Below are 52,610 nucleotides of genomic sequence, written 5' to 3' on the forward strand. Positions count from 1 at the left end.
TGTATGTATATCGATAAATATATAATATGTAAAAGTGAAGAATATGCCTCTTCAGCTCAGACAGTAAGTAGTTACATTTTAGTTCAACAAACCGGCTTCGAACCCCCTAATATTTTGTTTTCGTTTATTTTTCTATTTCTGTTTAATGACGGGCAAACTTATAATTTTGCCATCATCTCCTTCCTTGTAACCTACCTGCGATTTATCATGCTCAAAAGATGGCCGCCTCCATCTTTTCCCAGATTTCACTCGTTTTCATCACTTTTTAGTCATTTTAGGTGAAACTTTACAGATCTAAGTTAGATACGAATTCTTTAGGTTTAGTTGTATCAACCGAGAAAACACCGGATTGATGAGTACAAATGAAACCTTTGAATAAGAATTAGATCATGTCAAGCTTGAAAATCACAGATGAGGTAAGATGTATCATGTCAATTGCACTGTCTCTTACCTTAAGATGCCGAGTAAATTTGTCGTCTATTTAGACCCGTAATGATTCTCGCCAAAAACTTAAGCATTTTAAAAATCTGGTGAAAGAAAAGAAAACAAAGAAAGTTGAGAAAGAAAACGTTAAGAAATAGAATGTGGAATCTATTAGTTACAGTTTTGGCTTTGTTTCAACTATAAATATAAACTAAAAGGTGCTTAAATTGAGAAAAAAAAGTCTGAGGAGTGCAAAGTGTCCTAGAGTATTATTATAAACTTTAAAAGTGACCCTCTATGTAATACTTTCTTCAAATTATTTCTATTTAACTTTTAGCTACATAATTTATTTACATTATTATAATATGGTGTTAGGTACACTTCCAGAAACTTTGCCATCATAGGGATGCTCTACCTTTTTGAAACTTAAATAATGTTGAAATTAAATTTATTTAAAATTTTAGTTTATATTAAAATCACGATAGACTGTCTTTTTACATATAAGTGTAGTTTTCAAAAAGAAAAAAATCAAGGTGCGTTTTCCAAAGGAAAATACTCTAAGATAGCACAAAACGTTTTTATCACAAAATAATTCTCAAGGTCAAAATGATCAAAATATGCTTCATTAAAAAACTAAATACATTTGTATCTTTATGGTTAAATAATATACATTTAGAGTTTAGAATTTAAGATTTAGAGTACAAAATTTAAAATATTAACTTTAAAAATATTTTTGGAAAAAGAAATGTGAAAAATTCCATTTTTTAACTGTTCAAAAAAATTTAGAAAAATAAGTTTCACATTTTTAAATAGGGTTTTTAATATTTATTTATTTATATATGTAGAGTAGGAATACATATGTCTTGAACAAAGATAAATTGTAAAAATAAGAGTGATATTAAAAATGAATTGTAAAAATATTATTAAAAAAACCATTTCATGTTGACTGGAAATAAATAATTAGTAGGTTTTATTTTTTTGTAAAATCCTACGAAAATTGTATTTATAAAATATTGTAATAGTTCTTTTATTTTTCTAAAAGCCTAAAAAGAAACCGTAATTATTTTTTTTGATAATAATTGTTCTTTTCTAAATCTCTTTTAAATCATTAACAGAAAAATATTTGTATCATTTTCTCTGACACATGTCACAATCTTAATTTTTTTATTGATGCATGTTGTGATCATGTTAATTAGCAACTTCGAAGAATTAAACTTTATATAATAAGATAAAATATATTTTGTTCAATTTTATTTGTTGTGTGTGTTTTTTTAAATAAAAATATGTGTTGGATATTTTTGGGGAATTTATCATTTTCACAAATTTAAAATCACACGTATGGTATTTTAAATTTATCGCAATAAGATATACTTATATTAGCAATTTTGAAAATTTGATTTTCAAAATAATATTTAAAGGATAGGTTTGCCAAAAAAAATATAGCAAAAAAATGATAAACCGGGTTTGCCCATCAGAGCGGTTCCATCCGGGCCGGCGGTGTTGAACATTGCGGTTTAAGAGTGTAACCGGACCGGGTGTGCACCAACGTCACGGTAGAACCGGTCGGATCCGGTTTTGAAAAACACTGAGAAGAAATACAACAAAATGAATAATTCGTTCGCTTGTAGCATCATCAATCTTGTGAGCTACAGCGTCGATTTCTAAATCTGATTCCCCCTTTCGATCTCTCTTCTCTTCTCTCGCGAGTCTCCAAGGTATGCAATGGCATGGCATCACCTTTGCTCTTGATTCAATTCAATAGATTCGTTTTCCGATCTCTAGAGGCTGATTGTTTTTTTTTTTTTGTTGGGTTTCTCAGTTTCTGATATTTTGCTTAATTGAATTCGTAATCAGATCAAAGATCTGGGACTTATCTGCAATTTTACTTATGTTGATCTAGGGTTTTGTTGTTTCTCTTCCAAGCTCGCTAAGCTTTCTTCGATCATAGAGAGAGACAGTGTGCTTAATTGGCTTTGCTGAGTTGCTTGCCCCTTGTTTTGTTCTCTTCTTATCAGGTTAGCTTTCTTGGTCCTAAAGATGCTTTCTTGTTGATTGTTTAGTGTTGAATGTGAGTACCCTGATGCTAAAATTTGCTTTTTTTGTTTGTGTTTGTGTTACCCTTTTCTTTCCTCAGGGCTTAACGATTCATCAAAAGGCAAAGATAAATTCCTAATTTTAGTGCAAGTCTTAAGTAGAAGAACATCATTTCTAAGAGGCACCTTAACATGGTAAGACTCTCTACCTAGATAAACTACATCACTATTAATTATAAGGAATTTTGAACCCTTCTGCGATAACTTTTTATTCTTCTCTTACTTGTTGCTCTTCTGTTGGGTCTTTGATGTTCCAGGCAAATCCATTACGGCTCTATCTAGCCTGCATAAAGAATACCCTCGAGGCAGCCATGTGCTTACAGGTACAAACCATTTCCGCTCAAAAGTATCACTGCATAGGTCCATCTGTATGGTTAAGGAAACAGTAAAAGACTCTTTGTTTCCCTTCTCCCCCATCCATGTTTGACCTCTAGTGTTTTTCTTACTTTCATGTTTACCTTATTTACATGATATGCACCATCGTTCACTTTTACTCTCGCAATTTTGGTGACGAATGTCGTAAACTATGCACTTTTTGTTCCTGGGGCCATGTGAAGTCCTTGTAAGATTCAGTTTTAACTTGCATGGTATATATTTCTCTACTTGCAGAACTTTCCTTGTCAAGAAGTTGAAAGGCATAATAAACCAGAGGTTGAACTAAAGTATGTAAGCTTGTTTCAAAAACATGCATCTGAGAATGGATGCTCTTGTGCCATTGTGATTTGAACTAGTGGAATCTTATTATCGTCATGTTTTTTTTTTGTAGGACGAGCCCAGAACTTTTGCTAAATCCTGTAAGTAGTTTATTTCTTTCCCTCTCAGTTTGGCATTCTGTCTATATACTAGGTTCTGTAACTGGCTGCTAAATTTTTTATGTTTTGAATTTTACAGGTTTTGATATGCCGTAATGAGGCTGAAAAGTGCTTAATAGAAACATCTATAAATTCACTCCGGATAAGCCTCAAGGTAATTGTTGATCTTGCCTTAGCTTTATATTGTTTTTCACTGTTTCCTTTCACTCACTCTCCTTCGATAACGTCTTTCATGTGTCATGACTCAAACGTCCTGTTGTTAAAAGTACCTGTTCTTGAATTTGCAGGTCAAACAAGCGGATGAACTTGAAAACATACTAACCAAAAAGTTCCTTAGATTCTTGTCCATGAGGGCAGAAGCTTTTCAAGTACTGAGGAGGAAGCCAGTGCAGGTAGACCATCTTCTTAATTTAAACGTAGCTACTCTTGTGTGCCACTATGTTTTATCTTCCAGCTCTAATGCATTCCATTTTCTGTAATTTATTTAGTATGGCAAACGCATCACTGATTGGTTTATATATATATAACGCACACAGGATTGGGAACTTCATTTTACAAATCATCAATCATCTCACTCTGTGGAAATGCCTTTACTTAGATCAGATGGTTACTTTTTATTATGTGAATAGTTTATTCCCTGATCCAATTCAATTTGGTTTCCTTGTTGGTCTTTTGAACAGGGATATGACATTAGCTTTCTTATAACAAACTACCACTGCGAAGAGATGCAGAAACAGAAGCTAATCGATTTCATTATTCAGTTTATGGAGGCAAGTCTTTCTCCAAACCTATTGTGTTTACCTTGTGTCTTTTTTCACGGTAGTAACAATGGGAAGTAGTATTCGGAATAGTTGGCCTAGCCATGGTCAAGGTATCCGCCTTCACACTTAAAATGTTTCTACAAGAATCAAAAAGAAATTAGTTACTTTGATGATATGCTCCAACATGCTAATCTCCTCATACTCCTCCGATTAAAACTGGAAATGTAACTGAAATTGCAGGATATAGAGAAAGAAATAAGCGAGTTGAAGATATCAGTGAACACCAGAGGAAGACTGGTGGCTACAGAGTTTCTGAAACAGTTCATGTAAAGCAACTGAGTTGTTATAATGTAAGCACTCATTGTATTAATCACTCATTATTTGGTCAAATTCATCTACACATATAATAAGTTCTTTTCTCTTGCTACACTTTCTGTTTTCTTTTTGTCTCTACTTCCTTTGCTCCTACGCAACTGAACCATCGGCTTCGTAATTGTAGTATATGTTACGCAATACTTGTAAAATATGGGCTGTTCGTTAATCATAGAAGTTGTTCTAGCATGCAGTCACAGCAAGAAAAGTTGTTTCTACGACCAAGTAAAAATAAAATCAATTTTAAATGATATTCGTTTGGCCATCTTTTATCTCTATCCAAATAATTTATTTAAATGGTATATCTAAGCGATATTTGGAACTGTTTATTTATCAATCCAAATGAAACATCTAAATTGAATTTGGTTTATTTTCTCAATTGTTGTACATGAATAGTTTAATAAGAAAACAATTCAACAACTTTTATTTTTAATTTAATTATATTTACAAATTTAAAACTATAACATTTATTTATTAGTTACAACTAATTATTTTGAATGAGCATTTTGATTATGTAATTTTGATGAAGAAATACATTATTGCGATTTTTTTATAAAATTTAGTATTTTATATTTTGGTAAGGAAATACGATTTTAAAGTTTTTATGTAAAAATATAATTTTTCGTATAGGTGGACGAGATTATTTTGCGGTTTGGAAAAAAAAATTTATGTTTTGATGGAAGAATATAATTTTGAGAGTTGGGATATATGTCGAGTTTGACATTAGATGTCAGATCGAGGATCTGTTGAAATGGTGGCTGCTTGTGCAGTGCATGTGCTTTCACTGATGTGTTTTCGAGTTTGATTTTCCTCTACTATGCTTGTATTGTTACTTCAGATGATCAGTTCTCACTTGCGGCTTATTTATTTGGTTCTTGTTTAGTTTATAGAGTTGTGGTTATGTGGCTCAATCAGCAATAGTGAGTCGTCTCCGGCAGGGGCGAAGCTAGGATTTTTCTTATAACTAGGTGCATAATAACTAATAAAAATAGCATAGGAAGATTTGAACCTAGGTTATTGGAGAATCTTTTCTATGATCATAATACCCGACGATGATATTTGCTGTGATGTTCATGATTCTGAATATTCCATAGATTTCAATCTGTGGACTTTTGGGAATGGGATGAAAATTGTAGGTGCAAACTTAACCAAATAGCCACTTCCTTCTTATAAGTCCTATGTAAAAAATCAAATATCTAAAATATATTGGGTGCACTTGCACCCATAGTGTTTAATGTGGCTTCGCCACTGGTTTCCGGGTTTGGGTTTATGGAGATATATTTCCATTTTGTCTAATTGTCTCCTTGTAAGCATCCATCTAAGTTTGAATTCATTCTAATCATCTTCTCCTCTTATCTTTTCTAGAATATTTCTTAATTTCAGTTTTAGTTTTGAATTTATTTATTTTCGTTTAGTTGCCCGGAAATAGATGATTTATGCCTCTTTTCTTTAGTTTTTTTTTTTAAAAAAAAATTTCCACCAGCTTTTGTATTCAAATATAACTAGGTGACCGGTCCGCACCCTATGCGGGCATAAGAAAATTCAAAATATGGACTAAATCTTATATAATTTTATAAGTAACGGATTTTATAATATAATACCACCGTCTTTGGGAGAATTCATCAGGCATGGAAAAAAGATCGCACACCAATTTGAGATGGACGAGAGGGAACAAAGTAACTTCAATATGAAGAGGCATATATTGTGTGTACGTATAATTGCAACGTCCCAAAATAATTTTTATTTTGGTATGTTTGCGAAGAAACTTTCATTCAAAATATGGAATAAATAGTGCACAGTTTTAGAAGATTCAGATTTTATATTATCATTAATTAGAAATGTATTGTATATCTGTCGTAAATATCTATGTTGGTGAATAATATTTTTTTTTCCATTAATAATAAAAAAAACATTTGTGTAGACATAGTAAAAGAAAATATAATAAAAAAAATTCGAAAAATTATCCATAAACAATATAAATTATGAAGTACAATTGTCGAAAAATAATGCAAAATCATTTAGAAACCTGCAAAAAATTAAATAAATTTTGTAAGTAATTTGTCGGATTAACATTATTTGAAAGATTTATAAGTTTCAAAATAAAAGTTAACATGCAATAATATTAAAGTAGACATACTTTCATCGAAATAGTCAGAAAACAGGATGCTCCTGAATACAATCGGTCTCCTAACTCATCACTGCCCATCTGGAAAATACAAAAAGTAAATAATTGTAACAGTCTATATACTTAAAATTTTGTATTTGAAAAGAAATTAGATTAAAATTACATACCGTGACTATAGAATATTCTGAAAAACTTGTTTGTAGACAACATTCAATGGTTTTGTCTGTGTTTTCCCTTCTTTACCAGTTATTAGGATTTTTAATCCAGATCTCGACTTAACTCTTGAAAGTGCAACGTAGAGCTGACCATGAGAGAATAATGGCCTAGGCAGAAACAACCCAACACTTTCCAGTGTTTGACTTTGACTTTTGTTGATGGTTATCGCGAAAGCCAAAGTAACTGGAAATTGTCTTCGATGCATTATGAAGAGGAACTTTGTGTCAGGTGGTGTGACAAACATTCTAGGGATCCAAACCGGATGTCCAGCAATTTTGTTTCCGGTTATAATTCTACCTTCTATCACATGGGGCAGTAACTGAGTAACAATTAGCCTAGTACCATTACATAAACCATCTGCAACATCCATGTTACGAAGACACATGATAGGAGTACCAACCTTGAGCTTCAAGCAATGTCTAGGCAGTCCAGCCACTTTAACACTGTTCAAAAACTCTGCAGGATATACGACATTTTCTTCTATGTCAACATCAGATGGGATAATACTGTCAGAGCTAAGGTAAACCTTCTCTTCTCCTGAAAGCATATGTAAATCCTTTTGTTTAGTGATATTTATAAACTTAGTTGAACATAAGAATAAATGATAAAACATGTTACCTGGCAACTGCGAAAGCATGTAATCATTTATTTTATCCACTTTATCATTTGTGGGAGTAAGAATGGCTCGGTGTCTATACAAATCCTTATCTGTTGAAGTTTGAAAAGCTTGTCCATAAACCTCTTTTGCTATAGTCTCAATAGGGTCTTCTCCACTATTTTGTATCAGCAAATCAGAAGGGATGTCAATCTCAACTTGACCGTCGTTAGGCAAATTTATTTTTCCATCTCCTATATCCAAAATCCAGTTTGAGAAGGATTGAAGCTCTTTTGCTGCATCATCAGTAAGATCTGCCAGCAATCTCATGTTTTTTGTTAGCTTCAGAACTTTGCAGTGCTCCCAAAGATATGACGAATTCAGAGCTGCCAAAACAGTCTCTACTCTACCACCTCCAGGTATAACCGGTAAAATCTGTCTGAAATCTCCACCGAAAACAACAACTTTACCCCCAAAACCACCAAGATGACGACAGTTGCAATTATACGTACACACAATATCACCACATTTTAGTGATATTGTGTGTACGTATAATTGCAACTGTCGTCATCTTGTTCGCTTTTTCTTTTCGACAAAGGAGTTGCTGTAAAACCACCAGAACCAGAGGAAATATCATCTGCGGACTCCAACATTAGGACCTGCAGGAAACAGATTTAATCGAATCAATATTATGCTCCTGTAACAATCAAATTAATCGCAATTAGAAGCAGTAAATTACCGGTTTAAGAGGCAAATCAGCAAATTCCTCAACCATTTCACGGTCATCAGTAGCCAATCGAACAACATACTGAGAGCTCTTTCCTTTAATGTTATCAGCGTCAACTGAAATCTCAAAAAGGACTCTCTTACCAAAGAGATCGCTAACTGCTTCTGGTAAGAAGTCTTCATCTTCATTCTACAATTACATAGAGATAGGTTAAACAAACGAATTTATTCTGTTAATTGATGTACAATTATATTGCATAAAAGTACCTCGTCATAGAGTTCAGCAGCAGAATGACGCACAATTTGTTGAGCATTAGCATCAAACAAAAGAAAATTAGCCTCACCGTTATCGTCCTTGACATGGGCAATTAATTTGAACCTGTACAAAAATATTAATAAACGTCACAGACTATTTTAATGGCGATTTACCCAACTCATCTATTTGTATATCTAACCCGCTCAATACCTGGAAATGACATCACTGTGTTCTTTGTCACACGTATTGCAGAAGAACAAGGGCCGGCCATCAGCATCAACATTTGTTGTAGGCATCACTTTTTTGTTGTGGTATTTGCAACTTAAATATTGCCAGCCACGTTCAGTATCAATTGTTTCAATAGTCCCCAGAGTGACAAAAGTCCCAACCTATTCGTCAATAACAATATGTTAAAAGCATTGATAACACATGGAGTATACGCATGTGTAAAAACATTTCCATCAAAGAGTGTAGTCTATATACCAGAGTACTGTCAATGATCTCTCTGATGGTTAGCCTCTCATTAAGAACAAAAAATCTGGCACGAATAGAAGTAGCAGTACCAACAGACCATTGGCTACTATCGTTGTTTGTAAGAGCAAGTGAATCATCAGGGAGACTGCCATCACAAATAATCACACATAATTTAAAAACCCGTCAGTGAAAATGAGGTTCACAAATTAAAATAAACATCTATATGTATTGAACTCCTCCATAAGTCTGGAACGTAAGACGCAGGACACGTACCTTGATTTGAACTCCTCAATAAAATCAAGTGTTGGGTTGAGCAAAATATGGGTTGAATTATACCCGCTAGATATGGAGTAAGCACCTACAAAGTATATTGATCTTATTAATATGTTATGCTCGCAATCATTTTACACAAATTGAAACAATATTATATACATTTCCACACTTTAACAGAACAGAATCTGATAACACAAATAATCATGGTCGACATGTTACTCCTACTGTAATTGTATACTTGTTTAGCATAACAACCCCACAGAGTACACATCATCTTCATATTACTGTATAATATAAACTTAAGTTAAATACAGTTAATAGAGGTTTAGCTAGCAAAGTATAACTAAGATTAAAAACAAAGTCTTACTTTGGACCACACAACTCAACCAAGAGCCTCATGTTGTCTTTTTCTTTTATTATTTTGTTTTTCAGAGACCCGAAGTTAACTATTTGGCCAACCACATCTACATAACAAAAATAAGTGTCAAATCAGAAACAAGTAACTACAAAGTGAAAGACTTTTTAACTGCGTAAGAAACTAACTCACCAACAAAACAGCTATGATCCAGATTTCCACCAAGAATATCAGATAAGTCCGCGAAATACTTTTCGGGAACTGCACTTGGAAAATCATCAGCTTTTCCAACAAAAGTTGTTGGAAAGAAGCCAATTTTGTAGGATGTGGCGTTGTACGGTATTCACCAGTTGCATCGTACACTTTGAACAACTGGAGGACAATCGCATCTCCTTCGCGTAGCTTGTCATCGAATTTTTTGATGAGTTGTTCACCAACTGAAGCATTAATTCTTGTCCCCTGGTCACAAAAATGATAAGAGTTTTAGTCACGCATAATAAGTATATAAACGATGTTTCCAAATAAATCCATGTTGTGTGATGTATACTTACTTCTTTATCAACAACCACCATTTCAATGGTGTTTCCTGATTCTTTGTTATAGTTTCTCCACAAGCGAACAATCCTAACTTCAATACGCGACGTATCTTTACAGGGTTTTAATTCTCTCACATAAAAAACAATATTTTTTTGGCTCGCACCATTGCCATTGTTCTTGTTAGAGCTGAATGTTTGTATTTTAACCATTCAGGTTTCTCATATATATATTAAGCCGATTTATTTATCATATTAATGACCCCTAATAAAGATTGAAATCGTTTAAAGAAAGATTTTAATTGTGTATTGTCATAAATTGATTTGCATATGATATGATTTTAACTTGCGCAAGTAATGTAATAAATACGAAAACAACTTGCGCAAGTAATTAATTGGAATAATAAGGAAAGTTATTAATATGCAAATTAGTTTACAATCTTGCGCAAGTTTTCTAATTATATGGGCTTAACATCTATCGACAATATAGTAGGCCTTTTGTAAATAGGCTATTTACATTTTTTCCCATAATTAAACTAAAAGCAAACTTGAAAATCCGAAAACCAACAGACCGGAAACCGCAAGGAATGAACCTGACTGACTAAATTAGTAATATGAACCTCTAAATCGAATAGCAATTAGCAATGCAACAGACTATCAGAATTAATAATGTGAAGCTCTAAATCGTGCTAATGAAACAAAAAACCAAACTTGAAAACCTCAAGAGAGGACTGTCTAAATGCTTGTTGAGTTATTAAGGAGAAGATAATCTTACAGTCCTGATTCAGAGACAGAAGTCAAATGCAAGTTTCTTGTAAATGTCAGTTGTCTCTTCTTATTCCATCAGTAGACAGTCCGCGTAACACATCTCTGGTCGTGGCAATTGTCTTGTTTAAGAGAATCAGGACCTCAAAAGCAAGAAGGTTAATCAGTCAATTAGATACAAAGATTCTAAATGTTAATAAGCAGACCGTAGTTTATAGCTTAACATATGTCGAATCCAATCAGAGAAATTAAACAATCTTTGTATCATAGCTTAAAAGTCGAATCCAATCAGAGAAACCAAAAAAATCTTCGCCAATTAGCTTAAAAGTCGAATTCAATCAGAGAAACCAAAAAAACCGTAAATTCTGAGAGTATCGACAAACTACACCTCGATTGAAGTAGAACGAAGCGTCGATGTTCGCGATGGATATGATTGAAGTAGCAGAGTAGGGAGAAGCAAACTCATCTGGTCGGACTGTCTTCATTGGATCGAAACCATATAGAACTTCCATTGATATGCGATTAAAAAAGAAAAAACAAAAAAAATCATGACATACGACAGCGTTTTAGTAAATGCGGAGGGGAGTGAAAAAAATAAATGAAAAAGAAAAATGCAAAAAAAACAGCCAATAGAATTATAACGTTTTTCCTGAGAAGTTCTATATGAGTGTCACCTCAGCAGAAATCACTAAAGTGACTTCTCTTTTAATGTATAGGGGGATTCCAACTTTGAATGCATATTACGAATTAGATGTCAGAAAAGCATATTCTCTCAGTTTTGAAAAAAAAAACTATTTACACACAGATTAAAGAAATAATTGAAATGCATTTAAGTTTTTATTAACTATACATATTAAATCAATAATATTTGAAAGAAGTAAAATTATTTTAAAGAATCATTGTATTTGTAAGTAATACTAAACTGAAACTGCATCGAAATTCTAAAATAATATTTTTTGTATAAGAAGAAAAAATTGTTAAATGACATTTTTCAAAAATAGCAGGAGTATATGATTACTTACCTCTTTTTTCTCATATATCACTGACAAACATATGAGCTCTAGTTTGCTTCTGTCTAGGCCCATCAAGATCTATTTCTTTTGTTCGAAAAAATAAATTACGGTTAAGGTCAACCCATCTACAGTTTAAGTAAACCACTTCTGATTCAGTCAAGCCGCTTATCTCTGTCCTTGTCCAATTGCCGGCGCAGTACCTTGTTCCTGCGCGCCATCTGTTCGACAAATTGTCTGGACCAATTTTTCCAAGAGAAGAAAAAAACGATACTTTTGTTTTCTGAAAAAGGTTTGGTTTTAGGGTTTTGGGCAGTAGGGTTTCTTCATTCGAACAAGTCTGTGATATTGATTTCTAATGGCTTCGGCTAATGGGAACAACAATAAGAAAAGAGGTGGAGGGCTATCGTCGCTTGCCCCTCGAGAAATCAGCGTCCAGAAATTCTCGGAGGCTAGGGCAGCAGAGCTCGAGTCTCTTCACTCCATAGTGTCTGAGCGTTTGAACAAGGACTTCCGGTCAAAGAGGAACCAGAGGAGAAGGACCAATGCCTACACTAGCCAACCTTCAAAGAGACGTAACATTAAGAGGCAAAGATCTGAGTCATTATCTATTGGTCAAGCATCATCATCTCATGAAACAAAGATCCCAAGACGAGTCAAGAGGAGAATGGAACTTAAAGGGAACCCTGAATCGGGTTTTTCTACCACTGGTGATGGAACAAAGAGGCTGAGAACACATGTCTGGCATGCTAAACGCTTCTCTATGACTAAGCTTTGGGGCTTTCACCTTCCTCTTGGTTTACATGGCAGGTAAATTTCACAGTGTGTTGCTTCTCATTAGTATAATATAGTTTGTGCCTTTTTTAAGGCTGTTTTTTTTTTCTGTCATGGTTTTAGAGGAAGGGGATCTAGGGATATCTTGAACAAGTCTAGGCAAGGTGTTCTTGTGCACGATGCTAGCTATCACATTGCTGTGCAGTTGGAGGGTCCAGAGGCGAGCATTTACCCTAATTCTTGAGAGATTCTTCTAATTAAGTTTTTTTTATCTTGATGTTATCTGGCTTCGAACTTCTCAGGGCTCACTCTTGTCGATATTAAACATGCTACTGGAGCCTTCGCCTTCATCTCGTTCCAAGGAAGTCTTCGACTCTATTCTCACAGGCCTTAGTTATGGAAACTCCATGGTATAGTGATTCACTTTTGAGTAAAACAGAAAACAGCACCTTCAGCAGAGGATGTAATCATAATTGTTTCTGTTTTCTCCAGCTTTATCACGTCGAACCACCAGTTTCTCAGGTGATTTCACCTGTAATTTATATGTGGAGACCTTCTCAGCTACCTAAGAGAAGGGATGAGGAGGAAGTAGGTGACTGCGTAGGAAATGATGGTTGTCTAGTCTCAAATGGGGATCATGCAGACTCTCGAAAACTTTGGGTGTGGATCCATGCTTCTTCCTTCAGTGAGGGATATGCTTCTCTTAAACTAGCTTGTCAAAAACAGGTAATTTAGATGACTCTAGTAGTTTTCATGCTGTACGTACTTTTGTGGAGATATTGATATTTTGAAGTCCCTTCATTCAGATGAATGAGACAGGTGTCCTAGTTGATTGCTTGTCACTCGAGGGACAGCTTGCAAAACTTGAGCTTTTTGGTACAAAAGCATCTCAGCTTCTGCAAAAGATCCTACATCCTGTTACAAGGTAAGCCACTTAAGTGAATATATATAACGGTTTTGTAAGAACGCAAATGAACAAAGGGAAGATTTTCTTATCTCAGTTTTCTCTGTCTTTTGCAGTAGCTCAGAGAATCCTCCCTCTGTTTTAATAAAATGCTCGATGGAAAAAGCTGAAGCTAAGAACGTTGTTGATCCTTACAAAGAGGAGTGCATACCATCTTGCGCTATTTTACCACGGTTTGTCATAGATCCGCGGTTAATCCCGAATAATCCCTGTGATGATACTACAATGTCAGCTGAAATGACCAAAACGGAGCCTACTGAGTCACTTGAGATGTTGACAACAAGCACAGAGGCTGAAACTTTCAAGTGCTTATGGGATGCAAATGGTGAACTGTACCCTCCAGAAGAAGAGAACATATTGTGTTGGGAGAAGCATCAGAGTCGTATGAAGTCTTTTTGCATCGACGACACAGCTGATGAGTTTCCTAAGATATCTAGCAAGCCAAGGAGTTCGAGGTCTTGTCCTTTACTGCTTCTTAAACATAGAAAGCTTGGGGATACAGCTACAGGGTAATCTGCACTTTAGTTGAATCGTTTCTGTGTTGTTATATAGAATCAGTGTCTTTAAGGATCCACAATTAATCATATTATTATTATGGTTTTTCAGATGGTCTCTCATACTTCCCCTTAGTTGGGTCAAAGTTTTCTGGAATGCCTTTGTCTCAAAAGGAGCTCAGGCAATAGGTCAGAGGGAGAAACGCTGGCTTTCTTGTGATGTATATTTCCTCTCTCTCTCTCTTTGGAACTTTAATCCATTACTGATATGATTCTCTTTAAACCGTAGACTTGAGAAACGTCTGAACAACTCTCTTTTTTTTTTGGCAGGCTGGTTTGCCCTTTTTCCCATCAGATTTTCCTGACTGCAAAGCATATTCGTCTTTAACAATGAGTGAAGGTGCAGACTTGAAGGAGAAGGCACAAAGGCGACCTCTTGCCGTGAGACCTTTCAGAATTCCCATTCCGCCTCCATGGAGTAGTATCCATGTGACGCATTGTGTCAAAGAGAGTTCAGATCAAAAACTTACAAGCGGTGGGACTAGTGGAGTGGAGATTTTCAGTAATGGTGGTAATCTGTTCGATGGTATCGTGGCAAGAACACCAGATTCGCTGCCTACTTTTCTCCAAACTTTCACAAATCGTGTGGAGACGATTCAAGAAGATGAAACGAAAGCTAGAGGTCAGATCCATAAGAGGAGTGATAACAAACTATGCCTTGTCAGAGTTCTTCTACATGCTTTCAAGGAAGGTTCATTCGAAGAAGGCGCGGTTGTATGTGCACCATCTCTCGCAGACTTATCATTACTAAAATCCGGGTAACATCTCCAAGAAATTATGTTGTGAGTCAGTTGAAACTATTTTCACTTTGGGATGAGATTTCTGATGTATTGCGTTATGTTTCACAGCTGCAGTGAGGGAGAAGAAGGGGGTGTTACAATCCCTCAATCTTCTGTAAGCTCTTACTTTCTAGAACAACCTTCTGGAACCTGGGAACTTAATGTTCCTGAAGACAGTCACACAAAGCAATCTCATAGATGGCCAATTGGGTTTGTGACGACAGGATTTGTCCGTGGGAGGTAAAAAACAAAATTAAACCCATAAAGATCTTGATTTAATAATCACCAAAGGCTGATTTGGTTTCTGAGTTCTTTAAACTTGTTATAATAATGTGCAGTAAAAAGCCGACAGCAGCAGCTCTGTGTGATGCAGTGTTGTTAGGGAGACTAAGAGAAGAGCAATGGAGAGGGAAAGATGTGAAACGGAGAAAGAAGGAGATTTATGTTCTGGTTAGAAACCTAAGATCTTGTGCTTATAGACTGGCACTTGCTACTATTGTTTTGGAGCAACAAGACGCTTCTGGTGATGATGTCCACTGCTTTTAAAATGCCAATCTTTTCGATTCCGCCACCAGTCCCAACACTGTTGTTTTGTTTGTCTCAATCACATTTTGTTTGTCTTTAAAAGAATATCATTTTAATTATTTATAGTACCAAAAGCAAGTTTAATGGGAATATGGATATATATCACTGGTGTTAATATTGAATAGGCTGGTTTCAGATTAACTTGTATCTTCTGTTTCATTCTTCTTCAACCGAACATGAAATTCTGAGTAAGTGACGGTTATTCCAATGCTGAAGTTTCTTCCCATGTTCTGCAACCCTTCAAATGATAATTAAAAGAGTAATGAAATGGCTAATCATCATCGGAAAAGAAGCGCAAAGCATCTTTAGCGTAAGTTTTGTTCAGTTCTTGTGGTTTAATTTGTTGGTAATCTATTGACTATAACTCTCTTATTTTTCTCAGGCTGATAAGAGGTTTTCGGATAAAAATGAATGATAGCTCGGAGTTTAGAAATAAGAGAGAACCAAGAACCGAAGAGTTGGCGAGAAGGCCTCAAAAATATAAACTAATCTGATGTCAAGGCATCAAAAAAGAGAAGCGGCCTGAAATGCTTGATGCTTGCTTTCTAAAGTTTGTGAAAGATGAGAATGCTGATAAATGATTCATCCAGCTAATAGTGAATCTGATAGAAGCGTACTCCCCCCACTTTGAAAAAGTTGGAAACCAATCATAATTTCAGATGATGGAGTCTGGAGATGGTTTTGCATCCATAGCTCCCCTCTTCCATCAAAATCCGGTTTATGGATTCTGAACCTGTGACAGATAAATGTAATATATTTGTATGCTATGGAAACGAGAATAGAAAAGCCTAATGATATAAGCAACTTAAAATACTTGTTTAGAGAGCCCATACCTTGCTTGTGATTTCTCTGATGACCTTTGCAAGTTGGTCATGATTCAGGTTTTTCTCCAAGAAGGCGTCCATCCCAGCTTGTATGGTTTCTCTTGCTTCCGTTGAACCATGATCATGTCCAGATACAGCTATAATTGGTATATGCAAACCACCTCCATATTTTTCCTCCATTTTTCTTATCTCTCTAGTTGCTTCATATCCATTCATTTCTGGCATCTGTATCCACAAAGATGATGATGCAGTAGGAGTTTTGAACCATGTAGCGTTTTCCTTAATTTATGGAAGAAGGATTTATCAAATAAAATGTACCTGGCAGTCCATGAATATGTAGTCCAAAGGAAGAAGCACTTCTGATGAACCTCCTTCTCCATGCTCTCTTTGTGTAAGCCATTCACTCACTAATCTCACAGCTTCTTTCCCATTGTAGCATTGTTTGACCTCAGAGGCTCCCATCTTTTTCAGCTTTATTGTTGCAATTGAAGATGTTATACGATCATCATCCACCAACAGAACCCTCTTTCCACTCAACAACTCATCTTCACTAGGCTTGAAAGCTCCTTGTTTGTCTTCTTTTGGCTCGGTTCCTCCAAATTCAGGCAACATCTTCAGCACTCGGTTGAGACATGATCCATGCAAGGGTTTAGAACAGCTAATGTCCCCTCTCTCACTTCCTTGTCCCCTATCATTAAGCCAAACAACTTTACAGGAAAGACCATGGTGCAAGCCTCTGCGAAACTGTTCAACAATGTCGTACAGCTCAGGAAAATGTCCTGTTTCCGCATCAATCACCACAAGGAGAGCTGGAGAGAAACCATGCCTTGTTCTTTTAGGAGTCTGGCTTCTTGAATCAATCCCATCCATGCCAATCAAAGGCAACTCCCTTGAGCTTGAGCTTAATGATTCGTTTCTTCCCATGGAACCCTGACGTGAAAACCCAGAAACCCTCTCTAGGACATGAATCAAATGTTCCCATCTTTTGACCACTGTGACTTTTATCCCAAGACTCTTTATGTGTTTCTCTGTAACCCTTCTACGTTCTCCATCTTTCATCAGAAGAACCACTCGAGACCTTTCTTGCTTTGGACTTGAGCTGAGCCAGTTGTGTAACCTAGGGCTCATGTTCCGTATGCTCATGCTACCTCCCGATGAAGTTTTAATAGCCCAAGGCATGTGTTCTCCTTCTTCCGTGTCCTGTCTACTCACCTGAGACTCTGATGCTGCCGACAATAAAACGTTGAACTGAAAACATGTTCCCTTCTCTCCCATGGCCTTGTCAATGATTCTTATCTCCCCTCCCATTAACCTTACCAGAGACTGCACAATCCCAAGTCCTAATCCAGTTCCTTGTTGTCCTTGGTCTGTTTCTCTTACCTGAACATAGTTCTCAAACACCGACTTACGCATCTCCATTGGTATCCCTTTTCCTGTGTCATCCACTTCAAACACAAACTCCATCATGTTCCCATTGTTTCTTATTGAATTTGACATTGACCCGGCCTGATCTTTACTCTTCTTTGAAAACTTTGATAAACCTCCTTCATTGTCCGGTGCAAGGATCACATTGGAACTGGTCCTCTGAGCCCAAGCTCGGATCGAAATGTGTCCCTCGACCGTGAACTTGACCGCATTGCTGACAAGATTGTTGAGGATTTGCTTCAGTTTTCCACCATCTCCTCGCACGTTAGAGCATTTGAAAACCGAGCCATCGTGCATATCCAAAACCACATCAACCCCTTTCTTCATCGCCACGGGATGAAAAAAATCAATGACGTCTTCCACAAGTTTCGCTAGGTTGAACTCTTCTTCCTTTAACTGCATGTTACCGCTTTCGATTTTGCTCGTGTCCAAAACAGAGTTAAGCAAATCTGTTTTAAAACAACATTACAAGACTTACTGTTAGGGTTCAAAGTGACAAAACTCTGGTGTTTTGAAAACCGGACCGTGGCCCGTGACTCGTCCTTCTAACTGGTTCCCAGTTGTACTAAAAAACGGATTTGAATTGAACCGGGAAATCCGGTCAAAAACTGGTGAAACTCACTAAACCCGGTGTTTCGGTTTTCTCAAATTCAAATAAAAAATATTTAAAAACCGCAATTTTTTTTTTTAAATATATATATTTATTTTTAAAAAAATATATTTTTAAATATCTATCTAAATAAATGATTTTTCATTATATTTTATATTATTTTAAAAAGTTTCATTTTATTTTCATATCACTTTTAAATTCTAACAATGATATAAAAATTTATAAAACATAATTTTATAGTTATATATATATATAGTTAGTTAATCTAAAACTAATTTAAAATTTAAAACCCGGTTGGACCAATCCGATCATTGACCTAGCTCAATGTCAAGTTAATGTCCGGTCCGGTTTTCAAAACATTACAAAACACATAAAATAAAAGGGTCAAGAATCAGAGTCTCTATTGGTCATGCATACCCGAGGTTAATCAAAAAAAGAATAAACTTACCAAGCAGATCCTTGGTGCAGCCATTCACTAGCTTAAGACGAGACTCTAAGTTAGACCCACGTCTAACTTCTTCAGATTCATGACATAGATCAATCAGACCAGTAATCCCGGCAAGGGAACCTCTTATATCGTGGCTAGCTCTTGCAAAGGCTTGACTCTTGTTCATGCTTTTCCTCTCGGCCTGTTGTGTTGCTTCCATTTGTTTTATCAATGTTGCACGCATATGCATCTCTCTTCCTGCTGCGTTCACCATACACGCCACAAAACCTAGAGGCCAGCACAAGCCCAACAACGTTGTTGCAACAAGAAGATATAGCGATGCGCTCCCGATGCTTGGTCCCCTTTCTTTGTTGGGAAACATGAGTGTGTATCTCTGGTAAGAAGAGAAAAAGAAATGGGAGCCTGAGAAACAAAGTTATGAATCTATAAAGAGTATCAGAAGATGATTTAACATTTACCAGAGGTACGCCGGAAACTTCAAGAACAGAGCAAAAAGCTTGGAATTTCAATCTTCCGATCTCCACTTGGTAACCACGAGAACTACAGTTTCCGGGGATGCAATGAGACGATTCTCTACCGAAGCAAATGGAGCCATTGGAGATGAAGAAAGTAGCATTTAGTGATCTTCCAGGAACAATCAAGGTCCCTTCCTTGGTCCACAAGTAAAGCTCTCCACCCTTTAGATCCAAACGGTTCAAAGAATCGATTAACGTTTTAACCGGAAACCCTAATGAAACAGCTCCTTTCTTGCTGTACAAGCTAACGACGCTCTGAAACGTAGCCTCATTAACTTCTCCTCCCAAACCAGGTCCCACAAAGGCGGTAGTGTGGTTTCTCTGCGCTGCTTGGAACCAGTCTTTATGGGTTACATCCACAGGCTTAGATTTCTTTGCATTCCCGGTAAGACGACCGGTTATCTGATCGACGGTTTGAGTGTACCAAGTGTGGTCTCCTTTACCGCTTGAAGAGTTGGCAAAGACAGCGACACTTGCGTTCAGTTCTGTTTTGTAAGAAAACAAGAGACCGTCCGTGCTAATGTACGAAACTTGTGAGACTTGAGGGATCGTTAAATAAGCTTTAAACAACACCGGTGCGACCTGAAACATAACAACAACAAAGACAAAAATATCATTGTCGTTATGTTAATATCTCTTAGTATAATCACTAGAATCATGAATTGACGTAAATTAATTTAAACAAACCTGTGTTTGAATCTTTTTGAAATGAGTATCATTGTTTGTGAGATAAGAATCTATAATGTTGGCTAAACCGGTGGTAGATGAACTGGTCTTCTGGTAGGTAAATTTTCCGATGTTTTCAATATCAGAAACTAGACTTGACCGGAGGCCTTCAGTGCAAAAAACAATGCCGTCTGTTACGTTCTTAGTTGTTCTGAACCAAATCGTGACCGGTATGCACCCGAAAACAATCACCAGAAATGCCTAAACGTATTCGACACAAAACCTTATTAAGTAATATATTCCAACGATTATAAAAAGAATTAACAAGTAAGAAAATATTACCAAGAGGAAGAAGACAAATATTGGACGAGAAGTCACAAACTTTCTAACGTTCACCATCACTTCTTCTGTAAATTAACATTTCATAAAGTTATATAAGCTATGGGCAAGTTAGTTCTAGAAACTTTTCATTCTAGATGCAGAAAATCCTTTGATACATAGTTTGTTTACCTGAGAATGCAACAACCGTTTATATATCTTTAGCTTCTTGACTCTAAATCACAAACTCGAACACACATGCACGACAACTTCTGACTATATCCTCCAAGCTGCAACAACTTATATATGATTGTTCTCCTTCACTGAAAAATTTCGTTCCAGAGTTTAGACAAACAATCAGCACAACACACTAAAACGCAAATTTTAAAACGGGTTATGTACAAGTCGAGAATTATAGTCCTAAATCTCTAGGTTTCAATTTACAATTCTCGTCACTAAAACAGAAGAGCAAAGCTAAAAACATCTAGATGAGAGTATTTGAATCCTATCTAACTTCTTTCATCTCTTCCATTTCGTACACCAAAAAAAAAAAACTCAAGAATGTGAAAGAGGAGTACAAGTCTGAGACGTAATAATAGTTTTCCTTTTGATATGATAATGTGACAACTAGGGTTCTTTGTTGTGTTTCTGGAGCTGAATCTGCTAAACTGAAAGCAATAGGAAGAGACAGAGATAGCTGTGAGTAATGAAAATATGGGTAACTTGGACCAAACCACACTCTCGCAATATATCTCAAAACATAAGACCTGCTTTTAGATTAGACCAAAGAAAGCTCCCGCAGTGTTTAGTTCAGCACAAATTGACTTGTTTTGTCATATGCATCTAAATGTGATTTGCATTGTACAATTAAGGAATCTAAAAATTAATCGCATATCACGAATAAAATCAAATATATTTAAGGCCTAGTATTAAATGGGATTAATATGTGGGGACATAAAAATCAACATGTTAAATAATATATTTTGGATAATAATTAAATGCTACATCTATACTATTAATACATAATATCATTTCTTAATGTCCACTAGATGATAATCCTTCTGAGAGTTTATATGCACAGAAAGAAATTAAGTTTTGTGGATGACACGAAACACCAAAATCTATAAAGCCAACTTCGATTGTAAAATGGCGAAAGAGAATTAGGTTTTCTAGTCTAGATTTGTTTACTATTCTTCATAAGTGATTTCATTTTCTAAATCTATAAAATCGTGCTTTCGTTTTCGTTTTTGTTTCACTGATATGAGTTTTGCTCCTTTTTAACTTCTTTTGTGAATTCGATGAATTACATAAATGTCAATTTAAAAAAAAATGAACATCTGTAAAAATTAGTTCCACTCGATATACATATCTAAGAATCAAAATTTTGAAATTCATCGGCAAACCCTATTCACAGATTAATGCTCAAATCTAATATATCAAACTGTTATAAAATATAAGTGTAGACTCGAAATACAAATGTTTGTCTAGTATATCACCATTTCGGTCTAAAAATTATCTAATTCTAAAACAACAAAACAAATTACTTGTTTTATTAACCTACACTTTTGAGGTTTATTATTTTTTTCTTCCTCAAACGGTTATTCTATTACTCAAGTTTGAAGTGGTCTGGGGAACCAGACCGGAACAGAACAACCAATGTAATACAATTCCCTATGGAAAGATCTCGCTATCTTAGTTAATGAATCAAACGATACATTTAACTGATGAGGTACAAAAACAATCGAGAACTCCGTGAACCTTGCTTTCAACTTCATAAACTCCTCCTGCTCAATAGAAAACCTCGGCCATGCTCCAGGGTCTTTGGTCATCAAGATTAAGTCCTTGCAGTCAGTCCCAAAAGATTGACATGTCGCAAGATAAAGCTTCTAGTTCAGAGTGCAATGGTGAAATTCGTCGTCGTTGATTTCTTGCTCCCAATAGTTGCATCACTCCACTTGAATTTACCCATATCTATCCATAACCACTAAAGAGTGCATCATGTGTCCATGACCCATCTATCATACATCGCTCGGAGATTGAAATCCCTACTGTATTTTGTTCTTCCACCATTTCGTCCGGTCTTTGGTTTGCGTCAAACCAAGCTTGGCATACAGATTCAGCGTGTCTGACAATTTTCAAAGGGTCCCTGTCAATTCCTTTAAAGAGTTTGTCGTTCCTTGCCTTCCAAATATACCATATGATCCAAGGATAAGGGTCCTTGTCCAATTCTGGTTCTATAATATCATTCTTCCGCCAGAAGAGGTAATCTATATTTGTGAAGTGACTTCCACTTGGGAATAGTGTTGGTGGTGTTGGGGTTGACGCATGTGCCCATGTCTGAACGACAAGAGGACAGTCAAAGATGGCATGATTTACAGTTTCATCATCTGCACCACAACGAGGACAATAGTTGTCGCATCGCATATGGCGATGAGTCAGATTACTTGTTACTGGTAGTTGGCCCGATATCATCTGCCAAATGAGATGTCTCATTTTTGAAGGAGATTTTATTTTCCAAGCAAAGGTCTGGAGCATTGTGATACTAGGTTCATGTGCCTCCAATGACTTTTCCTTAAGCAAATTTGTTGCCATCCAATAACCTGATTTGATAGTGTACATACCATTCTTCGTATAGCTTCAGCAGTATCCATCTCGACGGTAGTCTTGGCTTATGGCCAGCGACTGGATCAATGTGATGTCCTCCTGATGGACATAATTCTCTAGCATTTCAGTATTCCATCTCTTCGGGTTTCCAATCATCAGACTACTTACTGGCATCATTGGGTGAAGTACTGGTGCAATTGGCCTAGCTGGTCTCGCCGGTATCTTTGGGATCCAAAGATCTTTCCACATCTTAATTTCATTCTCAGAGTGTCCATTTTGTCTAATCCCGAGTGTTATTAATGGCTTTGTAGCCATTATACTCCTCCACCCATACGAGGAATTGTTAACATCGATTAGTCGCAGCGGCGAGCTATATCGAAAATATCGTCATCTCAAGACTCTTGCCAGTAAAGAGTCCGGAAATTGCACTAATCGCCATAACTGCTTCCCAAGTAATGCGAGATTAAATTCATGGATCATCCTGAAACCTACTCCTCCTTCTTCCCTTGATTTACAGAGTTTCTCCCACTTAACCCAGTGTATTCCTCTCTTAGGAGGGTTCGAGCTCCACCAGAACTGTGCAATGGCACTAGCTAAGTTCTCACAAGTCTCCAGGAGGAGAAGAAGTGTTGACATTACATATGTAGGTAGTTCCAGCAGTATAGACTTTATTAGCACCTCCTTTCCTTCCCTTGTTAGCCATCTTCATGTCCAACCATTAACACGGTTTTGTAGTCGTTCCTTAAGAAAGGCAAAGAGCCTCACCTTCGAACAACTAATATCTTCAGGGATACCAAGATAGGAACCCATTCCTCCCTCATCTTCAATTCCAGCTGATTGTTTTAGAGTATCCTTGACATGTCCAGGTATCCTCATACCAAAGAGTAAGGAAGTTGTTTCAAAATTAATGTATTGTCCCGAAGCTTTTCCATAGGTCCCAAGTGCTTCGTATTCATCTTATGCACGGAAGCGCTCATTAGCCTTCTAAATCATGCAGAGAATCCAGGAAAGATTACGGGGATGCGCGTTTCACGTGCTAGCCCCCCGGTATCCCACCTTCTATTTGCTGATGATAGCATGTTCTTTTGCAAGGTGGAGCCACATGAATGCGATGATATGAACGCTTTTGAGGTTTAGTTACTTAATAGTATACCAATAAATATATATATATATATATATATATATATATATACGTATATATATATAAATATATATATAAATATATAATATTTTACCATTCTAGTATATATAAACTATGCACAAGATGCGAAATTTATAGAAAGTATACCACTGAGTAGGACTCAGAAGATAAATAGGGATGGATGGCACTTTACAAAAAGTGGGAAATATATAGTTAAATCAAGATATCAGGTGGAACGGATTTATCCATATAGAATAAGACCACCACTTTTGATAGGCCCCACAGTTGCGTCTTGAAGGCCTTTTATTGGAAAATACGGTGCCCACCAAAGTTAAAACATTTCCTATGGCAACTAGTGACATGGTGTATCGCGGTTACGAAGAATCTACAAGGGAGAGGGATTCAAGAGGATATCTGTTGTGCAAGATGTGGAGCTCATGAGGAATCGATAAACCATGTGTTTTTTAATGTCCTCCAGCACTCCAAGTTTGGGCTCTCTCAAAGATACCATCAAATTCTGAAATATCTCCCACAAGTTCTCTATTCACAAACATGGATCATCTCTTCTAGAGATTTCTACCGCAGATGGAGGATCATCAGTTTGCTTGGATTCTATGGTACATATGGAAATGTCGTAATAATAAAGTTTTTAGTAATCTGGATATTGATCCCATGAATACGCTTAAATTGGCAGAAACATAGTCAACATTATGGCCTGAGGCCCAGATGTTGAATGTACAGAGGCCATAATGTTCAATGTACAGAGGACAGTACCACACGTTGCGGTTACGGATCTGCCGTCAATTCCAGGACGCTTGTGTTTCACGGATGGTTCCTAGAAAGAATGCGATAGTTTTTCTGGACAAGGTTGGCTCAGCACTCTAGAAGGATTTGCTAGACTATTGGGGGCGAGGAATGTTCGGGCTAGCCTCTCTCCTCTTCATGCTGAAATGGAAACGCTACTATGGGCAATGGTATGCATGAAAAATTTGCATCAATTCCAGGTTACGTTTGCAACGGATTGTTCTCATTTGGTGAAGATGGTTTCGACACCAGAAGAATGACCAGCTTTTGCAACTTATTTGGAAGAATTCAAGGCCCTTAAAGAGAGTTTCCTCCGAGCAGAAATCATCCACGTTCCAAGGACACAAAATTCAATGGCGGATAGTCTAGCCCGTAGTGCTAGGGTGCAACCGTCTTTCGTTGTCTACATGAATGCAGATCACCCGGTTTGGTTTACAGAGTCTGTATGAACCTATATAAGTTGATTAAAAAAAGTATATAAAAACTATAAATTAATAACTGATTGATTTATTAAATGATAAACTAGAAAATTATAATAAATAGCTCAAATGTTGCATTATTACAATTATAATAGCTGACAGGGTATTAGGGAGAAATAAATATAAGACGAATGAAATCTCTCATTTTTCGAACAAACTCAAAAAGAGGTGATTGAAATCTTGTCATGATATATCATTAAAAGATTTTTAGAAATAAAAATCAAGACAAAAATATTTACTCTGAATGATATAATGTATATATATATATATAATGCTTCCAATATTAAAAATTACTTCGATTTGAAGACGTGTATTTCTGGGATTGTCAATATCAAATAACATATTAGAAATAACTTATTTAAAAACAATTTGTATACATAAAAGTATATACATTAGAGTAAGCACATAAATCAAAATCAATATATTTTGTTTATTTACATTCATGTTTTTGCTAAATAAATCAAAGCAAGCATTTTATTTACTTTATATGGTATATAATTAAAATTTAGTGATATTGACATATATATATATATATATTTATAGTATATTTTAATATAAATATTGATAAACACTTCCTATTCATATAATTTTATCATCATTGTATATTTTCTATCACAAAAATTTAAACCGTTAATCACAAAATTTTAATGTGAGATTTATCAATACAAATTTTAAAATTAAAATATATTAAGATCTCAGTAATTTTTAATGCAAATTTGGAAATTAAAATATTTATATATTTTATATGCTATATAATTTAATTTAAATGATATATATTAATACATATATATATATATATATATATATTATTAATATCTATTAATGAGACTTCATATGATTTATGATCATTTGTATCTTGCTTGAACAAAAAAAAGTTAAACCATTGATCACAAAATTTTTAATGTGAGATTTTGATTTTTTTTTAGTAATTTATAGTCGTTTAAAAAAAAATTCAAAATATAACATATACGAAAAAATTAATCTTTTTATTATATGCTTGATGTGATTGTTTAATTTATTCTAATAATATAAAATAAACAAAAAAGAATAAGGATAGAAAAATTGTTATCAAATATGTATTATTCGTGATCATTAATTATCATATATATGTTAATCATATTAGGATATTATGTATCTTTTATTTAAGGAAATAATTGGGAATATTCTTCTTCATTTTTTGAACAAAAGAATTGAAAATATTTTTCTGTACACTATTAGTCAAATTGATAGTTATTTTAATAAAAAATATAATATATATTTATATGGACCAACTTATTTTTCTAAGTATTATAAGGTTCTAACTAGTGACCATTAAAATTGGAATAGGAATGAGTAGAAAAAATAGGTAGGAACAAAATAAAAGAAATCAAATGGAATATTTATTACTTTTGTTCCATATCAGTTTTGATAAGGAATATGCAACATCTCGAGTTGTGAGATATGGAAAGACTTAAAATAATTGATTTGACTACCTATATCACCAAAATTGACTTACCTTTTTCGTCACATATCCGTTTAAAACTTCAGAGTTAAGCTTGTTTGGGCTGAAGTAGTGAAAGGATGGGTTACCTATCGGGAAGTGATTCGCGAGACCGTGTGAGTGAGGCCAAAACACGGAAAAAGGTCATGTGGTGATTGCATGACCAGTAAACATGACTTTCGGACCTTAAAAAAATTAACGCACCGACTATTGGAACATGATGTGGCCCATGGGTCGAGAGAGCGGACATGGATGGTCCATTAGCCGTGGGCGGACGGAGCGTTACAGAATGTTCTATAGTTCCTTAAAATTTAATGACAAAGAACCATACACATCAAATATTCTTCATAAATGGTGTAATTATTAAGAATGAGTAGGAATTGATTATTCCATTTAGTTCCTTATGTCACCATTTAGACTCTAAGAATCATTAAAATTTTAATGATAATACATGGCTACGAAAATATATTGTAATGTTCCATGATTAATATATGTGGGATTAAGTCAAATCGACCTAAAATTGGGCAACAAAAGAGCATCTATATAAGGACAGGGAGGAAAACGAGGGAGGGATCCAAACACACACTTTTGGCAGCTAGAATTAGGATTGTATTCTCTTGTATTCTCGTCGACTTGTATTTTTCCTACCAACGTTCCTCGAGCATCGACTTTCTTTCCGATCAAATTTTCTTTATTTGTAATCAAACCGTTCACTGATTTAGTAAAACGGCTTTGAACTAATTCACTGATGAGTTTCGTCTCTATTACTAATATCCGACCAAACACGGTTCAAACAGACTTTTTTCTTTCTACTTTAGGCTAGGAACAAGAGCAAAGTGTCAAAGCTACGAACTACGAAGTTTTGTTGGCTCGGCCCATTTATTATCAGACCCAAACGTTGCTGTTTAATTGTGAAGGCTAGGCCCATTAAAGTAAACCGTATTGAAAAGGTTTCAAATTAAAATAATGCGTCGTACAGTGGATTTGTGAAGAAGGATCGTCAGCTTCGCAGATCTCCAAGCGCAGCGGACACCATGGATCTCTCCCCTGTTACGGAAGCGTTAGCCGTCAAATCCTTCGATAAAATCGCCGATATCTGCGATAATCTCATGCTTCAGGTCCCAAATTTCTCTCGCTATCATTGTTTCTGGTGTTCGCTAGGGTTTTTTTCTCTAGGGTGGATTTTGTGAGGATAATCGTTCGATTTTAATAAACAGGTTGCTTCGGAAGGAATCTCTTTCCATGATGACTGGCCTTACGCAATCCATCTTCTCGGTTACTTCTACGTTGACGATTGGTTAGTTAAAAAATTCTTCTTTGATTCTGTTGTTTGCGCCGTTAACTAACAGGTTGCGTTTGATTGCTGTTGTTGTGTGGCTAAATCTGGAATGATAATATTGTAGTGATAGCGCTCGTTTCCTCTGGAAGACAATCCCTACAAGTGTGAAGGAAAGCAAGCCTGAAGTTGTTGCTGCTTGGAGGATTGGTCAGAGGCTCTGGACACGTGACTACGCAGGTGTGTATGAAGCTATTCGGGGTTATGATTGGAGTCCAGAAGCTAAAGATATGGTTGCTGCATTCTCAGGTTATTTTCTTCTGTGCTAATACCTTTTTAGCTAGTATGGCTTGTTTTTTTTTAACTAAGCTTTCTGACAGATTACTATAAACATGTAAAGTGATTGTTTACTCTTATCTAGTTTTTAAATCTGCATATTGAGAATCTGAGATCGGATAGCTGTGTTGTTGTGTTAATCTAGTGAGACCAGACTTGAAGATTTGTGTTAACTGGTTTTTTCCAACTAAAAGCATCAACTTTTGATCGAAATTGTGTGAAATTGAACATTTTTTTTTGCTCATCTTTTGCATTTACAAGACATCAATTGTTCAATGCCTGGCCCTTAAATTACCTCATTGGTAAAACTATATATTCCATCAACACCTAACGCTATTCCTGTCTTGTTTTTTGTTGAAGACGTTTACACAAAAAGGATGTTTCAGCTTTTGTTGTCTGCCTACTCCACAATTACCATCCGCGATTTGGCTCTTTTCCTAGGGATGACAGAAGATGATGCCGCAACTTGTAAGCTTTCGTTCTTTCTGCAATTTCCTTAATGCTTTCAAAGATAAATTTGCCACATCAATTCGTAGGTTTACACTGAATTCACTCTATTCTCAAGAAGTTATCCTTTGGGACAATACTACTGTCTCTACTTTTGTGGGAGATGCCTTAGCTTAGTGTCTGTCTCTAATGTCAATCATCTATGTTGGGGAATCAGAATAGAAGAATCAAGAATATATATATTTGTATAAAAAAAATTTCTTATGTTGGATATACTCAGATGTTGCGGAGAATGGGTGGACAGTGGATACAGCATCTCAAATGGTGACTGTGAAGAAGCAAGCTGTTAAAAGAGAGCAAAAGGTGGATTCATCCAAGCTGCAACGCTTGACGGAGTATGTGTTCCACCTTGAACACTAAACTCCTATTATGGGTTTCAGATTAGCGAAAACTAAAAAGATCAAACCAAAATTTGTTTCGAAAAGATGGCTATAGCTTCAGTTTTATGTTGAGATTTATTTCAGAAGTTTCCAATCTACGCAACATGTCTCGTCTTAACCCTAGTATGGATATGATCAGCTGTTTTGGTATTAAATTGATATCATGCATGTTAATCAAATAATGAAATCTTTAAATACCCGACTGAAAATGAGAAAACCAGATGTTTGTCAAGTAATTAGAGACTTTGGCGTGTATTTCTGTGATTTTATTCTCCCCAAGAACGTTATACTCTTTGGCTTCCCTCTCTGCGCTGTGACTTCACTCTCATGTCTCTGATAAGCAGATTTTACCATCGTACTTCATTAACAATTCTTTTATAAAGTATTTGACTGTAAATTATTATGTTTTTATTATTATTGTAATTTATAACTTTGTAAGATATTGTTAAACATCAACTTTATATATCTTTTACATTATTATTATTGCCAAAGATCAAATATCTCATGTGTATCACGTAACAATCTTCAACTTGTCAACGCCAACGCCAACATCCCATAGGGATGTTAACATGGGTAACCTATGGGTTTACCCAAACCCACTAATAATAGGTTGGGTTTTTACCCGTCTAAGATTTATTGGGTCGATTATGGGTATTAATTTTGAAACCCATATTTATGTTGGGTAAATATAGAAGGGTAATGGTGTACCCATGGGTTTTCAGTTATATTATTACATTTTCACCATTTTAATTAAATTATATAAAATTTGCAAAAACGTTTTTTCTGTCAAAACCCAAAAATAAAATTTTTCGTCAAAACCGTAAAAATAAATTATCTTACAGAAACCAAAATATGAGTTTTCCCGCCGAAACCGAAAAATCGAGTTTTCCTGCCGAAACCGCAAAACCGAGTTTTCCCGCCAAAACCATAAAACCAAGTTTTCCCGTCAAAACCCCAAAACCGAGTTTTTCCGCCAAAACCTTAAAATCGAGTTTTCGGACTGAAAACCGCAAAACCGAGTTTTCCCGCCAAAACCACAATTTTCTCGCCAAAACCGCAAAAACAAGTTTTCCCGCCAAAACCGCAAAACCCAATTTTTCCGCCAAAACCGCAAAACCCAAATTTCCTGCCAAAACCGCAAAACGAGTTTTCCTGCCGAACCGAAAAACCGAGTTTTTCCGCCGAAACCGAAAAACCGTGTTTTTCCGCCGAAATCGAAAAATCGAGTTTTCCCGCCAAAATCACAAAATGAGTTTTCCCGCCAAAACCAGAAAATCGAATTTTCCTGCTGAAACCGCAAAACCGAGTTTTCCCATCAAAATCGAAAACGGGTTTTCCCACCAAAATCGTAAACGAGTTTTTGCGCTAAACCAAGTTTTTCTATAAAATTCTGAAATCTTGTTTATATATTAAAGCTGACATTAACGATATTAATATTTTACATGATATTTTTATAATAAATAAGATAATATTTTGGATACTCATAGGTAAACCTATACCCTATTGGCCTATTGAATTATTTTTTGGGTTTGGATTTCAACCTTGATGTTTCTGGGTTTTTGCAGGTTGGGTATAAACTGGGTTGGGTTATCTGTGAGTTGGGCTGGGCTGGATTATTTTACCCTACGTTAACATCCCTACCCATGTGTATCACGTAACATCAAGGACTGGTCATGACTTCTTCTTCCTTCTAGAACTCGCCCAGTTCACACCAACATCTCTGAGCTTCTTCATAACCTTCTCTGTAACGACCCGGTTTTGTGAACCGAAGCTAGTTTAAGCTTTCTTTAATTATTTGAGATTAAACCAAACATTTCCCCAAACCAAGTCTTATATATATGATCGTACATATCCTCTTCCCTAATTGAAAAGCCCTAGCCGTAAGAAACCATCTCCATCTTCACGATCTCTCACTCTTTGGTTGCAGCCATGTAAGAGGAGCTCTGCCATTGTTGACGCATCACCACCGTATCTCTTCTCTGTTGTTAATGGCTTACCATCTCTATGATTCAATCTCCACCGAAGAACACAGATGTAATCACCATATTGGAGCTAGTTGGCTACGTTACGAGACGGAGAGAGAACGTGACCATAAGCCGGCGCCACCGCCATGATCATCACCAACCACCACGGAGTTGTGCCCCTGTGAACCTAAACCCACCAGACGTGTGACCTATAGCACCAGAGATACTTTTGCGCAGCAGAGATTTCTTCATGTCTTAAGCTGGGGAGAAGAGATGGATACATCAGACCCATGGCTGAGGAGTGGTTTTGCGAGAGGTTTCTAGTACGATCCAGGGGGTTCTAGGCAACGAGTCATGGCTCTTTGTATAGATCTCGTTTCCAGGAATCTGCAGAAACAAACGGAATCAAGATCGGAGTTGTACAGCAAAAGTTATTGACATGCTTCTTGGACAAGAATAAGCTTAAGCTGTTGGAATGCTGAAACAGTTCCGACCAGTGTCAGAGTAAAGGCGAAACGGTGAACCTTAACAAAGGCTTTCAGTCTGGGACTTTTACAGTAAGTATTTAACTCTTTCAGTTATCATCTCCAACAAACGGATTGTCATTCCAAGTTATTTTCTGAGAGTTAAGCTTGTTTTCGTGAGAGGTGTTGGTGCAGTCTACGTTTTCGACCAGTCTGGAGACGAAGCTAATTTGATTAATCAGATGGTGTCCGATCGGAGTAAGACCGGTGGCTACGGATATAGGACATCTAGGGCTACATTCGGACCGGAGGGATTGAAAAGTTAACGGTCAGTTCTTGAGTTATGCATCTGTTTTCTCTAGTGTTCAGTTTTGGCAGAATCATCATACTCATTTATTTTCAGACTTTCGGAGTTGCTGTGATAGAGCCATCAAGGGCTATTCTGTGCTTCTCAGGTTCTTTAGAACCCGTGGCAAAGGTGAGGATCTATGCCGTAAATCCCGTACCAGTGTAGAATTCTTTCTATGTTAGTTTAGATTTCGAATCATGATCCGTCTATTTGAATTGAGTCTGTTTGAGTCTTGATTGTTAGTTAGTCATTCATTGTAAATTGGAACTAGGGGTCTAGAGGATTCAACCGTTGGTTTGATTGTGTGATGTTAAGAAATGCGATATATATGTATGTATACATAGTTATGAGTAGGGACTATGTGAGTGGGCGGGGGTCCAGAGATGTCTGGACTAGCGACACAGCTTTGGAGGGCGGGGGCTCAGAGACGTCTGGGCTAGCGACGCAAATTGTGTGGGGGCGTGGGTGCAGAGACGTTTGCATTCGACGCAGCTTTGGAGGGCGGGGGTACAGAGACAGACTGTACTAGCGATGCAGCGTATGTATATATATATCCGTATGAGGAGATGCGGGGTGTATGGACTAGCTATATGCTATCATCGCATTGCTTGTGTTGTGTGATGCTTTAGGCGTCTTGTTTGTTCATGTTAGAGCTAAACTTCCATAGTGGGAGTTCTATTACTCAAGTCAGTGGTTTGCGTGTTTAGCATCCCCATACCTCACGGAGTAACTCCCCTGTTGCTCACCCCTCTTCTTCCCCTTGCAGGTGCGCTTGCCGAGTGTTGGATATCTGGACGGTTGGGTGTCTTTGGGATAATTTATTTATTTCGGTTTTGATTACTAATTTATACGAATATTAGATTCGATTTATTTTGATATATTTTTATACTTCAATTTAAAAATATATTTCTTTGAAAATTATTTTATTAAATGTTATGTTATTTTGTTCGATTTTGAATAATTCGGGTTGATTCGATATTTCACCGTAAGTAACACGCCGTTCTCCATATAGGAGGTGACGGGTTTTATAATTTGGTATCAGAGCGGGGTTCCGTCCCGGCTCTGACCCGGGATGGCGATTTGTTGGGACGTGGTTTCGACTCGGTTTTAATTCGGTTTAATCGGTTTTTAAAGATTTTTAATTCTGGGGTTTTGGGAGTTTAAAAAAAAAAGAAAAATACAGCACTTTTCCGTTCAGAAACTTCTAACCCAAGTGTCTTTTTATTGACGATGAGTTTATCATCGTCATCCGTTCTCTAGCTAACAGGGTTTCAACCAGATGTTCGACAGATGGATGATGTCACAGCTCGACAGATTGCTTAGGTGTGTATCAGTTTCGTCCGCCGTGTTCGAAGATTGTCTGCATATGGATATGTGACATTGTTGCCACCACCCTAACTTCAAGCCATCGCTCCACGAGTTTTTGTTATTGGAGATTATGTGATATGAGATGTGAGCCATGAGTTGGCATATGTTATTTGTGTGTATGAATATATTTACTTCCTTGGAGGCATGGTTATTTTGTAAACTCGTGGGGATCACTTTTGGATTGGGGTGCGACAACTTGCGTTGTGTGATATTGGACTTACGCTTGGTATGTTTTCCAGTTTTTGACAGTGTTGATCATTTCAGAGATGTGTCAGTTCGGACAGCTGACATAGGAGCGTTGGGGGCAATTTATATTGATTGCGGTGTACTAGTTATCCTTGGAGGGCCAATTGGTTCAGAGAATCATCAGAGATGGAGTTGTGTTTTGCGATATCATTCTTGGGATGGATTTGTTATCATGACATCAAGTATTGTTGGATTGCATGAGGGTAAGAGTTCATATTTCTGGAGCAGAGCAGATTTTATTTGCATACATGCTACATGCAGAGGAGTTATTGGATATGGGGAGTAAATGGATTTTGGTGATCATTTCGATGGTCAACATGAATTGCAGGATGTTCCAGTTATCTCAGAGTATGGAGATGTATTTGAGGCCTTTGGAAGGGCTGTCACCAGCCAGAGGAGATGTTCTTACGATCGAGTTGAAGTCAAGGAAAACACCGGTTTCACGAGTTCTATACCGATTAGCGCCAGCAGAGATGGCTGAGCTGAAGGAAAGTATGGAAGATTCATCAGACAAGAGATTTATCAGGCCGAGTAATTCACCGTGGGAAGCACCAGTGTTGTTTGTAAAGAAAAAAAAATGATGGGAGTTTCAGGCTTTGTATCGACTACATAGACTTGAACATGGTAAGTGGTAACCATCATATCGATGAGTTGTTGAATTAGCTGCATGAAGGTTCATGGTTCTCGAAAGGTGTCTTGGCATCAGGACATCATCATATTGCTATAGTTGAGGAGTATGTACGGAATATGGGTTTCAGTATACGTTATGGATATTATGAGTTTTGGTGACATCATTTTGGATCGACGAAAGCACCGATAGCATTTGAGAAGCTAATGAATGATGTCTTTCGCGAACACTTGGACAAGTGCGCGATTGTACTCATCGACGACCCCATTGAGTTATTCTTGGAGTAGAGGGAGCATGAGGAGCATTTGCGGATTTTATATTAATGCATCAGGATCAAGACATTCCATATTCATTGCATCAGTTAAGACCTCACGAGACCCACTACCCTATTCATGATTCATAGTGGCTGCAGTGGTATTTGTGTTATAGTTTTGGAGATTGTAATTGTACAGGAAGAAAGTTCAGATTCTCTGGGATCATTGGAGTCTGAAATCTATCTTCATTCATTAAAACCTGTACTTGGACAGTGCAGTTGGATTGAGTTGGTAGCAGGCTACAATTGGATATTGCATACCATATGGTAAAGACAATCAGGTAACAAATGCCTTGGGTAGGCACATGAACGACGTATCAGGAACCAAAGAGTTTCATGATTTATTGGGATATTTGCTAGTCTCAGATTGTGTGTCATTACTGTCGATGGAGAGACATATGGCCTTGGGACTTTGGAGCATGCAGTTTTGCTATGGAGGATACGCCAAGCGTATGTTATCGTTATGGCTTTGTAAGACGATCGAGATTGGGAGTATTGGATATCATAAGTGTTGAGCGGGATGTACCTGTACCAAAACCGAGTTGTGTGTTTGACGATAAGCTGTTAAGAAAAGGGATCTTACAGCAAATACATCACTCGTGTTTCTCTACCCATCGGGAACACGAACGGGTACAAATATATGAAGTGTTAACTATAATTGGTCTAGTATGAAGAGAGTTGTAGCTTCATTGCGTCACAGTGTCAGACATGTCAGATGGCTATGTCAGAGGATCAGTTATCTATTATGTTATTTTTGAGCTTGCTTTTGCCAAAGTGGAAATGATGCATGGTGATTATGGACGTTGTTATTGGATTTTAAATCACTATATTTGGAAAGGATGCCACATGGGTAGTCATGGATAGACTTACCAAGTCAGCCTATTTCCTAAGTAATTCAGAAACAGTCAGAGCTAATAAATTGGAGCATATCTTGATTTTGGGAGGTTTCATTGATGTCAACATTGTATCGGATTGGGATTCGAAGTTCACTACATTTTTGGAGTCATTCAGAAGGAACTTGGGACAAAGATCCACAGGAATACAACTTATTATCAGCATACAGATGGTTAGTCAAAGAGAACTATTCATGCTTAAAGGACATGCTCAGATTTGCGTCTTATAGTGGGATGGAAGATCGGAAAGCATTACATCTAGCAGAGTTTGCCTACATCCACAACTATAGTTCAAGCATTGAGATGACACCGTATACCACTTTGTTGGACCAAAGTGAGGGAGTGACATGAATTAGAACTATCAATTGTTCAAGAGATGGTATAGCAAATGGACATGCTCAAGGATTGGCTTTGGAAAGCCCACGACGGAAGAGGATTTATGCAGCGAAGCGCCGTAAGGATTTGGAGTTACATATGAATGATCTAGTGTACCTGAAAATAATGACATTTTAGGGAGGACATAAGGCTCATGAGCTGAAGCAACTAAAACCGAGGTACATTGGACTGTATCCTCTAGTGGAACGAATTGGAGCAGTTGATTGGAGTTATTTTATCAGCAGTGTATCAAACTTTCATGGTGTGATCTAAGTGAGATCAAATGCATATGAGAATTGATTATTCAGATGAGGTATTGGACAGTCGGCTCATTATTTGAATTCGAGGACGAATTCCTTATTAGTGGGGGAGAATTGTAACGACCCGGTTTTGTGAACCGAAGCTGGTTTAAGCTTTCTTTAATTATTTGAGATTAAACCAAACATTTCCCCAAACCAAGTCTTATATATATGATCGTACATATCCTCTTCCCTAATTGAAAAGCCCTAGCCGTAAGAAACCATCTCCATCTTCACGATCTCTCACTCTTTGGTTGCAGCCATGTAAGAGGAGCTCTGCCATTGTTGACGCATCACCACCGTATCTCTTCTCTGTTGTTAATGGCTTACCATCTCTATGATTCAATCTCCACCGAAGAACACAGATGTAATCACCATATTGGAGCTAGTTGGCTACGTTACGAGACGGAGAGAGAACGTGACCATAAGCCGGCGCCACCGCCATGATCATCACCAACCACCACGGAGTTGTGCCCCTGTGAACCTAAACCCACCAGACGTGTGACCTATAGCACCAGAGATACTTTTGCGCAGCAGAGATTTCTTCATGTCTTAAGCTGGGGAGAAGAGATGGATACATCAGACCCATGGCTGAGGAGTGGTTTTGCGAGAGGTTTCTAGTACGATCCAGGGGGTTCTAGGCAACGAGTCATGGCTCTTTGTATAGATCTCGTTTCCAGGAATCTGCAGAAACAAACGGAATCAAGATCGGAGTTGTACAGCAAAAGTTATTGACATGCTTCTTGGACAAGAATAAGCTTAAGCTGTTGGAATGCTGAAACAGTTCCGACCAGTGTCAGAGTAAAGGCGAAACGGTGAACCTTAACAAAGGCTTTCAGTCTGGGACTTTTACAGTAAGTATTTAACTCTTTCAGTTATCATCTCCAACAAACGGATTGTCATTCCAAGTTATTTTCTGAGAGTTAAGCTTGTTTTCGTGAGAGGTGTTGGTGCAGTCTACGTTTTCGACCAGTCTGGAGACGAAGCTAATTTGATTAATCAGATGGTGTCCGATCGGAGTAAGACCGGTGGCTACGGATATAGGACATCTAGGGCTACATTCGGACCGGAGGGATTGAAAAGTTAACGGTCAGTTCTTGAGTTATGCATCTGTTTTCTCTAGTGTTCAGTTTTGGCAGAATCATCATACTCATTTATTTTCAGACTTTCGGAGTTGCTGTGATAGAGCCATCAAGGGCTATTCTGTGCTTCTCAGGTTCTTTAGAACCCGTGGCAAAGGTGAGGATCTATGCCGTAAATCCCGTACCAGTGTAGAATTCTTTCTATGTTAGTTTAGATTTCGAATCATGATCCGTCTGTTTGAATTGAGTCTGTTTGAGTCTTGATTGTTAGTTAGTCATTCATTGTAAATTGGAACTAGGGGTTTAGAGGATTCAACCGTTGGTTTGATTGTGTGATGTTAAGAAATGCGATATATATGTATGTATACATAGTTATGAGTAGGGACTATGTGAGTGGGCGGGGGTCCAGAGATGTCTGGACTAGCGACGCAGCTTTGGAGGGCGGGGGCTCAGAGACGTCTGGGCTAGCGACGCAAATTGTGTGGGGCGTGGGTGCAGAGACGTTTGCATTCGACGCAGCTTTGGAGGGCGGGGGTACAGAGACAGACTGTACTAGCGACGCAGCGTATGTATATATATATCCGTATGAGGAGATGCGGGGTGTATGGACTAGCTATATGCTATCATCGCATTGCTTGTGTTGTGTGATGCTTTAGGCGTCTTGTTTGTTCATGTTAGAGCTAAACTTCCATAGTGGGAGTTCTATTACCCAAGTCAGTGGTTTGCGTGTTTAGCATCCCCATACCTCACGGAGTAACTCCCCTGTTGCTCACCCCTCTTCTTCCCCTTGCAGGTGCGCTTGCCGAATGTTGGATATCTGGACGGTTTGGTGTCTTTGGGATAATTTATTTATTTCGGTTTTGATTACTAATTTATACGAATATTAGATTCGATTTATTTTGATATATTTTTATACTTCAATTTAAAAATATATTTCTTTGAAAATTATTTTATTAAATGTTATGTTATTTTGTTCGATTTTGAATAATTCGGTTTGATTCGATATTTCACCGTAAGTAACACGCCGTTCTCCATATAGGAGGTGACGGGTGTTATATTCTCAGTACTGATGGCCTTTGCCTTTGTGTCTATACTGAAACAGGATAGGCGGATGAGTGGCCTCATATGTATCAAAGATTTGGTGTGCCAAGATCGTCTAGGACAAGGTTGGAGTAGAAATCCATGGAAGGGTCCAATGGCGCAAGTTCGTTGGATATGCATGTACCTAGTAATTGCATTTGGTTTTGTCTAGGACTAACAGATTTAATTAAGAGTTTGTTTGGTATTATTGATGGTGTGAAGATATATGATATTTTCATATACATATCATACCATCAAATATGTACACCTATTTGCATTATAGATGTTTAATCACTTGTTATATTCAGTACATTCTAGACTCTACTCCTATAGATGGTAGATGATTGATGAATATAATCTGGAAAGGTGAACAAGATACAAAACCAAACCTTGAATTATTATTGATCTTCCCGACTCAGAAATATTATTGTTGTATTTTTTCTCAATCTACAGTCACCAATGTATTTTGTACAAAATTCACAACACGTAAAAAATGTTTAGTGATAATTTCACAACTCTTTGCAAAAGATTTTCTAGGTTCAGTTTGAACCATTCAACCAACAATCTTTTATAAATCATAGCATAAAAGAACTATGGAATAGTTTCAAAAGAAAAAAAAATAAAAAATAGAAGCTATTCTTGCATGACTTTTATAAAAATCTATAATCTTTCTTCACACTAAACTTACACCATACTCCTACTTAAATACATCAATGCATTATCTCCAGTTCCACACCATTCCCACTCAAATCACAATCTGATCACCACCAACACACTGCCAACCAAACACAAAAAGACATGTCTCTTCTTGTTTTCTCCCTCTTCACCATCCTTGTCTTTTCAAGTAAGTCCACCAATAAATCATATGCTTACATTTTTACCTTTGATTTCCTCCCATACTTGACATAAATTTTCTTAATTTTACAGGTTCATGTTGCTCCGCGACTCGGTTCCAGCATCAGCATAGGTACATGCAGAAGAAAATAACTTTAGACTTGCCAAGCAAGATTGGTATCAACTATGGTAGACGAGGAAACAACCTTCCATCTCCTTATCAGTCCATCAACTTCATCAAATCAATCAAAGCTGGTCATGTCAAGCTCTACGACGCGGATCCAGAGAGTCTAACACTCCTCTCTCAGACCAATCTTTACGTCACCATAACCGTCCCAAACCATCTAATCACTTCTCTCAGCACCAACCAAACCACAGCTGAAGATTGGGTCCAAACCAACATCATCCCTTACTACCCGCAAACCCACATCCGGTTTGTCCTTGTCGGAAACGAAATCCTCTCCGTCGAAGAGAGGAGGAACATAACAGCAAACGTCGTACCGGCCATGCGGAAAATCGTGACTTCTCTAAGAGCACATGGTATTCACAACATCAAGGTCGGGACAGCTTTAGATATGGATTCTCTCCGATCATCGTTTCCGCCGTCGAACTCAACGTTCCGGGAAGATATCGCCGAACCGTTGATGTTGCCGTTGCTGAAGTTTCTCAACGGAACAAACTCTTACTTCTTCATCAACCTTCAACCTTACTTCCGTTGGTCAAGAAACCCCATGAACACGAGTTTGGAATATGCTCTGTTTCAAGGAAACTCAACTTATACCGATCCTCAAACCGGTTTGGTTTACCGTAATCTTCTAGACCAAATGTTGGATTCGGTTATCTTCGCCATGACCAAACTCGGTTACCCACACATCCGCATCGCAATCTCCGAAACCGGATGGCCTAACTCCGGGGACATCGACGAAACCGGCGCCAACGTACTCAACGCAGCGACGTATAACCGGAATTTGATCAAGAAGATGACCGCAATTCCACCAATCGGTACTCCAGCTAGACCCGGTTTAGCTATACCGACATTTGTTTTCTCCTTGTTCGACGAAGACCAGAAATCCGGTTCGGGAACACAGAGACATTATGGAATCCTGCATCCCGACGGGACACCGATCTACGACATTGATTTCACGGGTGAGAAACCGTTAACCGGATTCAACCCATTGCCTAAACCGACGAACAATGTTCCATACAAGGGTATAGTGTGGTGCGTACCGGTGGTAGGAGCTAGCGAGGCTCAGCTAGAGGAAGCTTTGAGAATGGCTTGTGGGCGAAGCAACACGACGTGTGCGGCTTTGGCTCCGGGAAGAGAATGTTACGAGCCGGTCTCTGTATATTGGCATGCAAGCTATGCGGTTAGTTCGTACTGGGCTGAGTTTCGTACCGAAAACGTTAGATGTTACTTCAATGGACTGGCTCGAATGACCACGGTCAACCCTGGTGAGACATATTTTAAAAATAAAATTTGACAACGCTATTAGACTTTTTTTTTTAGTAAAGTCACGGTTCATGTAACCAATAAAGGTATTCATTGTAACTGACAAATCTCTTTGGTTTTGTTTTCTAAGGAAATGATCGCTGCAAGTTTCCAGGCGTTACTCTTTGAGAAAATAAGACGGACTGAAAGAGATTGAAGAAAGATTAAGGCTGCATTATTCGCATTTATCCAATGTTGTTTTTCATTATACATTTTCTGCCCTTTTTATTTCTTGTTTCGCAATGTCGAGAAAAAAAATAAAATAATTAATAAATAATATTTTTTAACAAAACTAAAGATCACTTTCTCTCTATCAATTATAAAAAGTACTGATTATTATTTTTAATTGAGTAGACATCTATTATTAGACTTATTCATCCAAATAAATTACAATATTTAAACAAAAACAAGGTAAATCACAATAACTGTAAGAAAAACAATTATTTACATTATTGTCTTGAACAAAAAAATATTGTCAATAATATAAAAACTTAAAATGAGTCAGATAATTAAATTGGTAATTCATAATCTAGATTATGTACAAACATCTATATACCAATTTAATTTTCTTTATACTATTTATGCATGAAGTAAACAATTATTTGTAAATAATTGTTTACATGTTTACATAAGAGTAATTGCGTTCCATATACAGGAAATAAAGATTATTTAGCTGGATGGCGAAGTGCCCTCTGTCATCTGTTGAGGTTTTACATTTACCCGAAAATACCCCTATATGCTTATATCTGACAACCCTATATTTGATAGCTAGTTGAGGTTCTACTAGAAGCAGCAATAATAGCGCGTAAGGGTCACTTTCACGCGACTGAGCTAGTTGAGGTTCTATTAGAAGCAGCAATAATAGCGCGTAAGGGTCACTTTCATGCGAAAGAAAGGTAGTCCACAGAACTGAAAAAAGTATATCTCTGCAAACAGAGAAATTAAATTCTTCATAAAAATTTCCCATCCCTTTCTCTTTCATCTGGTTATTTATGTATTGTCGAAGAAGACCCAATTGAATCAGAGAAGCAAGTTAAAAATCAACAATCCTTATAGTAGCCGCAAGAAGAGGAAAGATGGTTTCTGTCCGGCTAGTCGACAGTTCTGATTCACCGGAAGAACAACCTATCCGACCGATCCCAGAGATGATGTTTGCAGAGGGAGAAGAACCAGTTGGAGTTCGTGTTCTGACTTATCTGTCATCCGGGGCCATCAACCGCATCTTTAATGCATTGGAGGAGGAGGAAGTGCAGATCATACAGAAATCTGCGTTTGGGAAAACTCTGGAAATAGTCGACAAACCAGTGTTTTCCGGAAGATTCGCAAGATACATACTATCGAGGCAGTTGAAAACAAAAAAAAAAACACGAAGTTTGGTTCCGATTTGCCGGTAAACCAATACGGTTTTCCCTTAGAGAATTCGCAATAGTCACAGGACTACCCTGCGGAAAATTTCCCAAAAAAATCAAAGATGAAGCTCAAAGAAACTATATCCGAAAAACCTTACTGGCCGTCCTTATTTGGAAAAGTTGAAGTTGCCACAATTGCTTCTGTCATCAAGATGCTGAGGAAGCGCACTGTAGAAGATCGCCTTGTTCGTATAAAATATGCTTGCTTGGCGATACTTGCTTCTGTTCTTCTCCCAACAAACTTGAAGATGAAGATCTGTAAAGAACATGCTGAGGCTATTGCCGATCTTGAAGAATTTTTTGCGTATCCATGGGGAAGACTTGCTTTCGACATGCTCATGACCAGTATCAAAGAGAGAGACGAGATTGCTCTCTCACAGAACACTATTGCCGTGAAAGTATTTTCACTTGCCTTACAGCTTCTAGTAGTTGAGGCGGTCCCCTCTCTTACAGAAGTTGTCCAGGAAATGTGTTCATCTTCTGAAGGTGATAGCGACGAAGAAGCCGATGATATGTGATATCTTGCATATTTACATTGTTTTATCCATTCATTCATAAACATTTTCATCATATAGATTAGAATTTAGACATGTTTAGGTTGCATTTTGCATACATATGTCTCTATCAGGTATTTGAGTACCACATGGAGTTTCTGGAGACATTTGGGTGCATTTGGAGCTCAAAAAGGAGTGTTTAGAGTGGTCATTGGGCGAGCAAGGCATGGAGCAACCAGTCCGGAGCGACACCACCAAGTCGCTCTGACCTCCCTATTGGAGCGACCTTGCCAGAGCGACAGGGAGAAGTCGCTCGCGGTTTCATCACTCGGAGACGCGAGAACGAGCCCGGAGCGACCTCCCGGAGCGACACCACGAAGTCGCTCGCATCTCACACCCCTCTCGGAGCGACCTCCCAAAGCGACACCCCGAGGTCGCTCGCGTCTCTATGGCGAGACGGCACGAAGCGAAGCCTGGAGCGACCTCTCAGAGCGACCCACTGAGGTCGCTCCCGAAGGCCGGAGCGACTTGTCGGAGCGACATGCCGAGGTCGCTCCGCGCCTATTATCTGCTCGATTTCTATTTTACTTAAGGGCCTTTTGGTCATTTCATTATGCACGTTTTACATTTCTAAAACCTATGTTTTAAACATCTTTGGTAGCCACCAGAGGCAGATTAATTTTTATCTTTTGATCTATTGAGAAATACACAAGAACTCTCTTGAGAAGTTCATCTCTTGGGTTTTGATTTGTTATGTTCTTGTTGATTTCTTATCTATTTCTCTACATGATTAATCTGAAATCCAATATGGGTTTAAGAGGAATCATGGAGATTAGTGAGTAATCACCTTTGGAATTCATGGGTTAGGGAGATTAAGGGTGATTAGGTTAGAGCTAGGATGTTTTAGTGTAGATCATTCATATTTCCTTGCTAGTAGAGTAATCATAATGCATCTTCTGAGTTGGCCACTCAGTTGTTGATCCTTAGGCATTTCTCACCCGAAAAGTGTTCGATGAAATGCCCGAGACAACTCTCCTAGGCTTTTAGTATACTTTGCCAAAGACATTTGTTGTTAAAGGTGCTAAGATAGCTAATAGACTTGTTAGTAATGATTGCTTTCATATTATTCAACCAAAGACATTTGATGTTTGAGATATGTTAGCAAATGAGCATTCATCTAGACATAGAGCTTGCTTAGAATTGTGTCTAGGCTTAAGGTTGATAGTTTGATTGATCATTTGCCATCTTTAGTTCGATACTTGATCACCCAAGGTCTAATCCCTATGCCCATGAGTTCTCTTTTTCCTTAGTCAAGAAAGTATCATTCTGTTATTGCTTTTTAGTTTTAGTCATAACTTAAAACCCATCTAAATCATTGGTTGCACTTAGATTAAGTGAGTACTTGCATTCTCGGTGCTTTGATATCCCTCAGAACTGGTTCGACAATCTTTTATACTACAACATTTGTCTTAGGAGCCTTGAAAACTCCTAACATCAAATTGGCGCCGTTGCCAAATTCTGAGTAGATTTGAACATTGAGATTTAGTCACTTGCTTGAGACTAAGTCATTTTTATTTTCTTTTGTTACTGATTCTCTTTCTTCACCTCCCTTTAATCTACAGGTGTATGAACTTGAGGAGCAGGGGTCCATCAAACCTAGTTCCAATAGCTGCAGACATCAGAGTTTAGAGAGAGAGTTTGCTAGAAATAGAAGAGAAGAAGAGCAACAGGCTCACTTGCAGAGATTGAGTACTGATATGGGAGACATACCTCAAAACCAACAGCGAGCAGCTCGACCCATTGGCACTTACGACCGCCCCAACATTCATGGTCATAGATTGGGAATCCGAGCACCCGCTGTGGCAGCCAACAACTTTGAGATCAAATCAGGACTCCTCAACGTGATCGAGAACAACAAGTATCATGGCTTGGCTCTAGAGGATCCATTTGATCACTTGGACAGGTTCGACAGCTACTGTGGGTTGTCAAAAACCAATGGTGTGTCCGAAGATGCCTTAAAGCTCAAGCTATTCCCTTTCTCTTTGGGGGATAAGGCACGTCAGTGGGAGAAGTCTCTACCCAGTGACTCCATCACTACTTGGGATGACTGCAAGAAAGCATTCTTGGAGAAGTTCTTCTCTACTTCAAGAACTGCTAAGCTGAGAAACGAGATTTCCAGCTTTCAACAGAAGAACTTGGAAGGCTTCAGTGAAGCCTGGGAGAGATTCAAGGGCTACCAAGCTCAATGCCCACACCATGGTTTTTCTAAGGAGAGCTTGCTGAGCACATTCTACCGTGGTGCACTTCCTAAGTACAGAGCCAGACTGGATACAGCTAGCAATGGGTTCTTCTTGGGGAGAACTGAGGAGGATGCAGAAGAGCTGGTTGACAACATGGTAAAGAGTGATGCAGTCTACAGTGGAGACCACGACAGAGGCAGTAGAACAGATGATAAGCAGACGAGGAAAGAGATCAAAGCTTTGGAAGACAAGATCGACCTACTCATTGCTGAAAAAGCAACCCAAGAGCAGCTGAAGTTTGTTGGTAACTCCAAGCAGGAAGATCCACTTGCTGTCAATGAGGTTGAGGGTTTGGAAGGTCAAGAGGAGTTGTGTTTCATCAACAACAATGGTAGCTGGTACAAAAAGGAGCCCAACTTTCAGTACAACAACTACCAACAGAAATCCTATCCCAACAACCAACAGAGTGGTTATCCGCCTAGAAACAACCAGCAAGGCAGCTATCAGCCTCAGCAAAACCCCTCGTCTGGTTCCTCTGCTCCTCAAGAGAGCAGCACTGATACCTTACTGAAACAAATCTTGGAGTCTCAGACTAGAAGTGAGAAGCAAGTTGGTTATGAGTTGAAGAACCTTCATTCCAAGATTGATGGGAGCTACAATGAGCTCAACAACAAATTCTCACACCTTGCTTCTACAGTCAGGAATTTAGAGAATCAATTTGCTTCCATGAACACTCACCAGAATCGCCAGCAAGGATCTCTACCTGGAAAGTCTGACCAAAATCCCAAGGAGGCCAAAGCTATCACCCTTAGGAGTGGTAAGCAGTTACCTCCTAGAACCCTCACCAAGGATGCTGAGAAACTAGGTGAGGGGGTTGCCATCAACATAGATGATGAAGTGGTGATTGTTGATGAGAAGATCAATGACGAGATCTTGGAGAAGATAGTGGAAGCCAAAGGTAAAGGAAAGGTTGGGGAAGAGAAGAAGACAGTAAAGATGGTGAAGTTGTTACTCCAGCAAGTGAAAGTTCTTTTGTTCCTCCTCCCTATGAACCCAAACTTCCATTCCCTGGTAGATTCAAGAAGCAGCTGCTAGAGAAGTACAAGGCTCTGTTTGAGAAGCAAATGAGTGAAGCTCAGGTTGCAATGCCCATCATCGATGCTTTCATGTTGATTCCTCAATACAGCAAGTTCCTGAAAGATGTTGTAGCTGCAAAGAAGAAGGAGATGGAAGGCATGATGATTCTTACCCATGAGTGCAATGCCATCATCCAGAGGCTTGATGTTCCAGAGAAGTTAGAGGATCCAGGAAGCTTCACACTACCTTGTGCTCTTGGACCTATGGTATTTGAGAAAAGTCTCTGCGATTTGGGAGCTAGTGTCAGCTTGATGCCTTTGTCTGTTGCAAAGAAGCTTGGATTCACTCAGTACAAGAAGTGTAGACTCTCTCTGGTGTTAGCTGATCGTTCAGTGAAGTATCCTGTGGGCATCTTAGAGGACCTCCCTGTGAAGATTGGAAGGTATGAGATACCTACAGATTTTGTGGTGCTTGAGATGGGTGAGGAGGCTCAAGATCCATTGATTCTAGGAAGGCCATTCTTAGCTACAGCAGGAGCTATTGTTAATGTGAAGGAGGGCACGATTGATCTCCATTTGGGTAAAGAGAACATCCTCCACTTTGACATCAAGAGGAAAATGAGGAAACCAACTGTGTTCGGGCAAGCCTTCTACATTGAAGAGATGGGCACTCCTGCTGATGAGCACCTTGAAGAGTTACCACCTGAGGACGACGAGGAGGGAGCATCTCCCTCTACTCATTCCCTATAGAAGGTAACCCACCACACTCCCTTGTATATACCATTTCATTTTTGCATATTAGTCTTCTTTTCGGTATCTCTCTCTCTACTTGACGACACAGAGACTGTGTAACTCAAGTTTGGGGGAGGTACTAAGTATTTGATCATGTTTGCTTTGATGTTGTTTCATTGAGTCATGCATGGCATACCTATTTGCATAGATAAAAAAAAATCAATCATTTAGTTTGCATCATTTGCATTTTTAGGAGAGTCTAGAGCATATAGGTTGCATTCACTTGCATTGGGAGCAATGATTTTGAATGCCTTGTAAAGAACACTACGTTGCACTTGACTAGCTTTTGCACCTCTCAAAAAGACTTGTATGTTTCGAGCCTTGAAAACTCTTCCTGAAACTTGTTGATTGCTGAAACTCAGTCTTTGAAGCCAACTACAACCTTATTTGAACTGAACGAACTTAATGCTTCTTGCTCATGGTCCCTTGTGTACTGAGTCATGGCTATACACACTTGAGTTGTCACATCTTTTATACCAATCTTTTTTGACAAACTCTAGTGGTAGACCACTCCCAAAACCTTTTCCTCCTTTTAAGCTTTCATTGTTTGATGAGTGAGGCCTTTTTCGGAAAGTCTTACATGTGCATAATGTTGAGAGTATCGGGAACGACAATGCTTGATCTTCATTCTTGCTAGATTGGACACTCTATTGTCTAGCTATAGGTGGGGGTGAGTGTTGTGATTATGATTTGGGAGAAATGAAAAAGGAAAAGAATAGACTCTTTGTGCTTAAGTGAATTGTTTTATTGGGACCAGTATAGAAGCCTCTAGCTCAAGTTTTGAAAAGTCTTGGCCCCCAGCCTAAAAAAAAAAAAAAAAGAAAAAGAAAAACGAAAAAAAAGAGAAAAGAAAAAAAAAAAAGAGAAAAAGAAAGAAAAGGGGGCTAGCAAAGTTGTTAGGAGCTAAGAAATGTTTTGAGGTTGTGAAAAAAAATCCCTTGTAGATTTCAAAGAGAAGGAGTTAAAGTTCTTAGGATCTTTTGGTGAGAGATGTGAGTTGGGTTTGACATTGGGAATGATTGTGTGATTTGTATGTTTGGGAAAAGGGTAGAACAATGGAGATTGAGCATTGTATGCATGAGTTGGTCCCTTTCTTAGATATATTATGTGCAATGTCAAGGCTACTTGTTTTGAGAGTAAACCACCTTAAAGATCATATGTTTTGAACCTCTTGAATCACTTGAATAAAAGCCTTCCCTTACCCAACCAAATGACTTGGACCAACTGACCATTTGCAAGAATTCACCTGATGTTTTGTGCTTAATGAATGTGAGAGTTGGTTGATTTGAATGTGTGGATGCTTGATGATGAGTGTAAGAACAAAAAGAGTTAAGATAGGCCTAGAGAAGCTAGAGTGTAATAAGAGAGTGTGCTAGTTGTGTTTCTTTTGGCTATGTGCTCCCACCTTCAACCTCTCTCCCTATGAGTTCTAGAAAGTTCACTTGTGGACAAGTAAAAGAACAAGTTTGGGGGAGTTGATATCTTGCATATTTACATTGTTTTATCCATTCATTCATAAACATTTTCATCATATAGATTAGGATTTAGACATGTTTAGGTTGCATTTTGCATACATATGTCTCTATCAGGTATTTGAGTACCACATGGAGTTTCTGGAGACATTTGGGTGCATTTGGAGCTCAAAAAGGAGTGTTTAGAGTGGTCATTGGGCGAGCAAGGCATGGAGCGACCAGTCCGGAGCGACACCACCAAGTCGCTCTGACCTCCCTATTGGAGCGACCTTGCCAGAGCGACAGGGAGAAGTCGCTCGCGGTTTCATCACTCGGAGACGCGAGAACGAGCCCGGAGCGACCTCCCGGAGCGACACCACGAAGTCGCTCGCATCTCACACCCCTCTCGGAGCGACCTCCCAAAGCGACACCCCGAGGTCGCTCGCGTCTCTATGGCGAGACGGCACGAAGCGAAGCCTGGAGCGACCTCTCAGAGCGACCCACTGAGGTCGCTCCCGAAGGCCGGAGCGACTTGTCGGAGCGACATGCCGAGGTCGCTCCGCGCCTATTATCTGCTCGATTTCTATTTTACTTAAGGGCCTTTTGGTCATTTCATTATGCACGTTTTACATTTCTAAAACCTATGTTTTAAACATCTTTGGTAGCCACCAGAGGCAGATTAATTTTTATCTTTTGATCTATTGAGAAATACACAAGAACTCTCTTGAGAAGTTCATCTCTTGGGTTTTGATTTGTTATGTTCTTGTTGATTTCTTATCTATTTCTCTACATGATTAATCTGAAATCCAATATGGGTTTAAGAGGAATCATGGAGATTAGTGAGTAATCACCTTTGGAATTCATGGGTTAGGGAGATTAAGGGTGATTAGGTTAGAGCTAGGATGTTTTAGTGTAGATCATTCATATTTCCTTGCTAGTAGAGTAATCATAATGCATCTTCTGAGTTGGCCACTCAGTTGTTGATCCTTAGGCATTTCTCACCCGAAAGTGTTCGATGAAATGCCCGAGACAACTCTCCTAGGCTTTTAGTATACTTTGCCAAAGACATTTGTTGTTAAAGGTGCTAAGATAGCTAATAGACTTGTTAGTAATGATTGCTTTCATATTATTCAACCAAAGACATTTGATGTTTGAGATATGTTAGCAAATGAGCATTCATCTAGACATAGAGCTTGCTTAGAATTGTGTCTAGGCTTAAGGTTGATAGTTTGATTGATCATTTGCCATCTTTAGTTCGATACTTGATCACCCAAGGTCTAATCCCTATGCCCATGAGTTCTCTTTTTCCTTAGTCAAGAAAGTATCATTCTGTTATTGCTTTTTAGTTTTAGTCATAACTTAAAACCCATCTAAATCATTGGTTGCACTTAGATTAAGTGAGTACTTGCATTCTCGGTGCTTTGATATCCCTCAGAACTGGTTCGACAATCTTTTATACTACAACATTTGTCTTAGGAGCCTTGAAAACTCCTAACATCAATATGAGCGTCAAACCGAAGAGAAAGACTCTTAGTCCTGCTCATGCAAGAAATGTCGACAAGCAAAGTGATGTAAGTCATCAGGCCTGCATTAATAGTAACTATGTGTGGGATCAGAACATTAATGTTTGGTTTGGTTTAATGTGGAAGCAAAAACTGTAAACTTTGTTGACTCTTGCGTGTAAGGGGATTTTTGATGGAATAGTAATTAAGTAGCTTAATTTCAAACCTTTCGGAAATGTGTCAAACACTCAGCGGAGATGGTTTTTCTGTTTCAGGTTCTTGTAAGAAGCATTATTGACAGTGCCGGTCCTGAGTTCTACGGTGCCTAAAGCGCATCAAAAATTAATGCCCTCTAACAAGATTTTTTTAAAAAAAAAAAACTAATCTTAAACAAAAAAAAAATCCAAAATTGTTTTTATCAGTAACAAAGTTTCATAAAAAACTTACAAATTTATCTAATAGATAAAGTAATGATTCTTAAACTTTTATCTGCATTCATCTTAGCTGAGTTCTTACTTTATTTCCAGCAACAATTTCTACAAGTTCATGAAAAAGAGCATTACATAATTGGTAAATACAACCCAAGACAACGATCACTGTGAAATCTGTTTAGGTCGTAAAATTTACTTAAATCTTTTAATTGTCAATGCATGAGAGAGTCCACGAGAGTATTTAAACCCAACAAGAAATTTCATATATGTTCTCTGTTTTTAAGATAAAGAAAAAAAATATTTGGGTGAAAAATGAAGATAACTAGTAGAAGGAGAAGAAACACATACATATAAAATAACAAAACTGCAAAGATCGACCATCAAGAAGAGAATCCAGAAATTGCTGAAATTTTAAGAAAATAAAAAATGAAAGAAGAGGAAAAATGAATTGTATGTGGTAAATGGCTGCTATTTAGAAAAAGAAATTAGGTTTTTTAGTTGATTTGTTTTGTTCTTATATAGCATTTGATAAAATATGTAAAATCGGTGTTGGAATTGCAACAGACGGAAACTAAGATTGTCAATAAGGGAATAAAAATTTCAAAATCTGTCAGGATTTTTCATATATTAGTAAAAGGCTGGCATAAGGTTCGAACCTGCACTTGTTCACTAAATAAATAAGAGTCAAACCACTATACCTACTAGAATTGATTGTACATTTTTGGCGCCTAAAGCCCAAGCTTTACGGGCTTTAGCCCAGGGCCGGCCCTGATTATTGATCAAGACCCACTGAGACCGGTAGAGGAGTCAAATTTGGGCTGGTCCGACGAGGAAGAAGATGAGAAGGTTGATAACATGGTATCTCTTATCAACACTAAATTTAAGTTCACCAAGTCCATGTTTGTTGGTGGGGTCACAAAGTTAGATGTAGTTCGGATGAGCCAGTCTGGAAATTTTACAACAAAGGCGAAAATTTCGAAGAAACAGCTTGCCCGTACTCCTTCAAACGACCCAGGTTACATAGCTTCCCTTGTCATAGAAAAAATAAAACCGGAGTTTCAAACAATGGACGGAAACATTTTGGAAGCTTGTAAGAGGGTAGATTCTATCGAGGGTTCTCTGGTGGGACTTGTTCACTCTGTTTTGGAGAAATTTAGAGACGAAATGCTAGAGTCGGTTAGATTTTTGGTTAGTGAGTTGACAAAAGGAGATGGTGCTGCTCCACCGACGTTAGCACAGCAGGGGACAAAAACACCGGCTACAGAAAATGGCAAAGAGCCGGATTCAATTGCGACACCTGTGAGAGATGCAAATGATGTAACTATCCGTAACATTCTTGGTAACATAAGTGCATACTCTACTCCCCCAGATTCACCACGTTTAAGCCAGGTACATTATATCCTACGACATTGTTATTCTCATCTGGTTTCTTCAAACTTTGTGTTAATATATATATATATACAAGGAAGGACAAACCTATTATTCGATCGCAGGCCGAGAATTTGTCTCCCACATACAACAAGGAAGGTTTATTTGGTGAAGCTGCGGGGGATAACGTAAACGACAGTTTTGCACTGTCGGCCCATAGCCACAATCATCGTACGCCAGTAGACATCAATCAACCATTGGTCTGATTATCTCACCCTCATTTACGGAATTATATTTATTTCCATCAGGGTTATCAGCGGTTCCTATTAAATATGCTGTTATTTTTTATTTCTGTGAAAAGGAAGTTGCGGACAGGGAACATGGAGTCATGGACCCTTCGTTGATATGCCATCTTTCTCTCTAGGTCTAACGCAGGAAGGCCTCTTACATTGTAACCATGCTATTACTATGCCAGAGATTGTGACTGCAGTTCCAGAACCTATAGTAAAAGTTGTTGACAACATCGAAGATCCACAGCAGTGTCGGACAATTTATCAGGAAATAAGACTATTAGAAGAAACCATGAACAACCAATGACAACGGATTCCAACATCGGTCTCTTACATTGTAATCATGCTATTACTATGCCCCTGCTTATTTCCTGATAAATTATGAACTGAATATCCGTTGTTAAAATGCTTATTTCCTGATAAGTTGTGAATTGAATATCCGTTGTTAAAGTGTTAAAGCGACTATAAATCATTTTTTTTTACATTTTTCTCCAGGTTGTGGATGTTCTAATGCAACTGGTTCAGTTTAATATTCATCAGCATTATCCTGCAAAGAGTCATCAAAGGACTGTCTTTCTTGACAGTAAATACGTTTCTGGAATCAGTAGGACCTATCCAAAGTTTTGTAAGAGCAGGAAAAAGCAGTCCTTCATTTTTCCTAAAGGAGTAGTTCAAGCTTTTTTGGATAGGGATGAGGCAAACTTGCAGGCTACCCGGTATTACTTTCCATTAAATGTTGGAAAGAAACATTGGGTAGGTATATGCGTGGATCGCAACTGTGGTAAAATTACAGTCCTAGATTGCAATACTTGCTTGTTCACTGATGAAAAGATTGAGAAGCATTTATATCCCCACTTGCATATGTTGCCATATATTGTGAGACTCTCAACCCGAGCTGTGGGAAGTGCTGAACCT

The 52,610-nt window shown here is 37.8% G+C and overlaps 5 protein-coding genes and 1 non-coding gene across 8 annotated transcripts; 4 read left to right on the plus strand and 2 right to left on the minus strand.

Annotated features, from left to right (window-relative positions):
* Nucleotides 1-1,991: 1,991 nt before the first annotated feature.
* LOC106445794 (actin-related protein 2/3 complex subunit 4) lies at nt 1,992-4,518 on the plus strand. Of its 2 annotated transcripts, none has more exons than XM_048778060.1 (10): nt 1,992-2,138; nt 2,324-2,438; nt 2,558-2,651; nt 2,774-2,839; nt 3,126-3,178; nt 3,283-3,310; nt 3,408-3,482; nt 3,616-3,720; nt 4,009-4,102; nt 4,330-4,518. In XM_048778060.1, exons 3-10 carry the CDS (start codon nt 2,649-2,651, stop codon nt 4,494-4,496), a joined length of 591 nt encoding a protein of 196 aa, XP_048634017.1. In that variant the 5' UTR covers nt 1,992-2,138; nt 2,324-2,438; nt 2,558-2,648; the 3' UTR covers nt 4,497-4,518. The 2 variants fall into 2 exon arrangements, with proteins under 2 accessions (XP_048634017.1, XP_013742881.1); XM_013887427.3 differs by having other exon boundaries at nt 1,993-2,138; nt 4,009-4,098.
* Nucleotides 4,519-11,858: 7,340 nt separating this feature from the next.
* Nucleotides 11,859-15,586, plus strand: LOC106445792 (ribonucleases P/MRP protein subunit POP1-like). 2 transcript variants are annotated; one of them, XM_013887426.3, is made up of 10 exons: nt 11,859-12,599; nt 12,687-12,783; nt 12,866-12,973; nt 13,056-13,289; nt 13,370-13,488; nt 13,587-14,036; nt 14,134-14,242; nt 14,352-14,839; nt 14,930-15,100; nt 15,199-15,586. In XM_013887426.3, the coding sequence occupies exons 1-10, from the start codon at nt 12,148-12,150 to the stop codon at nt 15,404-15,406; spliced, it is 2,436 nt and encodes an 811-aa protein (XP_013742880.2). In that variant the 5' UTR covers nt 11,859-12,147; the 3' UTR covers nt 15,407-15,586. The 2 variants fall into 2 exon arrangements, with proteins under 2 accessions (XP_013742880.2, XP_013742879.2); XM_013887425.3 differs by having other exon boundaries at nt 11,864-12,599; nt 13,584-14,036.
* A 200-nt stretch (nt 15,587-15,786) lies between these two features.
* Nucleotides 15,787-21,734, minus strand: LOC106448148 (histidine kinase CKI1-like). The gene is made up of 7 exons (XM_048778061.1): nt 20,276-21,734; nt 19,955-20,194; nt 19,211-19,849; nt 18,753-19,125; nt 16,588-18,143; nt 16,279-16,494; nt 15,787-16,178 (listed from the first exon to the last, which is right to left on the minus strand). Exons 1-7 carry the CDS (start codon nt 20,330-20,332, stop codon nt 16,164-16,166), a joined length of 3,096 nt encoding a protein of 1,031 aa, XP_048634018.1. The 5' UTR covers nt 20,333-21,734; the 3' UTR covers nt 15,787-16,163.
* Nucleotides 21,735-27,684: 5,950 nt separating this feature from the next.
* Nucleotides 27,685-29,455, plus strand: LOC106445791 (COP9 signalosome complex subunit 8). Its single transcript, XM_013887424.3, has 5 exons — nt 27,685-27,877; nt 27,977-28,056; nt 28,163-28,344; nt 28,732-28,839; nt 29,099-29,455. Exons 1-5 carry the CDS (start codon nt 27,794-27,796, stop codon nt 29,236-29,238), a joined length of 594 nt encoding a protein of 197 aa, XP_013742878.1. The 5' UTR covers nt 27,685-27,793; the 3' UTR covers nt 29,239-29,455.
* A 9,572-nt stretch (nt 29,456-39,027) lies between these two features.
* Nucleotides 39,028-40,939, plus strand: LOC106449427 (probable glucan endo-1,3-beta-glucosidase A6). The gene is made up of 3 exons (XM_013891187.3): nt 39,028-39,163; nt 39,247-40,605; nt 40,734-40,939. Exons 1-3 carry the CDS (start codon nt 39,118-39,120, stop codon nt 40,769-40,771), a joined length of 1,443 nt encoding a protein of 480 aa, XP_013746641.1. The 5' UTR covers nt 39,028-39,117; the 3' UTR covers nt 40,772-40,939.
* A 3,762-nt stretch (nt 40,940-44,701) lies between these two features.
* LOC125608488 lies at nt 44,702-44,808 on the minus strand. Its single transcript, XR_007339379.1, has one exon. It is a non-coding gene; the product is annotated as a small nucleolar RNA R71 (small nucleolar RNA).
* Between the last annotated feature and the right edge of the window lie 7,802 nt (nt 44,809-52,610).

Source organism: Brassica napus, chromosome A4 (genome assembly GCF_020379485.1).
Source record: "Brassica napus cultivar Da-Ae chromosome A4, Da-Ae, whole genome shotgun sequence".
Taxonomy (NCBI): domain Eukaryota; kingdom Viridiplantae; phylum Streptophyta; class Magnoliopsida; order Brassicales; family Brassicaceae; genus Brassica; species Brassica napus.

Excerpts from the sequence above, each read along its gene's own strand:
- LOC106449427 (XM_013891187.3), top strand. The coding sequence starts at position 39,118 with ATGTCTCTTCTTGTTTTCTCCCTCTTCACCATCCTTGTCTTTTCAA. Across the intron at positions 39,164-39,246 it reads CACCATCCTTGTCTTTTCAA|GTTCATGTTGCTCCGCGACT; the intron begins GTAAGTCCACCA and ends TTAATTTTACAG. Across the intron at positions 40,606-40,733 it reads AATGACCACGGTCAACCCTG|GAAATGATCGCTGCAAGTTT; the intron begins GTGAGACATATT and ends TTGTTTTCTAAG.
- LOC106445794 (XM_048778060.1), top strand. Across the intron at positions 3,179-3,282 it reads AAACCAGAGGTTGAACTAAA|GACGAGCCCAGAACTTTTGC; the intron begins GTATGTAAGCTT and ends TTTTTTTTGTAG. Across the intron at positions 3,721-4,008 it reads TGAGGAGGAAGCCAGTGCAG|GGATATGACATTAGCTTTCT; the intron begins GTAGACCATCTT and ends TCTTTTGAACAG.
- LOC106448148 (XM_048778061.1), bottom strand. The coding sequence starts at position 20,332 with ATGGTGAACGTTAGAAAGTTTGTGACTTCTCGTCCAATATTTGTCTTC. Across the intron at positions 20,195-20,275 it reads TATTTGTCTTCTTCCTCTTG|GCATTTCTGGTGATTGTTTT; the intron begins GTAATATTTTCT and ends GAATACGTTTAG. Across the intron at positions 16,495-16,587 it reads ACATATTCATGGACTGCCAG|ATGCCAGAAATGAATGGATA; the intron begins GTACATTTTATT and ends TTGTGGATACAG.
- LOC106445792 (XM_013887425.3), top strand. The coding sequence starts at position 12,148 with ATGGCTTCGGCTAATGGGAACAACAATAAGAAAAGAGGTGGAGGGCTA. Across the intron at positions 12,784-12,865 it reads TGCAGTTGGAGGGTCCAGAG|GGCTCACTCTTGTCGATATT; the intron begins GCGAGCATTTAC and ends CGAACTTCTCAG. Across the intron at positions 14,037-14,133 it reads CTTGGGGATACAGCTACAGG|ATGGTCTCTCATACTTCCCC; the intron begins GTAATCTGCACT and ends ATGGTTTTTCAG.
- LOC106445791 (XM_013887424.3), top strand. The coding sequence starts at position 27,794 with ATGGATCTCTCCCCTGTTACGGAAGCGTTAGCCGTCAAATCCTTCGAT. Across the intron at positions 27,878-27,976 it reads GCGATAATCTCATGCTTCAG|GTTGCTTCGGAAGGAATCTC; the intron begins GTCCCAAATTTC and ends TTTAATAAACAG. Across the intron at positions 28,057-28,162 it reads TACTTCTACGTTGACGATTG|TGATAGCGCTCGTTTCCTCT; the intron begins GTTAGTTAAAAA and ends ATAATATTGTAG.